The sequence below is a fragment of the Narcine bancroftii genome, chromosome 10 (genome assembly GCF_036971445.1).
Source record: "Narcine bancroftii isolate sNarBan1 chromosome 10, sNarBan1.hap1, whole genome shotgun sequence".
Lineage (NCBI taxonomy): Eukaryota > Metazoa > Chordata > Chondrichthyes > Torpediniformes > Narcinidae > Narcine > Narcine bancroftii.
In genome coordinates, this window is record NC_091478.1 from 54,713,233 (window position 1) to 54,785,321 (window position 72,089).

A 72,089-nucleotide genomic window follows, 5' to 3' on the forward strand; every position below is an offset into this window, starting at 1 on the left:
CATGTTCCCGTCCAAATTTTTCTTAAATGGAAACATCTCACTTGCTTCATTCTGCACACTCAGTGGATGAAGTTCCCTTTCAACATTTCACCTTTCACCCTTAATCCAGATGTTCTCATTCTTGTCTCACCTGAGCTCAGTAGATAAAGGCTGCTTGCATTTACTCTCTGTACTCCTCATGATTTTCTATACCTCTATTTATTCTCCTCTCATTCTCCGATGAATCATGACACATTATGGTAATGTTCATGCTATTGTTGATGGTATACCTTATTTACCTGCTGGGCTGCAGCAAGTAAGAATTTCAATGCATCTGTATATCGTTCTTACCGATATGACCATAAATTCATTGCTTTCTGATCTCAGATGGATTTTAATGCTGAGAAATGTGAAGGGCAGTAGGACTCATGAATAGAGAATAGATAGGATAGATAAATTTAGTAGATAGGGGGAGATAAATCAGTAAGATGGATATGAGACTAGGCTATATGGATAGTGCAGGTAGTCATATTCTTTTTGCCAGGGTAGTGGAACCTAAAACTAGAAGGAAAAAGCTTTAATCTGAAAGGAGAAAGCATTAAAGGGGAACAGGGGCAGGTTTTTTTTACCGCAGAGGGTTATAGGAATGTGGAATAAATTGACAGGCAAAAGGGTCAGCTTAGAAAGGCATCTTGGTCAGCATGGACGTTTGACCGACAGGCCTTTTTCTGTGCTGGATAACACAATGAATCTAGATGCCACGAGAGGTTGGAGGACAGAGTGATTTGTGGTACACGTGTATTGGTTCATTGAAAGTACCAGAGTAGATTGAAAGTGGGCTTTATAATTGGCTGCGGAGAGTACAAGAGCAAGAAGGCCAACTCTTAACAAACACTGGTTCTACTTTAGTTGTGGCCCAGTTCTGAGCCTCGCACCTCTCCTCAGCTTGGAGAGGGTGGAACAGAGATTTGCTGAAGTGGTTCCAGGATGAGGGACTGAAACGTGAAAGTCTGCAGATGCTGTGATTGTACTAAAAACGCAAAAATGCTGGAGGAACTCAGCAGGACTTGCAGTGACCATGGGGTGGGAGGGAAGGCATTATATGTGGGTTGTGGAGGAAAATTTGGCCTCCCTGCCTGTCTGGAATATTGTGGGTGGCCACACGTCCTCTCTGAGTCAAACCTACTCAGAAGTTGCATCACCTGTCAGTCAAGGTTGGACTCTGGCTACCCATTAAATGACCTTGGGTCACCATTGGCTAGACGCCCACCTCAGAACTGTATAAAACATTGATGCATGGCACATTCTTTCTCTCTGTCTCATGGTCCAAGCCCAGGACATCACTCCACACCAGGTCACTACTGTGGACATCGCTGGAGGAGTGGCAGGTGAGATATGCACTACACTGAAGCTGAGCTGTAATACTGTAATCAATCAGTGCTTGCAGAGAGCCACATCCCAATTGGTACATGGAACCAGGTCTGTGTGTGTGTGTGTGTGTGTGTGTGTGTGTGTGGAAGTCCCTGTCTGTAGAGCTTGTACTCAAGTGTGTGAATGTGTATAGAGAGCCACTGGTATCGGAGTCCAACCTAGGTCCGATGTGAATATCTATATTATTGTTTAATATAGTTATCGAGAACCATTTGATGTTCTCCCCTGTTTGTCTCCTGTGTGTTAATTAAAATTACGTGTGATTGTAACACTTGTGTCCAGACTCGTCTCTGTGAACTGACCGAACCTGACACTCTTCCCAACACAACGTGGTGGGGGAAGTCAAGATATATAACTGACTGCTATTTCTGCCCTAGGTTCTTTTTGCACAAGTCTAAGCAAAACAACTGGTAGGATGGATATGAAAATCTTTGGTTATTCTCCTTGTAATTGAGGTGATGGTGAGATGATCTGCTGGTGGGATTGAAAATCAGAAAGAGATAGAGAGAGACTATTGGAGGAAATGTAGTAGAATAGGGAACAGAGAATATAGGTGATTGGCAAAGAGCCATAGGTGGCATGAGGACATTTAAAACGTGTTTGCAACACAGTAAAGCTGTTGCATTGAACCCTATGCCTCACACAGACACTGGCAGACAAACAGACTCCTTACGGACAACACCTGTTTCAAACCCAGGTGGCTGGCCCTGCAATAGGGTTATGCTAACTGCAGTGGTAATTAAGGCATCAAATAGTTCTGCGTGGTGAGAGATTGTGATCTGGAGAAGGGCGTATTGGAGGCCGATTCTGTGACAAGGATCAGGGGAACTGAGTAATAATCTGGAAGGAAATAATCGCAGAACAAAGGAAGGTGTAGAGGAGTGGACCTGGTTTACGAAGAGTCCCTACAGATTCGATGAGTGAAAGTAACTGCTTCCACACCACCTTGGTTCTGCACACAACTTGGAAGGTGATGTTCCCATGCATCTCCTGACCATGTACTTCTTGTGGTAAGTTCTTAAATGTTAAAACTGAGCCCCCATTCACCACATCATTCCACACCCCCACCACTCTGTGTGAAGCAGTTCCCCCTAAACTTTTCCCTTTTCACCATTTAACCATGTCTTCCGGTTTGTATCTCAGTGGAAAAAGCCAACCCTATATTTACTCTGTCTATTCCCCTCATAATTTTAAATACCTCTTTCAAATCTCCCCTCTTTCAAAATTTGGCCACCTTATTTAGATTACTTAAATGCCCAGATTGTATCATTTATTTTGATATTTGTTAATTAGTATACTCCTTACCAGAAAAATGTAATACTTTGAAAATGTTGTGACTGAGATGTCAAACCTTGCTTCTGCTGCTTTTTCTTTTCTATTTTTATTCTTTTTATCTCCCTCTATTCCCTGCTGCCTGTCCCCTTTTCTTTTGAGTCTGGGGAGAAGGTGCTGGGAGAAGAGGGACTCTCCTTTTTATTTTTTTTCAGACCTTATGAATGTTTTTCTGTGATTTTATATTCAATGTATTATTGTTGTATTAATTGAGTCCTACATTCTGTATTTTTTAAAAACTTAAATAAAATATTCCAAAAATAACTCCCCTCATTCTTCTACGCTCCAGGGAATAAAGTCCTAACCTCTAACCTTTCCCTGTAACTCAGTTCCTGAAGTCCAGGCAACATCCTAGTAAATCTTCTCTGTACTCTTTCTATCTTACTGATATCCTTCCTATAGTTAGGTGACCAAAACTGCACACAATACTCCAAATTTGGCCTCACCAATGTCTTATACAACTTTAACATAGCATCCCAACTCCTATACTCAATACTTCGATTTATGAAGGCCAATATGCCAAAAGCTCTTTACAACCCTATCTGACTGAGCACACAAATATGAACACAATTTTTTGAGGAGTTGACTAGGAAGGTAGATGAGGGTAGAGCAGTAGGTGTTGTCTATATGGATTTCAGTAAGGCTTTCGATAAGGTTCCACATGGAAGGTTGGTAAGAAAGGTTCAGGCACAAGGTATTAATGTTGAGATAGTCAGATAGGTTCAACGGTGGCCGGAAGGTAGATGCTAGAGAGTCATGGTGGATAACTGTCTGTCAGGATGGAAGCCGGTGATGAGTGGTGTGCCTTGTTGTTTGTCATTAACATAAATGATTTGGATGATGGAGTGGTAAAATGGGTTAGTAAATATGCGGATGATACAAATATAGGAGGTTGTGGATAGTGAGGATGGTTTTCGGGGACTGCAGAAGGATTTGGAGTGCTTAGAAGAGTGGGCTGAAAGATGACAGATGGAGCTTAATACCGACAAGTGTGAAGTGTTTCATTTTGGGAAGAATAATCAAAACAGGACATAGGCAGTAAAGGGGAGGGCATTTAGGAATGCAGAGGAACAGAGAATATGGTTCATCGTTCTTTGAAAGTGAAATCTTGTGGATAGAGTGGTGAAGAAGGCTTTAGGTATGCTGGCCTTTATAAATCACAAAGCATAGAATATGGGAGTTGGGAAGTGATGTTGAGACTGTTCAAGGCATTGGTGAGGCCAAATTTGGAATATTATGTGCAGTTCTGGTCCCCAAATTATAGGAAGGATATCAATAAGGTAGAGAGGGTGCTGAGAAGATTTACTAAAATGTTGCCTGGATTGCAATATCTAGAATACAAAGAAAGATTGAATAGACTGGGTCTTTATTCATTGGAGCGTAGAAGGTTGAAGGGGGATTTGATAGAGGTATTTAAAATTATAAGGGGAATAGATAGAGTAGGTGTGAATAGGCTCTTCCCCTTGAGGGTAGGTGAGATTGGAACAAGGGGTTAGGGGACAAAAGTTTAGAAGTAACATGAGAGGGAGCTTCTTCACTCAGAGAGTGGTGGCTGAGTGGATGACCTTCCGGAAGAGGTGGTTGCAGTAGGTCATTTTTGTCATTTAAGAAAAAGTTGGATAAGTGCGTGGATGTGAGGGGATTGGAGGGATATGGGCAGGATGCAGGCAGTGGGACTAAAGGAGATCACTTAAATCAGTACAAACTAGACGGGCCGAGATGGCCTGTTTCCGTACTGTAATTGTTATATGGTTATAATACTTCTTTTTCTTTGGCTTGGCTTCGCGGACGAAGATTTATGGAGGGGTATGTCCACGTCTGCTGCAGGCTTGTTGGTGACTGACAAGTCCGATGCGGGACAGGCAGGCACGGTTGCAGCGGTTGCAAGGGAAAATTGGTTGGTTGGGGTTGGGTGTTGGGTTTTTCCTCCTTTGTCTTTTGTCAGTGAGATGGGCTCTGCGGTCTTCTTCATAGGAGGTTGCTGCCCGCCGAACTGTGAGGCGCCAAGATGCACAGTTGGAGGCTATATCAGCCCACTGGCAGTGGTCAATGTGGCAGGTACCAAGAGATTTATTTAAGCAGTCCTTGTACCTCTTCTTTGGTGCACCTCGATGTCTCAGTGGCCAGTGGAGAGCTCGCCATAGAACACGATCTTGGGAAGGCAATGGTCCTCCATTCTGGAGACGCGACCCACCCAGCGCAGTTGGGTCTTCAGCAGCATGGATTCGATGCTTGCAGACTCTGCCAGCTTGAGTACTTCGATGTTGGTGATAAAGTCATTCCAATGAATGTTAAGGATGGAGCAGAGACAGCACTGGTGAAAGCGTTCTAGGAGCCGTAGGTGATGCCGGTAGAGGACCCATGATTCGGAGCTGAACAGGAGCATTATAATACACAGAATGTAATAATCACATATATACATAAAGATGCAATTTAAAAATAAATCTCTATAAATATTTTGGAATGAGTTCTGATTGTGATGCTCCTGTACCTCTTTCCTGATGTAGCAGTTCAAAGGTTCTGGGTGCTGGATGGAAATTCAATAATTCTTTGAGCCCTATTGAAACAATGCTCACAGTGAATGTCCTCAGTAGAGGAAAGGGAGGACACCCCCCCCCCCCCCCCCCCCCCATGATATTGGGCATTTTGATGATCCTCTGCATTGACTTCCAGGCTGATACTTTGCAGCACAGCCAGACAGGACACTCTCATTTGTTCAAGATGAGGACCGGTGGCCTTGCCCCTGCTCAACCTCCTGAGGTGTAGGGACTGCGCCACCATCCTGAATAATGGGGAGGTGTTAATCAGGACATCAGAGGTTGTAACTTTTCAAGGTGTTGTGAGGGTGACCTGGGCAAATAACGGCATTGCATTTTGTAAATGGGGCGTGCTGGGTAGAGGGAACCTACATCTTGGGTAATGGAGGGTTTGACAGGGTGTTTCATCCCAGATAGTGTCAAGCATCACGTATCATTCCAGCCTGGTAACTAGCGAATGTTTCATTACAATTCGGACATGGTTTTAATTTTTCAAATGTACACCCTCATGACCAATTAATGACAGATTTCGAATGTGGGAGGAAACCAGAGCCCCTGGAGGAAACCAGTGCAAGTCGCGGGGAGAATCTACAAACTCCTTACAGATAGTGATGGATTCAAACCTGGTTGCTTGTACAGTGTATGTATGCACTGTAATAATGTTGCGCTAATTGCTATTGTAACAGCAATGGTTGAAAGTCTTTGAGGTGTCAGGAGCATAAAGTCATTCCAGTTAGTAATATTCTCCTATTTTCCAAGGGTGGCAGGGTTAGTGTAGCGGTTATCACAAAGCTGTTACAGTGCCAATGACAGAGGTTTGAATCCTGCGTTCTCTATAAGGAGTTTGTACATTCTCCCCATGTCTGCATGGGTTTTCTCTGGGGTTTCCTCCCACCCTCTAAAAATTACCGGGGTTGAAGATTAATTGAGCAGCATGGGCTTGTAGGCCAAAAGGGCCTGTTACCTACTGTGCTGTATGTTGAAATTAAATTATCTAAATTCTGCAGGGAAAATTAAATTTTTAGATGCACACAGCACCTTTCAGCTGCTCCCGTCAGGGAAGAGATACAGGAGAATCAGGGCCAGCACCATCCAGCTTCTTCCTGTGGGCAGTGAGGATGGTGAACGTCCACAGGAACTGCTCACACTAATCATCCGAGACTCTCATATGTACAAAACAATATTGATTGATTTATTTGTATAGATTGTATCAACTGTGTTTCAGTGTTAAATGAAGAATGAGAAAATGATCAGACTTGGTCAAGTTGAAGTTCAATAAAAGTCATTTTTCCTCAGTCACCTGCAGCTTGTGAAAACCCCTGCATGTTCCAAATGACGTCATCGCATTGTGACATCCTGACGTCACTCGGAACCTCCCAAGCTGGTTCGATTACACCTCCAGTGAGCCATTACAAAATATGAAATACTTGCCCTGCGTAAGTATTGTTTGTATGTGTGATACGTGTGGTGCGCTGAGGTAACAGGAAGCAAGCATAAAACTCCAAAGGCTGTACAACAGGCTTTATTCCAGTAAAATACTGAACACCAGTTCATGCTTCAGAGGCTCCTGTGTGACTGGCTCAGGAGGGGCCAGCTCAAGTCTATATTCAGGTCAGCTGACTGACAGCCAGCCAGGTGGAGTCACCTGCAGTAGGCTGATGGTCGTATCACCACAATATGTCTGGCTGTATGTCTGCATGTTTTGAATCATCAGGTTGTACTTTAATTTTTTTATAAATTTTAAATTTAAATGTAGACATACAACACGATAACAGGCCTTTTTGGCCCATGAGTCCGTGCCACCCAATTAACCTACATCCCCAGTATGTTTTGAATAGTGGGAGGAAACCAGAACCCCTGGAGAAAACCCACGGGGAGAACATACAAACTCCTTGCAAACAGCGTTGATTGCACTATGCCAAATGTGCAACACTTGTACAACAGATAACAATAAACTTGCACTGGTCAAGTCACCAATCGTTGCTCTGTAAAAGAGTTCAGTGCTCTTTAAGGACAAGTGAGATTTGCATTTGCTGGAAGTTTCCAGAAGCTGCGATCAGAATATCACTAGTTTTAATAGCTTCAGTTTTGAAGGATATCTGTCAGAGGATTAGATGGTATTCACGACAGAGTTCCCTGAGAAAGCCCAGACTGATACAGACCATAGATCCACCATTCCAGAGGAGGGAAGCCAGATAGGAGGGATTCCTCAGGTAAACTTTTGGGCATGTCCTTGATTGGCCACATCAGAGCCCTGTCTGCTGGAGAAGAATTTGACTGGTCCTTCACATGCTTCTGAGAAATGGAAACAGAAACTCGGCTGCTTCCCTCTTTCCCAAAGCATAACCCGAGACCAGGCGTAGACTGGGTGATGCTCATTGAACACCTCTGCTCTATCTGTGGGTCTGAGCTTCCAGTAGCCAACCATTCCAACTCTCCCAAATCCAGTGTCAAGATGAGGCCAACGTAAACACATCATGTTCCTCCTGGACAGCCTTAAATCCAATGAATTTTTTCTAATTTTAGGTCATACCTACCCCAACTGACTCCTCTATTTCCATCTCTTATTTCCTTACTCCTGTAAGGAGTTCCTCTCTAACATTTTATTTCCCTTCCTTCTCCCACAATAGTATCTCCCTCTACCTGTCACTCCACCTCCCCCACCTTTTGCCCTATACCCTTTGGGTCCCTCCCCAAGCTTCTCTTTCCCCCCCCCCCACCTAAAGTATGCAATCTCACCAAATATATCTTTGTGCTTATAAAGGGGTCAGGCACAGATTGTTGATGGTTTGTTTCTACCCATGCTTGCTGTCGGACCTGCCCCAGCAATTCTTTGCTCAAGATCCCAGAATCTGCACCTTTTGGTTTGAGACCAATGGGCAGAGAGGTCTTGTGCTCAATTTCTACCCTAACAGGCTGCCTTCTGACCCACCCTCCACTACCATTCTATAGGTGGGGAAGGATAGCTGGTGTCATGGTTCGCACCAGTAAGTTGGCCTCTTACTTTGCTTTATTATTTACAGTGAACCCCCAATTTAACACAAATTTGGATATAGCATAATGGGTCATTGGTCCCCGATATATACAAGTTTCGTGCCGCTTAATGTCCATCTTCCATTCTTTGAGATAGGATGTTAAATGAGCCAATTTTAAGACGCATTGGATGATTAGAGGTGGTGCATTTAAATGATTAAAGTAAGTAATGTTTAACTTGTTTTTGCAAGATGACCTGCATACTCAGCAGATCAAACAAATATTTTTCACTGTGGAGAAATCACACAACATTTTAAAGGTGACTCTGCAAGATCAAACTTTGTGGAGATATTTTTTTTAAACTTTATTTATTAGTTAAAAAAACAAATAATATATGATATATACAGCAATTAAACATGAACATGAACATTTTTTTATACATATATAAAAAAAAGAGAAAAAAATTCCCCCCTCCCCCTTCAGCCAACTCTCCTAAGGAGAGCCATAAAAAAAGAAAAAAGAAAGAATATTAAAAAAAATGTTAAATATACATATTAAAATCTAATCAATGTAAATTGAAATGTAAACCTAAAATTGAGTGAAATACTGGGGATGAAGGGTGCTCGGACACCGAAGTCACAACAAACTCCCGACATGAAAGCAGTTTTGGAGAACCTGGCAATCAGAATGTTTGCCCAATGTGATTTGGGTTCAACAGACAAGTACACCGAATCAGCTCGGAGCTGCCGAAGCAAGTTCCCCCGACCCCCACCACCATCCCCAAGGTGGATTCACTTTCCAGTTCCTCCCCCACCCACCCGCAGCAGGTCCTGGTTCCAGCTCCGTCAATGTGGCAATTCTGCTCGGAGACAACCCAAATTCCTGCCCTCTGATAATCTGCCACGATTGTCAATCTGCCTCAACTTCTCTAACAGTACATTGTGTGTATCTACTGTGCAACAGTGCGTTCACACTTTTTTTGCAATGCAATATTTTTGGACTCAAACTATCACATTATCACAGGGTTCAACCCATATGAGAACTGAAACCTGCACTGGCCAACTTGCCAACATTTCAAACAGGCCTCAGTCATGCCCAAAGGGAGTGTGCTCTCACATCCACAGTGATGCAGTGTTTCGAAAATCTGGTGTTAAAGCATTTCAGCTCCGGTCTGAATGTCGACAACCAGTCTACAGCAGATGCCATCTCACTGGATCTATATAAAACCCTGGAACACCTGGACAGCAAAGACACATATATCAGGATGAGATTTATCGGTCAGCATTCACCACGATCACCCCACAGAAACTGATCAGAAAATGAACACCTGGGTCTCAACACCCCACTGTGTAATTGGATCCTAGATTTCCTCACCTCCTGACCACAATCAATGAGGATTGGTAAGAACATTTCCTCAAAAATCTCCATCAGTACCGAGCACCACACTAGCCCCCTGATCTACTCACTTTATGCCACAACTGTGTGACTCGGTATGACAATAACACCAACTACAAATTCACTGATGGCACCACGGAAGTGAGTTGTATAAAAGGGGTGACAAGTCACGACAACAGACAGGAGATTGAAAACTCGACTGAATGGTGCACTAACAACAACCTTGCACTCAATGTCATCAAAATCAAGGAGCTAATTGTGGATTTCAAGAAGGGAAAACAAAAGGTGTATGATCCGATGATCATTGGGGATCAGATGTGGAGAGGGTGAGCAAATTTAAATTTCTGGGAGTAACTCTTGGAGAACCTTTCCTGGAGCTAACACATGAATATCATCATGAAGGAAGCATGTCAGCATCTCTCTCAGGAGTTTTCAGAGGTTTGGTATGACATCAAAAATCTTGGCAAACTTCTACAGATATGTAGTGGAAAGTCTGGTGTCCAACTGCATCCTGGTCCAGGATGGGAGCACCAATCCTGTCGTGGCTGCTACCGTTGGAGAGGTTACACTCAAAGAGGCACATGCTACAGGAGTGAATTCAACACTGGTTTATTGAGCTGGCAGCTCTGCTTATAAAGGGCTCAGAAGCCCATGTCTGACTTCATCATGACCCCCAACTGGTGACATTACGATCCACTTCCTGGGATTGGTAATTTAGCACTATCCGAGGAGCGGCCAATCAGTGAGTCTCTCTCATCCCCACCGATTGGAGTGGGGCGCTGCAGCCACATGCTGCTGAGTCAAGCACCGACTTAGTAGTGCTTAGCCCGTCTCGGCCAGCAGTGTTGGCCGCAAGCTCCTGGTGTTGGATCACCACTTCAGGCATGGCACATTCAGCAGCCTGCTACTACACGACCCCCCCCCCCCCCCCCAGAATCAACTCCAGGCGAGGCCTTGTGCTTGGGAGGCCTGCCCCTTCAACATGGAGGTGGGTCATTGATCGGGTAGTCATCATCAAGGAATGCTGGCTTGAGCCAGTCTGGCGTGAAAGTCTCGTTTCTTCCCCCAATATCCAAAAACCAGTTGACCCGTTGTGTTGTATAACTCTGTATGGGTCTTCGTAAGGTCTCTGTAGTGGGGGTCTGTGTGTCCTACATCTGACAAATACGTATTTACAAGTCTCAAGTTCTTTAGGTGCAAATGTTGTCCGTGAGCCGTGCGGTGTCGGGGCGAGTGTGCCCAGGCGGTCCCGCAGATGGGACAAGGTGGCCACAGGGAAATCATCCCCAGTGTCTTTTGCGGCCAGGATTTCCCCCAGAATCACTAATGGTGTGCTGTACACCATTTCAGCTGCAGAAACCTCTGTCCTCCTTAGGAGTGGCCTGGATCCCCAGGAGTACCCACGGGAGCTCAGTTAGGGCCATTGAGTCTGGCCATTAGAGCTGCTTTAAGATGTTGATGGAATCACTCCATCAAACCATTGGCCTGAGGATGGTAACCTGTGGTATGATGGAGCTGAGTACCCAGGGCTTTAGCAAGATTAGACTAGAAGCTGGAGGTAAACTGAGAGCCCCTGTCTGAGGTTATATGCTCTGGAACCCCGAACCTAGTCACCCAGTTGTGCAGGTGGGCCCTGGCTCATGTTTCCGTAGAGGTCTCTGCCAAAGAGATGGCTTCCCACCTTCTGGTCAACCTGTCTACCAGGGTCAGTAAGTAGTGTGCGCCTCTGGATATTGGTAGGGGGCCCACTAGATCCACTTGAACATGGCTGAAATGGCATCGTGGCGGTTGAAATGACTGTGGGGAGGCTTTACTGTGGTATGGATTTTCGAGGTCTGGCACCGTGTACAATTCCTGGCCCACTGGCTGATCTTTCTGCAGAGGCCATGCCAGACAAATTGACTAGCAACCATTTTGACGGTCGTTTTGATGGCGGGGTGTGCCAGGATGTGTATACCTCAAAATTGCACCTCCTCCAGGTAGTGGGAATGATGGGATAAGGCTTATCCATAGATGTGTCGCACAGGATGGTATGCTTCCCAGGGTCAAGCTGTACGTCCTCCAACTAGAAGATGGTAATCGCAGTGCGATATGCATCGATGTCTTTGTCCACTGCCTGTGGTTCAGCCAGAGCCTTATCTTCAATACTAGATGTTGAGGTGTGTACCACCTGTAATATGGGACGTGACGAGGCATTGGATTTTCCTACAATATGCTGAATGTCAGTAAAAAATTCTGAAATATATGAAATATGCCTCTGTTGTCGGAAACCTTAGTGAAGGCGAAGGTGAGGGGCTTGTGGACTGTAAACATTTGGAACTTCCTGCCCTCAAGGAAGTATCTAAAATGTCTGTTTGCCAGATACAATGCTAGGAGTTCTCTATTAAAGCACTATATTTCAGTTCAGGCACCCGCAAATGTCTACTGAAAATGCAAGGGGTTGCCAGTGTCCACTCACCCACTGGTCCAAGATTTCCCCCACTGCTGTGTCAGAAGCGTCCACTATGAGAGCAGTGGGGGCATCAGGTTTATGGTGTATCAGGAGGGAGGCGTTAGCCAGGGCATCTTTTGTTGCCTGGAATGCCTCTTGGTTCCACAAAATCATCTTCTTCGTACCGGTCATAAGGGAGAATAAAGTTTTTGTGATGCGAGCCACCCCTGGCAGGAATCTGCAGTAAAAATTCACCATGCTGGCAAACTCTTGTAGTCCCCTTACTGTTGTAGGCTTGGGGAATGCTTGAATCGCCTCTATCTTTTCGGGTTGTGGTTTAGCCCCATGGCAGTCGATCCTGTGACCTAAAAAGTCAATTGAATCTTTGCTGGATTAATTGTCAGGCCAAACTCAGTCATCCCATGGCACAACTGTCTGATGTGAGTAGCGTGTTCAACACAGTCACGGCTTGCAATCAGAATGTCATCGAGGTAGATGAAAACTTCAAATCCCTGCCCATAGCATTCATAAGCCTTTGTAAGGTCTGTGCAGCGTTTTTGAGGCCAAAGGGCATTCTGAGGAATTCGAACAGCCCAAATGGTGTAATAATGGCAGTCTTTGCAATATCCTCAGGGTGGACAGAGATCTGATGATAGGCACGGATTAAGACAATTTTGGAAAATATCTGTGCCCCCTGCAGGTTTGCGGAAAAGTCCTGAATATGGGGGACAGGGTATCTATTCAGCACGGTGGCTTCATTTAGCCGGCGGTGGTCCTCACATGATCTCCAACCCCCTGATGCCTTTGGGACCATGTGGAGGGGAGAGGCCCAGGAGCTGTTGGAGCAGTGGACAATGCCGAGTTCCTCCATTTTAAAAAACACCTTCTTGGTGAGGTTGTGTTTATCTGGCGGGAGGCAGTGCTCTGACGTGAAGTAGGGGCCCTTACCCTGTGTTCAGGCTCAGTGGAGTTAAATTGTGGCATCACAATGGAGAGGAACATGGCTAGAATCTTGGCAAACTCATTGCTTGGATGCCACCAAGTGCAAGTGGAGAGTGGCAAGTTTGGTTCCTTCCAGTGCAAGGGTCTAAAAGGTCTTTGCGTGTACTAGCCAGTAGGAGGGAGTTGGCCCTCAGGAAGTCCACCCTGAGGAAAGGCTGGTGGGTGTCTGCTGAAATAAATCGCCATGTGAAGTGGTGATTGCCAAAATGGAGAGGGATAGTACGGGTGCTGTAAGTCCATATTGAAAAGTTATTGGCAGCCTGTAACTTGTGTCCTGCCTTCAGGTGGAATGCATCAGAGGTGAAGTGGGTGGGGGGGGGGGGGGGGGGAAGGACACTGAATTTGGCCCTGGTGTTGATCAGGAAGTGTCGGCCTGACACTGTATCCTGGATGTGGAGAAGGCTGTTGTGTTCACGAGGTGAGGAGCCTTCAGCTGGGAGAGTCTGGTGACTGCTGGTCATTGATTATTGTGGGGGGGATTAATTGGGTAATTAAGTAAATTAGTAGGTCCAATAAAAAGGAGGAATTGCTAAAGCAGGAGCCCAGTAAATGAGTGGCCTAGTGATGGAGTGGGGACTTCAAAGCTTTGGCTCTAGAGGGTTTGGTGAGTAGGGGCTGAGGAAGAGTTCCCAGTGAGGTAAGGTTTAGTAAATCTTTTTTGAGTTTATCTTAATTACTCTAATTTAACTTGAAGAGCAGGTGATGGAGGCTGTTGGGGGAGTTGAGAGCTCTGATTGCAGGGTGTGGGAGCTCAGGGACAGCAGATGTTCCTGATGACACCTGAAAAAAATGCATCTAGTTGCAACTCCTGGGAGACTGGGTTAGGGAACTGGAGTTGCAGCTGGATGAACTGTGGATCATCAGGGAGGCTGAGGCAGAGGCAGTGCTAGATGGGAGTTACAGGGAGGCAGTCACCCCTAGCAGTCAGGAATCAGGGAACTGGGTGACTGTAAGGAAAGGGAAAGGGGGGAAAGGCAGTGCAGAGAACCCCTGTGCAGAGATTCCCCTCAACAAGTATACTGCTTTGGATGCTACTGGGGGGGATGATCTACATGGGACAAGTCATGGAAGTTGGGTCCCTGGCACAGGGGCTGGGCCATGGCTCAGAAGGGAAGATGGGGGGGGGGGGGAAGAGAAGGGCTCTTGTAGTTGGGGACTTACTGCTTGGGGGTCAGATAGGAGGTTTACTGGATGAGATCAGGGATCCCGGTTGGTATGTTGCCTCCCAGGAGCCATGGTCAGGGATGTCTCTGATCAAGTCCACAGCATTATGGGGGGGAGGGCGAGCAGCTAGAAGTTTTGGTCCACGTGGGGACCAATGACATAGTTAGAAGTGGGGATGAGGTTGTGAAGAGGGATTACATAGAATTAGGGACAGAAGTTGAAAAGCAGGACCTCAAGGGTAGCAATCTCAGGATTGCTGCCTGTGTCATGTGACAGTGAGGGTAGGAATAGGAAGTTGTGGAGGACGAATATGTGGCTCAGGAGCTGCGGCAGGGATTTAGATTTCTGGATCATTGGGATCTCTTCTGGGGCAAGTCTGACCTGTACAAAAGGGACAAGCTGAACTTGTACTAGAGGGGGACCAATGTCCTGGTGGGCAGGTTTGCTAGAGCTGTTGGGGAGGGTTTAAACTAGTTTGCCGGGGGGGGGGGTGGTGGGAATTAGAATGAAAGTATGAAGAGTAGGGAGGAAGAACACCTAGATTGGAAGGAATGGAGGGAAAAGAATGTAAAAAAAATTGAAGGAGGGAAGAAGGTAAAGGTTGTTGGTAACAAAAGGAGTATATGTGGAGGACAGTCTCTCAAAGGCATTCATTTTAATGCGAAGAGCATTATAATTAAGCTTAAGACCTGGTTGACCACATGGAAATATGATATTGTGGCTGTCAGTGAAACTTGGTTGCAGGAAGGGCATTGTTTTAGACATGATAGAACAGGAGGATAAAAGGTGGAGGAGTTGCATTGCTTATTAAAGAGAACATTACAGCAGTGCTGTGGCAGGATGGTTTGGTGGGATTGTTCAGTGAGGCTATTTGGGTAGAATTGAGGAATGGCAGATCCATGAATACATCAATGGGAGAGTATTATAGACCATCAAATGGGCTGAGGGAATTAGAGGAGCAAATTTGTAAGGAGATTGCATATATGTGTAGAGTTGAATATTTGTGGGAGATTTCAACTTTCCGAACATTAACTGGGACGCCCATACAGTAAGGGGGCAGGATGTGGTAGCGTTTGAGTTTTATTAATATATAGAAGAACCGACTCGAGAGGGGGCATATTGAATCTCCTATTAGGGAATGAGGTAGGTCGGGTGAGAGAGGTTTGTGCTGGGGAACACTTTGGGTCTAATGATCACAATACTATTAGTTTTAGGCTAGTAATGGAAAAGAATAGAGATGGGCCAAAGGTTGAGTTTCTTGATTTGAAGAAAGCAAATTTTGAGGGGATGAGAAAAGATTTGGAGGATGTGGATTGGGATGATATTTTCAGGGAAGAATATAGAATGGAGGAATAGAATGAAGAATGGAGGATATTCAAAGGAGAAATTCTGAGAGCATAGAGCTGGTCTGTCCCTGTGAGGATTAAAGGAAAGGTTATAAACTGTTGGGAAGCCTTGGTTTTCAAAAGATATTGGGTACTTGGTTCGGAGGAAGAGGGATGTGTACAACAGGTATAAACAGCAGGGAATAGGTTAACTGTTTGAGGAATATAAGGAGTATTTAAAAGAGAACTTGTTAGAAAGGCTAAAAGGAGATATGAAGTTTCTTTGGTGGGAAAAGCAAAAATAAATCTAAAGGGTTTCTATAGGTACATTAAAAGTAAAAGAATAATGAGGGATAAAATTGGACCCCTTGAAGAAGAGGGAAGTAGGCTCCATGAGAAGCCATAGGAGATGGGTGAAATTTTAAATGATTTTTTTTTTCTTCCGTATTCACTAAGAAAAAGAATATTGAACCAGATGAAGTGAAGAAATGTGGTAGGGAGCTCATGGATAATACTAAAATTAATGAGGAGCTAGTGTTGCTTATATTGAAAAAGATCAAGGTGGATAAATCTCCGGGTCCTGATAAAATATTCCCTGAGGGATGTTAGTGAACAAATAGTGGGGGTGTTGACAGAAATATTTAAAATGTCACTGGCTAATGGGGGAAGTGCCGGCTCATGTTGTTCCACTGTTCTAAAAAGGATCCAAAAGTAAACCTGGTCATTCTAGGCCTGTACTCTGATATTGGTGGTGGGTAAATTAATGGAAAATGTTCTTAAGAGATGGTATATACAACTATTTGGAAAGACAGGGATTAATTTGGAGTAGTCAGCATGGTTTTGTCCGTGGTTGATCACGTCTAACAAATCTTTTAGACTTTTTCCAGGAGGTTACTAAAAAGCTTGAATGTTCTCTGTTTGGACTTTAGTGAGGCTTTTGACAAGGTTCCCCATAAAAGGTTTGTAAGGAAGGTGGAAGCATTAGGTATTAATGATGAAGTAGTGAAATGGATTCAGCAATGGTTGGATGGGAGATGCCAGAGAGTAGTGATGGAAAATTTGTCGAATTGGAGGCCGATGATGAGTTCAGTGCCTCGGGGATCAAGACTGAGACCACTGTTGTTTGTCATATATTAACGATCTAGATGAGAATATTCTCCCAGAATCACAGTGCGGCTTTCGCGCTAACAGAGGAACCACTGACATGGTCTTTGCCCTCAGACAGCTCCAAGAAAAGTGTAGAGAACAAAACAAAGGACTCTACATCACCTTTGTTGACCTCACCAAAGCCTTCGACACCGTGAGCAGGAAAGGGCTTTGGCAAATACTAGAGCGCATCGGATGTCCCCCAAAGTTCCTCAACATGATTATCCAACTGCACGAAAACCAACAAGGTCGGGTCAGATACAGCAATGAGCTCTCTGAACCCTTCTCCATTAACAATGGCGTGAAGCAAGGCTGTGTTCTCGCACCAACCCTCTTTTCAATCTTCTTCAGCATGATGCTGAACCAAGCCATGAAAGACCCCAACAATGAAGACGCTGTTTACATCCGGTACCGCACGGATGGCAGTCTCTTCAATCTGAGGCGCCTGCAAGCTCACACCAAGACACAAGAGAAACTTGTCCGTGAACTACTCTTTGCAGATGATGCCGCTTTAGTTGCCCATTCAGAGCCAGCTCTTCAGCGCTTGACGTCCTGCTTTGCGGAAACTGCCAAAATGTTTGGCCTGGAAGTCAGCCTGAAGAAAACTGAGGTCCTCCATCAGCCAGCTCCCCACCATGACTACCAGCCCCCCCACATCTCCATCGGGCACACAAAACTCAAAACGGTCAACCAGTTTACCTATCTCGGCTGCACCATTTCATCAGATGCAAGGATCGACAATGAGATAGACAACAGACTCGCCAAGGCAAATAGCGCCTTTGGAAGACTACACAAAAGAGTCTGGAAAAACAACCAACTGAAAAACCTCACAAAGATAAGCGTATACAGAGCCGTTGTCATACCCACACTCCTGTTCGGCTCCGAATCATGGGTCCTCTACCGGCACCACCTACGGCTCCTAGAACGCTTCCACCAGCGTTGTCTCCGCTCCATCCTCAACATCCATTGGAGCGCTCACACCCCTAACGTCGAGGTACTCGAGATGGCAGAGGTCGACAGCATCGAGTCCACGCTGCTGAAGATCCAGCTGCGCTGGATGGGTCACGTCTCCAGAATGGAGGACCATCGCCTTCCCAAGATCGTATTATATGGCGAGCTCTCCACTGGCCACCGTGACAGAGGTGCACCAAAGAAAAGGTACAAGGACTGCCTAAAGAAATCTCTTGGTGCCTGCCACATTGACCACCGCCAGTGGGCTGATAACGCCTCAAACCGTGCATCTTGGCGCCTCACAGTTTGGCGGGCAGCAGCCTCCTTTGAAGAAGACCGCAGAGCCCACCTCACTGACAAAAGGCAAAGGAGGAAAAACCCAACACCCAACCCCAACCAACCAATTTTCCCTTGCAACCGCTGCAATCGTGTCTGCCTGTCCCGCATCGGACTGGTCAGCCACAAACGAGCCTGCAGCTGACGTGGACTTTTTACCCCCTCCATAAATCTTCGTCCGCGAAGCCAAGCCAAAGAAAAGATGATAGGGTAGCAAATTGAATTAGTAAATATTGCAAATGATACAAAGGTTGGTGATGTTGTGGACAGTAAGGAAGATGATGGAAGCTGCAGGGTGACGAGTGGGCTGGAAGATGGCAGATGGAGTTTAATACTGATAAATGTGAGGTGCTACATTTTGGTCAGGCTAATCAAAATAGGACATACACATTAATTGGTAGACAATTGAGGAATACAATGGAACAGAGGGATTTAGGAGTCATGGTACATAATTCCCTGAAAGTTGAATCACATGTGGATAGGGTGGTGAAGAAGGCATTTAGTATGTTGGCTTTCATAAATCAGGGTATAGAATACAAGAGTTGGGATGTCATGTTGAAATTCTTTAAGGCATTGGTGAGGCCAAATTTGGAATATTGTGTGCAGTTTTGGTCACCAAATTACAGGAAGGATATAAACAGAATAGAGCGAGTGCAGAGGAGGTTTATGAGAATGTTGATGGGGTTTCAGTTGCAGGGAAAGGTTGAGCAGGCTGGGACTTTACTCCCTGGGGCATAGAAGGTTGGGGGGTGATTTGATAGAAGTATTCAAAATTGTACATAGAGTCAATGAGGATGGGCTTTTTCCAAGTAAAAGGGGGGAGGAAGTTTAGGGGAAATGTAATGGGGAATTTCTTCACGCAGAGGATGGTGGGGTTGTGGAATGAATTTCCAGCAGTGGTGGTGGAAGCGAGATCGATGTTAATATTCAAGGAAAGGTTGGATAGGTATATGGATGGGAGAGGTGTGGAGAGTTATGGGCCAAATGTGGGACTAGGTGGGAAAATAATGTTTGGTATGGACTAGTAGGGCCAAACTGGCCTGTTTCTGTGTTGTAAATGGTTATATGGGCTGGTACTACATCAAAGATAGAAGTTGTTTCTGGTGTTTCATTGATTGCTTTGTGGCAGCTCACCACTAGGCAGGTGAACTGGCCCCGCTTGTAAGCCACGCGGTGGGGCAGCTGGCCAAAATGGCACGGTCTGGAGTTTTCCCTTCCTCCCAGCACGGGGCTCAGAAGTTCACTGCAGGGGCCCCCAAGAGCATAACCAAGGCCACAGCATCCGATCCAGGCCTCTGCTTCTACCACCAACGCTGGGGAGCCAAGGCTCGGAAGTGACATCAGCCCTGGTCATTCCAGGGAAACAACCAGGCCAGCCACTATTAATGGCTGCTGCAACTGGCCAAGGACACAGCCTTGTCTACCTGCGGGACTCAGTCAGTAGCCGGCGGTTCCTCGTTAACACTGGAGCCCAGATAAGCATCATCCCGGCCACTGCTGTTGTGTCCAGGAACTAGCCTTGTGGACCTCCCTTCCGTGTGACTAATGCAACAGAAATCCAGACATATGGCGACAAGACAGTCCACTTCCAGATCGGCCAACGAAATTTTGCGTGGAGGTTCACTGTCTCGTCCCTGCCGACCACCATCCTGGGTGCCGACTTCCTCCTTGCACATGGGCTTCTTGTGGATATTCGAGGTAGGCACCTGGTGGACACCCGTACCTTCCAGGCTGTTAGCCTCGAAGCCTCCCGCTCGGAGCAACCACAGATGGCCACGATCAGCATGCGCAGAGACGAGTTCCAGCGAATGCTGGACAAGTTCCCAACACTCCTCAAGCCACAGTTCTCTGCTGCCTCGCCACGCCACGGGGTGTTCCACCACATCCCCACCCAGGGCCCACCAGTTCATGCCAAGGCATGCTGGCTCCCGCCTGACAAGCTCCAGGTGGCAAAGGAGGAGTTTTCGCACCTGTTGGAACTGGGGTTCATTCAGCGGTCCGACAGCCCATGGGCCTCACCGCTCCACCTTGTCCCAAAAACCTTCAGCAGCTGGCGTCCCTGCGGAGACTATCGACGGCTCAACAAGGCAACAGTTCCTGACCATTATCTCATCCCTCACATCCAAGACTTTACAGTCAACCTGCATGGTACGAGGGTTTTCTCCAAGGATGACCTGGTGCACCCTGAGGACATACCCAAGATGGCCATCATCACCCCCTTTGGCTTGTTCGAATTCCTACGCATGCCGTTCGGGCTCAAGAATGCTGCTCAGACCTTCCAGCGCGTCATGCACTCTGTGGGCAGGGACTTGGATTTCCTCTTGATATTTGGATGACATCCTCGCCACCAGCAAGGACCGGGCGCAACACAAGGCTCACCTACACGCCCTTTTCTCCCGGCTGGTCGATTTTGGCCTTGCCATCAACCCGGCCAAGTGCCAGTTCAGGAAAGAATCCATGCAGTTCCTGGGCCATACCATCACGGCAGAAGGAGCCACACCTGCCACCGCAAAGGTCACCACTATCAGGGAGTTCCCATGCCCGGACAGCCTCCGGGAGCTGCAGGAGTTTGCGGGTATGATTAACTTTTACAACAGCTTCATCCCGGGAGCTGCACACATCAAACAGCCGCTATTTGCCCTCATCGCAGCCAAGCACAAAACGCTCTATTGGAATCCAGAAGCCTGCACCATATTCGAGGCCACCAAGGATGCCCTCGCGAAGGCCACCATGCTCACACACCGACCTGCATATGGCACTCACTGTCAATTCCTCTGCCACAGCCATTGGTGCTGTCCTGGAGCAGCAGGTGAATGGACATTGGAAGCCGCTGGCATTCTTCAGCTGCCTGCTCCGCCCGCGAGTTACAGGGCATGTACCTGGCGGTGCGGCATTTCCGCTATTTTTTGGAGGGGAGGACTTTTACCATCTTCACCGACCACAAACCCCTCACCCAGGTGCTCGTGATGGCAAAGGATGCCTGGTCGGCCCACCAGCAGCGTCACCTCTCCTTCATGTCGGAGTTTACCACCGACATTTGGCACAATGGTGGGGGGGGGAGGTGGGGGAAGACAATGTGGTTGCCAATGCACTCTTGCGACCGGCCATCTGTGCACTGATGCCCAGCCTCGACTTCGACCATCTCGGCCAGGACCAGAAGTCTGATGAAGAGATGAGGGCCTTCAAGACCACCACCACAGGCCTGCGTTTCGAAGACCTCCTGACTCCGAGCAGCAAACGCACCATCCTGTGTGATATCTCCATGGGCACCCCGCGACCATGGTTCCCCAGCAGTGGTGCAGGCAGGTCTTCTGTCACATCCGTCCATCAGGTCCACAGTCCGGATGGTGGCAGAACAGTTTGTATGGCATGGGCTGCAGAAGCAGATCGCGGGCTGGGCCAGAACATGCACCCATTGCCAGACATCCAAGGTGCACAGGAATAGCAGAGCACCCATACAGGAATTTGAGCACATCCAGGAACGGTTCAGCCACATTCATGTGGACGTCGTTGGGCCCTTGCCCGTTTCCCGGGGCAACTGTTACCTGTTTACAATGGTGAACCGCGCCATTCGCTGGCCCAAGGCAATCCTGATGCCAGACGCCTCCACCGACTCCTGCTCCCGAGCACTGTTGCATGGTTGAGTCGCCCGGTTCAGCGTCCCGGGTCACCTCACCAGCGATCAGGGTGCCCAGTTCACATCTGCGCTCTGGGCACAGCTTGCCAACAGGTTGGGGATCCAGCTACACCGCACCACGGCCTACCACCTGCAGGCCAATGGACTGGTTGAGGGTCTGCACCGCCACTTTAAGTTGGCACTCATGGCCTGCCTCACTGGTCCTGACTGGGTGGATGAACTGCCTTGGATGCTCCTGGGCATCCACTCCACTCCCAAGAAAGATCTGCAGGCGCCATCTGCTGAGCTGGTCTACGGTGCACCGCTGGCACTACTTGGTAAGTTCGTCAACGCACCTCACAATCCCCATCAGTCACCGCACGAACTACTTCCTCACCTCAGAGCACGCTTTGACTCGTTTGAACCCCCACTGCTGCCCAGGCATGGCACCTGCCCATCTCACGTTCCCGGCGAACTGCTTTCCGCAGAGTATGTTTTCATTCAGCGGGGCCTGACCGCGGCACCTCTACAGCGACCATACGAGGGGCCGCACAGGGTTATACAGCGTTCTGGCTCTACGTTCACGCTGGACATTGGCAGCAGGCAGGAGCTGTTTACCGTGAACAGGCCGAAGCCAGCGCACCTCAATCCCACTGAGCCTTTGGTTGTAGTCCAGCCCAAGAAGCGAGGCTGCCTGGCGAAAAAGGACATTGGCACCGGTTCTGAGTGGGGGGGGGGGGGGGGGCTGTGTGGCGGCTCACCACTAGGCAGGCGAACCTGCCCAGCTTGTAAGCCATGTGGCAGGGCAGCTGGCCAAAATAGTGCCATCTGGAGTCTTCCATTCCTCCCAACACGGGGCTCAGAAGCCTGCACTGGGGGACTATGCGATGCCCCAGTGACATCAGCGCCCTCCAGCACGGTTCTCAGCCAGGTCTGGGCTGGGAGTATAAGTGCAGCCCAGCAACCTCCAATAAACGAGTCTGCTCACTGAGCTCAACCTGTCTGGTTGTCTGTGTTCTTTCAGAAACAGTATAGCTGCCGCTACAGCTTATTCAATTTATTGAATTGTGTATTTTGAGATACAGTGAAAGGCTTCCTTTTGCATGTTATCCAGACAAGTCAACCCACACTTCAGTACAGCAGGTCGAACAGGTGAAGTGCTTTAGAAAGGTAAAGAGCACAGGGTATAGTTTTATGAAGACAAAGTGCAGAGGTGTACAGAAAACAAAGCATGGTCTATTACCAGATGGGAGGACCATTTCATAGTCTAATAACAGCAAGAAAGAAACTCTCCTTCCACTTGGAGGGTTTTTTCAAGGTCGTATATCTTGTGTCTGACAGAGGAGGTGGGGGGAGTAGAGGGTGTGACTGGGGACCTTTAACATGTTGGCAGTCTTCCTGAGACAGCAGTAAGTATAGTCAGTTGATGCAAGGGAGAAAAACTCGTGTGATCACCTGAGTTGCATTCACCACCCACTGCAGCTTCTTATGGTCTTAGGTGGAGTGGGAACTGTAATTCTAATATTTAGTAGTTGTAAAAATATTGAACAGTCAAGAATCATTCAGTTGTATTGGCCCGCTAACTGTCCAGGCCAGGTCCCAGGGAATAGACTATTCGGCCCTAGACAGGGCACAGCAGGAGAACCCTGAGAGCCCGGCGCTTAGAATGGCAGTTTCCGGGCTCAGGTTGGGGGGACGTTGCCATCGGCCCTTGTAACTAGATGTTCTTCTGCGGCATCTCACTGGCAAACCTCGCCCCATGATGCCAGCGACGTGAAGGCGGCAGGTCTTAGATGCGGTGCACAACCTGGTGCACCCAGCCATCAAGACTTTTGTCAAAATGATGGCCAGCAGGTTAGTCTGGCACGGCCTCTGGAAACAGGTCAGTCAGTGGGCCAAGACCTGCCAGTCGTCCACCCCCCCCCCCAGACATTCGAGCTAGCATGACGTCAGTTCAGCTATGTCCATATTGACATTGTAGGACTACTACCGGTCTCCCACGGAGTGAGATATCTCCTCACCATGTCTGACTACTCCACAAGATGTCCAGAGGTGATCCTACTAGCTCATTCAGCCATCGAGACCTGTGACAGGGCACTAATTAACACCTGGGTGTTGAGGTTTGGAGTCTAAGAGCATACAACCTTCAATAGAGGTTCAATTCAGGACTGGGTGATGCTGGCCAAGTTGCTGGGAACCCAGCTCCACCACACCACCCTCAGTTCCACAGGCACTAAAGGAGCCAAACTGGGCAGATGAGTTCCCTGGGTTCTCCTGGGGATCCACACTGTGATGAAAGAGGACTCCGACGCTTTCGCAGCTGAAATGGTGTATGGCACTCTGTTGGTGATACTGAGGGTGGGGGGCAGGGGGGGAGTTCTTGGCCACCGCCAAGGACCTGGAGGACCCCACGTCATCATTCACTAAGCTGAGGGAAAGACAGGGTTCTCTTCCCTCTGCAGTCTCTACTGCATGGCCAAGCCAAAACCTATGTCCCCAAATACTTAGAAACCTGTGAGTATGTTTTCGTGTGGAGTGCACATCGAACACCTCTGCAATGGCTGTACAAGGGCCGTATAAAGTAGTCAGACACAACGGGTGAACGTGTGCTGGATCTCGGCGGGAAGGAAGAGACTTCACCATCAACAACCTCAAACCAGCGAACTGTTTGCCAGTTCTGGTGGGGTGGGTCACGTAGTGGACCAATTAGTGGGTGACAACCCAGCACACAAAATGATCACTGAATGCGGTGACTATGCAGACCATGCTGCGGCCAATTGCCTTTGTCCCAGGTGACCGCTTGAATGGCAGGAAACAGCGCACAATGGTGGGAGCACCTACCAATCGGAGATCAGCGCTGCTGTGATGTCAGCAGAAATGTCAGTGCAATAAATCATTCTTCGACTTCAACTCCTCGTGTGTGTCTTCCTTCCACACTTTGCAGTAGCGCGTACACTAAGCCATCTTATTTTCCAACCACAGGGCATCAATATTGACCTCCAATTTCTGTTAACCCCCCCCCCTCTCTCTTTCCCTACCCTCTATCTCCTTCTGAGCTTCTTTCTGTTCTACATTCCCATCTATAACCTGTTAGCCTGGACCTCCCCCCATCTTTTGATTAGGGCGTCTGGCTGTTTTTACAGATTCTTGAAGGCCTCAGGCCTGAAATGTTGATCACCCTTCATTTTCTATTGTGGTTGGGCACTAGTTGAATGTGCATGGCTGGCCTGCCCCTTGCTTCTCCCCTTTGATTCCCCTTCTTTGGCTTGGCTTCGCGGACGAAGATTTATGGAGGGGGTAAAAAGTCCACGTCAGCTGCAGGCTCGTTTGTGGCTGACCAGTCCGATGCGGGACAGGCAGACACGATTGCAGCGGTTGCAAGGGAAAATTGGTTGGTTGGGGTTGGGTGTTGGGTTTTTCCTCCTTTGCCTTTTGTCAGTGAGGTGGGCTCTGCGGTCTTCTTCAAAGGAGGCTGCTGCCCGCCAAACTGTGAGGCGCCAAGATGCACGGTTTGAGGCGTTATCAGCCCACTGGCGGTGGTCAATGATTCCCCTAACAAAGGCGAAAACATCAGAACAAGCTCAGGTCAACAACATGAGATGAGCTGTCCATTTATGGTCATTAAAGCCTATCAGTCAGAAACTTCTAGTCATTGGGAGTTATTGATAGCTCATCACCTCTCCTTACCAAGAGGTTTCCCCAGCACGTTTGTATATTTTTTGTTTAACATCATTGGATTTATACAGAATCTTTCTTCACGTTGTCCTTTCACCAGTAAACTTCTGAAGTGATCATGATTGAAGGTATGATGAAATGGCAGCCCCCCACCCTTCAATGAAGCAGGACAGTCACAAGGGTTGCAGGTGCATCACTGAATGTGTCCTGTCAGGGTGCATCACTGCATAGACTGGGAATCGGTTTGGGGGGACCAGCAAAGTTGGCACCAGCGACCAGGACAGGGTTCGAGTCCTGGATTCTCTGTAAGGAGTTTGTACGTTCTCCCCGTAAATTTTCCCCAGGGTGGGGCTCCAAAGACGTACAGGGTTGGTGGGTGTAACTGGGCGTCGTGGGCGCTTGTTACATGTTCACCCTCACGGAGAAGATTACAGAGGGCAGGAAGTTTGCGGGAAAACTCATCAGTTTCTAGCGAGATCCAGTCTCCCAGCTTTTCCCAAAAATGTGTCCATTGCAGACTTGTCCCTGCATCCCCGACTCTGCGGAAGGGCGAGCTTGTGGCTGGGAGACGGGTCCCGATGTTCTTCCCAAAGAGCCCGGGGGCGACTCCACTCCACTCATCCTCCCCAATCAGGAGCCTATCGATTGCCCCCAAGGGACCTCAAGACAAGACAACCCACTGAAGGGCAGAGCCCCGTCGTAGGAACGTCTGCTTGCTGGATCAAATTTAAAAAATTACCACTGCTCCCTGTATACAGTGCACTTGCATTTGTTCTTTTCACAAAACTGTTTAAATCAGTGGTTTTCAATCTGCCCCCTAAACTCACATTCCACTTTAAGTCTTCCCTATGCCTTAGGTGCTCTGATTAGTAAGGGATTGCTTAAGGTGGTATGTGAGGGGGGGGGGGGGGTGCGGAAAGAAAAAGTTTGAAACCCACTGTTTCTTTGTGTAATTTATTCACGCACCCGTGCCCGTTTCAGCGCCGGTCCACACGGGGAGAGCGGGGCAGGCGTGTCTCTCCTCTCAATACTCCAATTAGAATATGTCCCATGGTGTTCATGTGAGGACTTCCCACTGACGGCGGGCGGGGCAGGTTGAATCCCCGCTGCACTCGGCAGGAGGAAGGTTGTTGCTGTTAATCCCCCTGAAGAAGAGGACAGGTGCCCGGAGCCGCACATCATGAGTCGCAGCAGGTAAGGACGGAGCCCACGGCCGCTCGGCTCGACCTGGTGGCGAGGGCAGCTCTGATGTCCGCTCCCGACAGGGGCAACCGGCGGCCACAGTCCGGCACTAATCCGGGATCCGTTCGGGTCAGAGTCTTGCTGCGTTGCCTTGAGAGCTGCCAGCCTGGCACCGATCTCCATCAGGATGGACGTTGACACGGGGAGCAAAATGGTCCGTTTTAATTTAATTTAAATCCCCTGGGCCGAAGCCCGGTGTTTTGCGTAACTTATTCAAGAAATGAGGACCGCAGAGGGAGACAGCGTTTAATGACCCTTGATAGGTGGGAGGTGGGTGGGGACGGCTTCTTCAACCACTTGAGGTGTGGAGCTACCCACAAGGGTGGATGGTCCAGGATTCTGAGCCATCTCTACAAGGCTGCAGAATGGAGAAGGAACATCATGACCTGGGTGCCCCCCCACCCCCCTCTCTCTCTCTCTCTCTCACTCTCACACACACACACACCATATATATATCTTTTTCTTTTTGGCTTGACTTCGCGGACGAAGATTAATGGAGGGGTAATGTCCACTCAACTGCAGGCTCGTTTGTGGCTGACAAGTCCGATGCGAGACAGGCAGACACGGTTGCAACGGTTGCAAGGGAAAATTGGGTTGGGGGTTGGGTTTTTCCTCCTTTGTCTTTTGTCAGTGAGGTGGGCTTTGCAGTCTTCTTCAAAGGAGGTTGCTGCCCGCCAAACAGTGAGGCGCCAAGATGCACGGTTTGAGGCGATATCAGCCCACTGGCAGTGGTCAATGTGGCAGACACCAAGAGATTTCTTTAGGCTGTCCTTGTACCTCTTCTTTGGTGCACCTCTGTCTCGGTGGCCAGTGGAGAGCTCGCCATATAACACGATCTTGGGAAGGCGATGGTCCTCCATTCTGGAGACATAACCTACCCAGCCCAGTTGGATCTTCAGCAGCATGGAATATATACACATACACCCTCTGCTGGAACTCACTGGAGCACCACTCATGGGGCAGCTCCAGCACCTCATTATCACTGTTTTGAGTGAGCACTGGCACCTAAAAAAATTACCACTGCTCCCTGTATACAGTGCACTTGCATTTGTTCTTTTCACAAAACTGTTTAAATCAGTGGTTTTCAATCTGCCCCGTAAACTTACATTCCACTTTAAGTCTTCCCTATGCCTTAGGTGATTAGTAATGGATTGCTTAAGGTGGTATGTGGGTGGGGGGGGGGGGAGAAAAAGTTTGAAACCCATTGTTTTAATTGTACCTAATTGACTCGTTATGTGCACGGTTTCATAACTCTGAAGGAAATGGGACAATAACAATTTTTCTCAAGCAAAATATTTCAGTAACAATTGGGTCTAGAGCAGTGGTTCTCAACCTTCCCTTCCCACTCACATCCCACCTTAAGCAATCCCTTACTAATCCCAGAGCACTTGAAGTGGAATGTGAGTTTAGGGGGCAGCTTGAAAACCACTGATTTAAATCTTCTTAAAATATATATTTACATTATTTAAACACACTTTGTGTGTATGTGAGTAACCTCTGACCATGTCCTCCTTTGGAATGGCTATCACTTTCGCTCCACTTGACCCAGCTGGTGGGGGTGGTGGGTTTGCTGTCTGAGGACTCTCGGTAAGTTGCTGCAGTGCATCCTGTTCAAACTTTTTCTTTCCACTCACATAGCACCTTAAGTAATCCCTATGCCATAAGTGCTCTGTGATTAGTGAGAGATTACTTAAGGTAAACCAGTTTACCTATCTCGGCTGCACCATTTCATCAGATGCAAGGATCGACAATGAGATAGACAACAGACTCGCCAAGGCAAATAGCGCCTTTGGAAGACTACACAAAAGAGTCTGGAAAAACAACCAACTGAAAAACCTCACAAAGATAAGCGTATACAGAGCCGTTGTCATACCCACACTCCTGTTCGGCTCCGAATCATGGGTCCTCTACCGGCACCACCTACGGCTCCTAGAACGCTTCCACCAGCGTTGTCTCTGCTCCATCCTCAACATCCATTGGAGCGCTTTCATCCCTAACGTCTAAGTACTCGAGATGGCAGAGGTCAACAGCATCGAGTCCACGCTGCTGAAGATCCAGCTGCGCTGGATGGGTCACGTCTCCAGAATGGAGGACCATCGCCTTCCCAAGATTGTGTTATATGGCGAGCTCTCCACTGGCCACCGTGACAGAGGTGCACCAAAGAAAAGGTACAAGGACTGCCTAAAGAAATCTCTTGGTGCCTGCCACATTGACCACCGCCAGTGGGCTGATAACGCCTCAAACCGTGCATCGTGGCGCCTCACAGTTTACCGGGCAGCAACCTCCTTTGAAGAAGACCGCAGAGCCCACCTCACTGACAAAAGGCAAAGGAGGAAAAACCCAACACCCAACCCCAACCAACCAATTTTCCCCTGCAACCGCTGCAACCGTGTCTGCCTGTCCCGCATCGGACTTGTCAGCCACAAACGAGCCTGCAGCTGACGTGGACTTTTTACCCCCTCCATAAATCTTCGTCCGCGAAGCCAAGCCAAAGAGAACTTAAGGTGGTATGTGAGTGGAAAGAAAAAGTTTGAAAACCAATGTTGTACGTGGTCCAAACTCCTGCTCTTTTGCACAGGTGATGGAGTGAGTGAGTTGGAATGGATGGGAGCGGGGAATCGGGGGGTATTAAGCAACTGTTGTTTCTTTAATGTTGTTGAAGCTGCACTTATCCAAGCAGTGCAGAATGTCCAATCACACTCCTAACTTGAGCTTTGAAGAGGGTGGACAGGCTCTGGGAGGTTTGGGGAGGCGTTACTTGCTGCAGGGTTCCAACTCCCTTACCATGGTATGTATGTAGCTGCCCCAATTTAGTTTCTGCTCAATACATAGCTTCATATAATTGATACGTTATTGTTCTGATCCAGGAGACGGGAGAATGGAGATTCTGCATCAGTATGGTGAGTGTGTTGGGAAGACAGCCAGTGTAAAGAGGGGAGTGAAGAGGCAAGGGTTGGCAGGTAATAGGTGGAACTAGGTGAGATTGTGGTCGATTGGTAGATGGGGATGGGAGGGGGTGACTGCTGACAAGGGCTGGTAGGTGATGTATGTTACCAGGTAAGGAGGTTTGTTTGCCTTCTCACCTCTCTTCATGTTTCTAGTTTCCACAGATGTTTACGTGGAAATATCCTATTCCTCTTGCACTTTAACTTTCCTTTGTTGAATTTAATTATTGATATGTTGTCTTGTGCACTGAAATGCAGTAGAAAAGTTATTTTGTTCTATCCAGGCGTCAAACCATATCTCAATACAACAGAGTGCAGAGTTACAGGAAGGGTTCAGTTAAAACAGTTCAAGGGATAGGGTTTGTGAGATCAAGTTGTGACAGAATTATGTTATTGTAGTAATGACTTTTTGGGTTTGGAAACATGGAAAGACACACCACACATTTGTGTTATCATTATAAGAGAGGTCTAGAGACAAAGCAATAAGAATTTTAGATTGTGTTATTGAAAGCCCAGGGACAACGAATATTTGCTCAAAGAGACCGTTTGACTACTAATTAGCAGAAGTAAACAGTTCTCCATTGAAACCTGGAATAATGAAGTGTATTTAGAAAGACTGCTGGTCAAACAAGCAGCCATATATTTCATGAGCTGTATAAAGAAGCAGGAGGCCAGATGAAACTTGAAACAGAACCAACACTTTTGTAATGTGATTACGACATTCCAGGAAGACTTCTTTAATATTGGACTAGTTTGATCTGAAGTCAGAAATACGGAGACCTTCTCAGGAGAAGGTTTCCTGTTATGGTGTTCTCCTTATCATAGGAGATACGCCAAATCAATGGCAAAGAAGAACCACTTCAACTGTCTCTTTGTCAAAAGAGGGCATTTCTACTGTTTTTTTTTATTTTAAATGGTCACTTCATGTAATCCTTTCCTGGGTTTGTCAACTCATCATGTAAAATACAAGTTCTGCAACCTCCATGGAAGGATTTCTGGAAAATCATTTGTATGAAGAAATATTTCTCTGAAAGAAAATCTACAAGAATTTATGAATTTGAGAACTTTTGAACAGCAGTAAAGATTCTGAGTTTTAACACAAAAGATTTCTAAGACTGAACTTGCAAATCATCTCTTCAGAATTGTGCCTGAACTATAATGGTTTGGGATTTGCCCCCACCCACACACACACACGTGCACTTCCACAAAGTGTGGAAAAATCACACCCACACAAGGAGTTGAAGACTGATTTATTGCATGGGCAGCTTTGCTTATATCCACTCCTTGCTGCTGATGTGGGGAGTGACATCATGGCAGTGCTGATCTCCAATTGGGCGGTTCTCGCTGTTGCTCGCTGTTTCTCACTGTGTGGGTGGTAACCTAGGACGAAGGTTGTTGGCCCCCACAGAATCTGCATGGTCGCCGCATTCATCGGCCATTTTGTGTACCGGGTTGCATCCCAATTAGCAGTTTGCTACGATATATACATTTGTGCGTAGCGGGGTTAAATTTAAAATTAAATAAGATTTTGCGTTAGTAGTTATTAACAAAAATTATTGCTTTGAAGATACCATTGTCTTGGTGAATTTCTATTGCTGCTTGTCTAGGTCGTAACAAAGTGATCCTCTTTTACTAAGGGAAGCTTTGTTCAAGTGTCTAATAACAGTGGTAAACAACCTGTCTTTGAAGCTGGTGGTGTGTGTTTTCAAACTTGTGTTACCTGTGCTCTCTCCCCTCCATGTGATGACAGGTTCTGAATTCTAACTATTCTCTGTGAGAGAAGTTTCTTTGCGTTGAATCTATGAGTGCTTTACTCTCTTGCTCCACTGTAACATCACTCTTGCAAGGCATTCAAGTGCCCACAATTCTCCATTGTGGTGGGGAGGGGGTGTCTCCCCTAAACTTTCCTCCCTTCACTTTGTACAGATGTCCTCAAGTGTATGCTGCTCCCACCCTGGGAAACAGTCACTGGCTGTCCACCCTATCTATGCCTCTCAGAATCTTGTAGACCCCTATTAAGTCACCTCCCACCCTTCTTTGCTCCAAAGTGAAAAGCCCTTACTCTAAAATCTTACCTTATAAGACTTAATTTCCATTCCAGACAGCATGCTGGTGAATGTCTTCTGCACCCTCTCCATCGTTTCCAATCCTTCCTATAATGAGATGACCAGAACTGAACACAATATTCTCAATGCGGTCTCACCACAGATTTGTAGAGTTGCAACATGATCTCTCAATTCCTGAGCACAACCCTCCCAATTAATGAAGCCCAGCATCCTGTAGGCCTCATTAACCTTCCTCTAAGGTCATTTTGTTCCTGACTTTATAATCAGCTTAGACAGAACATTGATGCAAATTTTCCCTGCATTGACAAGATAAAAATTTAACAATCTTTACAATTTCCCTCATTCACATCTTCTCTCTGCCCTTTGCATAAATTAAAAGGAAACCATCAAGCATCGTGCAACATTTTTAGAACTCCAAATATTCACACCCTTTATAAACAGATAAAACAGCTTAAAACAGAATTGTATGCACTTTAAGGATATTTTTATTTATTAAGCCTTTGAAACAAAGGATGGAAGGGTAAGTAAGTCAGGCAACATCGTGACGAGGGAGACTGAGCCAAGCTTTTCTCATCCCCTCACATTCCTGGAGGAAGATTTGAGGGGATAAGAGTGGCAAGAATTGTCCACAAAGGGTGGTGGGGAGCACGGAATGAGCTGCCAGAGGAAAATTTTAGAGGTGGGGTCAGTTCCAAAGTCAAGAAGACATTTGGTGGAGCACTTGGTTCAGAATGGAGCAAGAGAATATGGGCCAAATGCAGGTGAGGTTAGATTAGCATCCTGTCCAGAGGTTGAGTTGGGCTGTAGAGCCTTATAATTCCATAACAAAAATTGTTGAGGGCATTTAATTTACATTCATTAGTCTACATTCACCAATAAGGCCTTTGACAAGGTCCCACATTGTACACTAATTCAGGAGGTTAGAATGTGCAGGATGCAGGGCAAATGAGATCCAAAACAGAGTTGGGAAAAAGAGGCAGAATATAGTGGAGGGTAGTTTACCTATGATGGGAAGCCTGCAACCAGTGGTAATCCACAGGGGTTGGTGCTGGGATGTTTGCTATTTGTACATCCATTGTACATGAAGTAATTAAAAGGTTTGCAGGTGAGCAAAGTGTTAACTTTGGAGACAGCGATGAAGATGATTGTGGCCGGTCAGTTGGTGAGATTGTCAGATCAATGACAGAGGGGACTTGATGTGAAGTATGAGGGGATTAGGTATGTCACCGAAGCCTCTCAAAAACTTCTACGGGTGTACTGTGGAGAGCATTCTGGCTGGTTGCATCACTGCCTGGTATGGAGGCACCAACGCTCAGGACAAGAATAAACTCCAGAGGGTTGTTATCTCAGCCTGCGACATCACAGACACCAGACTTAACTCCATTGAGTACATCTACAGAGGCGATAAATGAAGAAAGCAGCCTCTATCCTCAAAGACCCCCACCAGCCAGGCCATGCCGTCTTCACTCTACTACCATCGGGGAAAAGGTACAGGAGCCTGAAGTCGAGCACTCAGCGGCACAAGGACAGCTTCTTCCACACTGCCATCAGATTCCTGAATAATCAATGAACCACAGACACTGCCTCACTTGGTCTTTTTCTGGCACTATTTTTATGTATTTTTGTAAGGTGGTTTACATAAATGTTTACACTGTCACGCTGCCACAAAACAACAAATTCTGATTCACTTTGAGAAGACCAATGAGGTTGGATGGTAAGTGGTAGGGTCCAAGGAGGTACCACGGAGCAGAGAAACCCCGATGTACAAGTTCAAGGATCTCTGACAGAGGCAGCACAAGTGATGGGCTAGTGACGAAGGCTGTGGGATAGACAGAGATATCATGGTACACGTTGGCAAGATGTGGTTTCGGTCAGGCCTGGAGTGTTGTGATTGCTACAGTGCAAGAGTGAGGTGATGGTGCTGGAGAGGGTGCGAAAGACTCACCACAGGACCCTTGGAATGGGGGAGGCTGGTGGGGATGTGAACAGAGGCATAAAAGGGATATTGGGGAATGTCACCATGGCAGAAGGATTAGAAACCAGAGAACCCTGGTTTAGGGTAAAATGGGTCTGAGGAGGTATGAGGTAAATTGAGGAATCTGTGTGAGCTTGGACTGTGGAGCATAGTTGGGGGTGGGGGGGATGAAGTCAGAGTCTCTTGCAGTACTTGTCAAACACCAATTTTGGTCACTTACCTACATGAAAGAAATTAATAAGATTGAAAGAGTGCTGAGAAAATTTACAAGGATGTAGCCAGGAACTGAGCAACAGGTTGGGACTTTATTACCTGGAGACTGAGGGTGACTTGATAGAGCAATACAAAATTATGAGGGGTGCAGATGAAGTCAATAAAAGCAGACTTTTCCACTGGGATTGGGGTGAGACAAGAATGAGAGGACATGAGCCAAGTGTGAAAGGTGAATCATTTAGGGGGTACGTGAGGGGAAACTTCTTCCCGTGGAGTGGTGAGAGTGTGGACAAGCTACCAGAGGAGGCGGTGAGTATAGGTTTAAGTTTGAGGTTTCCGAGAAGATTGGTTATGTCGGTGGATGAGGGGGGGGGTATGGAGGGCTATGGTCCAGGTGCAGGTCAGTGGGATTAGGCAGAATAATAGTTTGGCACAGATTAGTCGGGTCGAAGCTGTAATGTTCTGTGGTTCCATAAACAATCAAATTACCAAAAAACAGAAATATGAAATTTTGGGAAAGGGGGGGAAAATTCTGAGTTATCAGCATGGACTAGATGGGCCAAAGAGCCTGTTTCTGAACTGAGCATCAGACTGTATCACTGACCCTAACTCCTCATCCTACCAGAACCATTTGTGACCTGTCCTCCCTAATTTATTGCAGGACCACTTACGATGAATACAAGGACACGGCAGATTGGCTGCTGGCTCAGACCAGTAGACAGCCACGAGTGGCCGTGATGTGTGGCTCAGGTCTTGGGGGACTCACTGACTGGTTGGGCGACAAGATCGAGATTCCATACGAGAAGATTCCGAGATTCCCCCAGAGCACAGGTCAGTAGGCATGTTACATGCACCAAATGCACCTGGCCAAGACCACATAGAGCCGACAGACCACAGTACACGGCACTAACAGCACACACTACAGTCCCCAGTAAACCCCACAAACGACACCCACTACAGGTCACAGTAAAACCCACCAAATGCAACCACTAAAGACCACAGTAAACCCCAGCAACAGCACCCACTACAGACCACAGTTAAGTCCAGCAACAGTACCCACTACAGACCAGAGTAAACCCCACCAACAGCACCCAATACAGTCCCCAGTAAACCACACAAAAGGAACCCACTACAGACCATAGTACACCACCAACAGCACACACTATAGTCCCCAGAACACACCACCAACTGCACCCATTTCAGTCCAAGTACACACCACCAACAGCACTCACTAGAGTCCCCAGAACACACCACCAACTGCACCCATTTCAGTCCAAGTACACACCACCAACAGCACTCACTAGAGTCCCAAGTGCACCCATCCAACAGCACGCACTAAAGTTCCCAGACCCCACCACCAACAGCACACACTACAGTACCCAGAAGACACCACTAACAGCACCCACTATAGTCCCTAGTACACACCTGCAACAGTACAGACTACACTCCCCAACAGTACAGACTACACTCCCCAGTACACTCCACCAACAGCACCCAATACATTGCCCTTTACACCCCACCAACAACACCCACTATAGTCCCCAATACGCACCTGCAACTGTACAGACTACAGACCCAAGTACACTCCACTAACAGCACCCAATACAGTCCCCAGAACACCCCACCAACAGCACCCATTACAGACCCCTGTACACCCCACTAACAGCACCCACTATAGACCCCAGTACACACCTGCAACAGTACAGACTACACTCCCCAGTACACTCCACCAACAGCACCCAGTACAGATTCCAGAATACCCCACCAACAGCACTCCCTAAATGCCTCAGTACACCCCACCAACTGGACCCACTACAGTCCCCTGTACACCCCACCAACAGCACCCAATACAGTCCCCAGAACACCCCACCAACAACACCCACTACAGACCCCTGTACACCCCACCAGCAGCACCCACTATAGACCCCAGTACACACCTGCAACAGTACAGACTACAGTCCCCAGTACACTCCACCAACAGCACCCAGTACAGATTCCAGAATACCCCACCAACAGCACTCCCTACAGTCCCCAGTACACCCCACCAACTGGACCCACTACAGTCCCCTGTACATCCCACCAATTGGACCCACTACAGTCCCCTGTACACCCCATCAACTGCACCCAATGCATTGCCCTGTACACCCCACCAACAACACCCACTATAGTCCCCAGTACGCACCTGCAACTGTACAGACTACAGTCCCCAGTACACTCCACCAACAGCACCCAGTACAGATTCCAGAATACCCCACCAACAGCACTCCCTACAGTCCCCAGTACACCCCACCAACTGGACCCACTACAGTCCCCTGTACACCCCACCAACTGGACCCACTACTGTTCCCAGTACACCCCACCAACTGGACCCTGTACAGTCACCTTTACACCCCACCGACACACAATACAGTTCCAAATGCACCCCTCCAACAGCACTCACTACAGTCCCCAGTAGTCACCACCAACGGCACCCACTACAGTCCACATTACACCCCACCATCAGCACCAACTACATTACACATTACACACCACCAACACCACCCACTGCATTCCCTTGTACATACAACCAAGAGTACCCACTACAATCTCCAGTACTCACCACCAACTGCACCCACTACAGTCCCCAATACACCACTCAACACCCACTACAGTCCCCAGTACACACCACCAACAGCACCCACTACAGTTCCCAGTACACACCATCAACAGTACAGACTGCAGTTGCCAGAACACCCCACCAGCAGTTCCAACTACCGTCCACATTACACACCAACATCGGCACCCACTACAGTCCTCATTACACCCCAGCAATGGCACCCACTACATTCCCCAGTGCACACCACCAATGGCACCCAATACAGTCCCCAGTACACACCACCAATGGCACCCACTAGTGTTCCTAGTACAGGTCACATCAGCACCCACTACAGCCCCCAGTATACACCATCAACAGCATATACTCATTCCCCAGTACGCACCACGAGTGGCCCACTACAGTCACTTTTACACACCACCAAACTCATCCACTAGAGTTATTTTTACACAACCACAACAACAACCACTACAGTCCCCTGTACACCCTACCAACAGCTCCCACTGCATTCCTCAGACTCCTTCTCCAACAGCACCCACTACATTCCCCAGTACAACCCACCAACAGCACCAACTACAGTCCCTGGTATGCACTAACAACACCCACTATATTCCCCAGGTCCCTCCACCAACAGCACTCATTACAATCCACAGTACACCCCACCAGCTATACCCACTACAGTCCTCATTACACCCCACTAACGGCTCCCACTACATTCCCCAGTACACACCAGCAATGGCACCCACTACAGTCCACAGTACACCACCCAACAACACCCAATACAGTTCCCAGTACACTCCACCAACAGCACACACTACAGTCCCCAGTGCACACCACCAACAGAACCTTCTACAGTCCCCAGTACAAACGAGCAACAGCACCAATTACAGTCGCCAGTACAACCTACCAGCTGTACTGACTACAGTCCATATTACACACCAACAATGGCACCCACTATAGTTCTCATTATACCTCACCAACGGCACCTACTACATTCCCCAGTACACACCACCAATGGCACCCACTGCAGTCCCCAGTACACACCACCAATGGCACCCATTACAGTCCCCCATACATGTCACCAACAGCACACACGACAGTCCCCAGTATATACCATCAACAGCATCTACTACATTCCCCAACTCGCACCACCAGCGACCCACTACAATCACCTTTACACTCCACCAACCGCACCCACTAGAGTCCCTAATACACAACCACAACATCACCCACTACAGTCGCCTGTACATCCTACCAACAGCACTCACTACAATACTCAGACTCCACCACCAACAGCATGCACTATATTCCCCAGAACACATCACCAACAGCACCCACTATAGTCTCCAGTACACATCTGCAACAGTACCGGCTACAGTCTCCATTACACCCCACCAGCAGCACCATCAAGTCCACATTATACACCAACAATGGAACCCACAACAGTCCCCAATACTCCCCAGCAATGGCACCCACTACAGTCCCCAGCTCACACCACCAACTGGACCTACTACAGTCCCCAGTACACCCCACCAACGGCACCCACTGCAGTCCCCAGTACATACAATGAACAGCACCCACTATAGACCCCTGTATACTCCACCATCACCTCCCACTACTGTCCCCTGTACATCCCACCAATAGCTCCCACTACATTCCCCAGTACACTCCACAAACAACACCCATTACCATCCCCTGTACACCCCACCAACAGCACCCACTACAGCCCCCAGTACACCCCACCAATTGTACACACTTCCTTCATTTGGTAACTTGTCTTGTCAATTGGAGATGGTCATGAACGTTCTCCTGTCTCACAATGTGGTACTCTTCCACATGTGGTGGTTCACATGCTTCCAACCAACAGAGACGGGGGTAGGGTCACTGCGCTGCTCGCAGTCCAGTCATGAACTGGGTCAGAAACACTCCCTCTACCCCACCGACCTGCTGCATTCAGACCTTGTCACCGCTTCTTCCTGCTATTGGCAGCTGACGGTGTTTCACCATGTTTCTGCCCTTACAACAATGCTACTCCTCAATTGTCTTTGCCAGGGGTATAGAACCATTCTTCAGCATCCAGACGTCTTCTCTGCTGATTTGCCCCTGATTCCATTGCATGTTCTGAGGCGTGGGAGGGTGTGGGTGTTCCCAACCCTGTTGGCAACAGCACTAAAGAGAGAAGAAGCGATTGGCAGTAAAACAGGTACATGGACGATGGCTCTGGCAGTCACTGCACTTCTCGCTGCTGTCTCTGGACTGCAGGGGCGGTCCAGCCAGTGGGTGGCTGCTACCTGGAGAACATGCAGTGCGCGTGCAGCTGCCTAAAGCTCTCCTCTCTCCTTCAGTCGCAGGGCACGAGGGGAAACTGGTGTTTGGCGAACTCAGCTCCCAGCAGTGTGTCTTCATGAAGGGGCGTTTCCACTTTTATGAAGGCCACCCAATTGACAAGGTATGCTGGAGGGCTTGTGTGATGTGGGAAGGGGGGCCGTGGGAGGGACGGCTTTGGGAGGGGGGCCATGGATGGGGTTGCCATGGGATGGTGTGCCATGTATGTCCAGGTGTGTGTGTGTGTGTGTGTGTGTGTGTGTGTGTGTGTGTGTGTGGATCTGTATGGGGGGGATGTGTTTGTGGGGGGTGCAGGTGCTGGTTACAGACATAATGCGGGAACTACATATAAAAAATGCTACATGGTCAAACCAACGTGTCTACAAATACCCTTGAATCGAATCTGGAATGTGCTCTTTAATCACGTGAATTATTTGATTACAAATTGTAAACTGTGGACCACAGGGGCAAATAAACGAAAAAATGTCTTTGTCCCAATAATGGAGGGGACTGTGCATGGGTGGGTTTATCCATGACACAAAGATTAGTGGAATTGTGAACAGAGTCGAGGGTTTTCACACAGTGCAACGTGGCAGATACAAAGTTGTGGTTCGGGCGAAGAAACAATATAAACAAGTGCAGCTTGGCTCGTGCAGCAATATTACAGCTCTGACGACCTGGGTTCAAATCCCATGTTGTCTCGAAGTAGTTTGAACGTTCACCCATGTCTGCGTGGGTTTCCTCCGGATGATCCAGCTTCACCTACATCCAAAAATGTTTGGGGTTGGTCACGTTAGTGTATTTGGGTGCAGACTCATTGAGCAGAAGGTCCTGTTGCTGTGCTGTATCTCGAAGTTTTTAAAAAATATAAAGTGTGAGGTGTTGCAATTTGGGTGGTCAAAGCAAGGGGTTGGACATCAAGTTAATGGCAGGGCTTTTCAAAGCATTGATGTGCAGCAGGATCTGAGGTCCAGCTCCATTGATCCTTGAAAAAGGCCACACAAGTGGATAGGGTGGTAAAAGTTAGAAATTTATACAAACTTTGAGAAGCATTGATGGAGGAGGCAGTCAGCATCTTTCTCTCCAAGTTAACGTGAGAGCGGCTGTTTCAAAGCGAGGCTGGGAAGTTTGAAGGGACAGGTTATTTACACAGATTGGCTGAACAGGCTGGTTGGAGTGCTTGGGGGTGCAGATGCAATAGTGGTGTCCAAGAGGCACGTGAACACGCAGGGAAAGGAATTTGGATTACGTGCAGGCAGGAGAGCTTTTGTTTAATTTGCCTGTTCTGACATGCAACAGTATTCGCACCTCAAACTTAAGCAGTGACTCCGAACCACAAACACTGACTGCAAAGCACATCACCTCCCCCAAAATACTGTGGGTAATTAAATAATAATTGAACCTGGGCCAAGCATGCTGGAGAAACTCAGCAGCATGTGCTGCGGCCATTGGAGTAAAGGGGAAACAATGTTTTGGGCTGGGACCCAACAGTGCAAAATCAGGCAGTGTCTCAATATGGAGGTGGGGAGGATGAAGTGAGGAGGGGGAGGAGGGACAAGGAGGAGGAGGGATGAGAAGGAAGAGGAGCGAAGAGGAGGAGGGAGTGAGGAGGAGGAGGGGAGGGAACAAGGAAGAAGAGGAGACGAGGGGGGACAAGGAGGATGGGGGATGAGGAGGGGGACAAAGATTAGGAGGGACAAGGAGGAGGAGGGGGCACAGGGAGAAGGAGGAAGGGGCACAGGGAGGAGGAGGGGGCACAGGGAAAAGGAGGAGGGGGCACAGGGAAAAGGAGGAGAGGGCACAGGGAGGAGGAGGGGGCACAGGGAGGAGGAGGGAGCACAGGGAGGAGGAGGGGGCACAGGGAGGAGGAGGGGGCACAGGGAGGAGGAGGGGGCACAGGGAGGAGGAGGAGGGGGCACAGGGAGAAGGAGGTGGGGGCACAGGGAGAAGTAGGAGGGGCACAGGGAGAAGTAGGAGGGGGCACAGGGAGAAGGAGGAGGGGGCACAGGGAGAAGGAGGAGGGGGCACAGGGAGAAGGAGGAGGGGGCACAGGGAGAAGGAGGAGGGGGCACAGGGAGAAGGAGGAGGGGGCACAGGGAGAAGGAGGAGGGGGCACAGGGAGAAGGAGGAGGGGGCACAGGGAGAAGGAGGAGGGGGCACAGGGAGAAGGAGGAGGGGGCACAGGGAGAAGGAGGAGGGGGCACAGGGAGAAGGAGGAGGGGGCACAGGGAGAAGGAGGAGGGGGCACAGGGAGAAGGAGGAGGGGGCACAGGGAGAAGGAGGAGGGGGCACAGGGAGAAGGTGGAGGGGGCACAGGGAGAAGGTGGAGGGGGCACAGGGAGAAGGAGGAGGGGGCACAGGGAGAAGGAGGAGGGGGCACAGGGAGAAGGAGGAGGGGGCACAGGGAGAAGGAGGAGGGGGCACAGGGAGAAGGAGGAGGGGGCACAGGGAGAAGGAGGAGGGGGCACAGGGAGAAGGAGGAGGGGGCACAGGGAGAAGGAGGAGGGGGCACAGGGAGAAGGAGGAGGGGGCACAGGGAGAAGGAGGAGGGGGCACAGGGAGAAGGAGGAGGGTGCACAGGGAGAAGGAGGAGGGGGCACAGGGAGAAGGAGGAGGGGGCACAGGGAGAAGGAGGAGGGGGCACAGGGAGAAGGAGGAGGGGGCACAGGGAGAAGGAGGAGGGGGCACAGGGAGAAGGAGGAGGGGGCACAGGGAGAAGGAGGAGGGGGCACAGGGAGAAGGAGGAGGGGGCACAGGGAGAAGGAGGAGGGGGCACAGGGAGAAGGAGGAGGGGGCACAGGGAGAAGGAGGAGGGGGCACAGGGAGAAGGAGGAGGGGGCACAGGGAGAAGGAGGAGGGGGCACAGGGAGAAGGAGGAGGGGGCACAGGGAGAAGGAGGAGGGGGCACAGGGAGAAGGAGGAGGGGGCACAGGGAGAAGGAGGAGGGGGCACAGGGAGGAGGAGGGGGCACAGGGAGAAGGAGGAGGGGGCACAGGGAGAAGGAGGAGGGGGCACAGGGAGAAGGAGGAGGGGGCACAGGGAGAAGGAGGAGGGGGTACAAGGAGGAGGAGGAGGGACGAGGAGGAGGAGGGACGAGGAGGAGGAGGGACGAGGAGGAGGAGGGACGAGGAGGAGGAGGGACGAGGAGGAGGAGGGACGAGGAGGAGGAGGGACGAGGAGGAGGAGGGACGAGGAGGAGGAGGGACGAGGGATGAGGAGGAACAAGGATGAAGTGGATGAGGAGGAATGAGGATGAGGTAAGGAATGAGGAGGAGGGGACAAGGAGAAGAGGAAAGATGAGGAGGAAGGATGGGAAGGAGGAGGGATGAGAAGAAGGAGGAGGAGAGAAATGAGGAAGGAGGGACAAGGAGGAAGGAGTGACAAGGAGGAGGAGGGACAAGGGGGGGAGGCGAGGAGGAGGAGGGGAAGGGAGGAGGTAGGGGGGAGGAGATGTGGGAAGGGTTAGATTGTTGAGTATTGACATGGGCCTGAACTGTGCTGTCATCTTATGCCAAAGGTGTTTTTTTTTAAGTATTAATTTGTACAATACATGGTAGAAGGTCCTTCCTTCCGACCAATGAAACCCCTGCAGCTCATTTACACCCAATTATCCATATGTTAGTGGAGGGAGTGGGGCTCTTTGACAAATGGTGCCCAGAACTGATGCACCTCTTGTACACAGGTCACCTTCCCAATCCGTGTATTCCACTTGATGGGAGTTGAGTCACTGATTGTTACCAATGCAGCTGGAGGCCTGAACGAACAGTTCAAAGTGGGTGACCTGATGGTCATCAAGGACCACCTTAACCTGCCTGGCTTTGCTGGAGTAAACCCACTCATTGGCAGGAATGAGGAAAGGTGAGTTCACATCAGGCAGCTCCTCCACTGCATGGTGGGGTCCTCCCCTTCCCAACTTTTCCCCGCCCACAGCCCTGCCCCTTTCCTATCCCTTCCATTACCCCTGCCCCATACCTCCCACACCCCTTCTCTAACCTTGAGCCTCTCCTCGGCCCTCCCCTCTCCCCATCCCCTCCAGTGCGTTGAAGACGTGGATCTAAGTCTTGGTGAATCAGCAGTGCAGTGCAGGGGAAGCCCGACACTGTCAGAGATGTTATATAACTAATGGCATCGTGAAGAAAGCATGTCAATCCTTTCACTACCTCAGGAGTTTGCAGAGGTTCGGTATGACACCAGAAACCCTGGCAAATTTCTACAGAGGTGTGGTGGAAGATGTGCTGACCGGCTACATCACGGTCTGGTGCAAGGACATCAATACCCCGAACAGAAAACCCTGTAAAAGATAGTGGACACAGCCCAGGATATCACAGGTAAAACCTCCCCACTATTGAGAACATTTGTGGGGAATGTTGCTGTCGGAGAGCAGTCAGATTGTTTACGTTTCTTTGTTTCCATGTAGAGGCTATGTATAGTTATTTTGACACTACCAGTAAGTAGTAATTCTGCCACTCCCACATGAAAAATGAATCTCAGGGTTGTATGTGGTGTCATGTATGTACCCTGACAATAAACCTGAAATCTATAATCTCCTCAAACATTTTACAAATGGGGCCATGACCAGGTGTGCGCTGACTGGTGGGTGGGACTTGATGTTGATTGGCAGGTGAGATCCAACTATGTTCCAGATGGAGAGGTCACATGACCCTCCACATTCCCACCAGCTTCCTGACAGGGAGGTCAAGTGACCCTACACGACCACATTCCCACCATGTTCCTGAAGGGGAGGTCACGTGACCCTCTACAATCCACATTCCCACCAGGTTCCCAACGGGAGTCACATGACCCTCCACAATCCACACTTCAAGGCCAAAGCCGCATGGTTTCCTGAAGGGGAAAATCTTGCCTGACAACCTTGTTGGAATACTTTGTGGTTGTGTATTTGGATTTTCAGAAGGCCTTTGACCAAGTACTGCACATGAGTCTGTTAAACAAAAGCCCACAGTATTACAGGAATCATACCAGCATGGGTAGAGTATTGACTGATGGGCAGGAAGCAGAGAGTTGGAATATTCTGATTGGCTTCCAGTTGCTAGGGGTGTTCCACAAGGGTCGACTTTGGGGCCACTTCTTTTTATGTTGTATATTAATGATTTGGATTATGGAATAAATGGCTTTGTGGCCACGTTTGTGGATGGGACAAAGGGAGGTGAAAGAGCAGGTAGTGTAGAGGAAACACGGGGGACTAAGACAGATTAGGAAAATGGGCTGAGACTTGGCAAATGAAATATAACGTGGGAAAGTGTACAGTCATGCACTTTGGTAGAACAAAAATATAATCAAGCAGACTATTTTCTAAATGGGGAGAAAATTGAATATTCCCAGATGCAAAGGGACCTGGGAGTCCTCGTGCAGGTTGAGTCAGTGGTGAAGAAGGCAAATGCAATGCTGGTTTATTTCAAGAGGAATAGAATATAAGAGCAGGGATGTCATGTTGAGGCTTTATAAGGCCTCACTTCAAGTATTAATTGTAATTTAGGATGGGATCTCATTGAAACATTTTGAATGTTGAAAGGCATGGACAGTGTAGATGTAAAAAGGTTGTTTCCCATGGTGGGAGAGTCAAGGACAAGAGGTACAACTTCAAGATTGAAGGCCGTCCACTTAGAACAGAGATGTATAGAAATTTCTTCAGCCAGAGGGTGGTAAATCTATGGAATTTGTTGCCATAAATTGGAGACCAAGTCATTGGGTGTATTTAAGGCAGAGATTGAAGTTCTTGATTAGCCAGGGCATCAAAAGTTATGGGGGAAAGGCTGGGCAGTGGGGCTGAGTGGGAAAATGGATCAGCTCAGGTTTGATGGGCTGAATAGCCTATTTCTGTTCCTTTGCTTCATGGATTTATGAATGTACAGAAGAATTCCTAAACTCTGGATTGGGTTTGGACCGGAATTTTGGATTTTCCGGATTCTTAAACAGTACTTGTAAAATTCAAATTTAAGATGGAGTAAAAGAGAGATGAATGGGTAAATTTTGATAGTTTATTCATTAGAAAATACAGCCTTACTCCTGTTTAAATATTCTGTCCGCTGGCGGTTTTAATTTTGCCGTCCATTGGGAAATCAGGCTATTTAAATTAAATTAATGAAAACAAAGCTTGTCAGTAACTATGAATTCAGTTCCACGCATGCGCAAGGAACTTGATTCTCCAAATCTTTCAGGTGCTTCATTGCAAAACTTGCCATTTACACCTTTTGCTGATGCTGAAACCCATCTGAGAAAATAATTGTTTGTCCAGATTAATCGGACTGGGAAACAGAGTTGAAATATCACATCTTGGTATCAGAATTTATTGTCATGAACAAGTCACAAAATTTGTTGTTCAACAGCACATTGGGGTTAGGGTTAGGACAAACATTTATATAAACCACCTTACAACAATGAATAAAAATAGTGCACAAAAAGTTAAAATAAGGCCGTGTCTTTGGTTCATTGGTCATTCAGGAATCTGATGGCAGCGGGGAAGAAGTTGTCCTTGTACTGTTGAGAGCTCCTGTACATTTTCCCGATTCTAGCAGAGTGAAGAGGACAGGGCCTGGGTGGTGGGGGTCTTTGAGGATAGAGGTGCTTTTTATAAAAAGACACTCCTTCAATTAGATGCCCTCGATGGAGTGAAGTTTGGTGCCTGTGATGTCGCAGGCTGAGTTAACAACCCTCTGGAGTTTATTCTTGCCCTCCATATCCAGAGAGTGTTGCAACCAGCCAGAAAGTGAGCTGACCGGCTGTGTCAGGGTCTGGGATTGGAACACCAATACCCCTGAGCGTAAAGCCCTCCAAAAGGTAGTGGACGCAGCCCAGGACTTCACAGGCAAAACCCTTCCCGCCATCAGGAACATCTACAGGGAACACTGCCGTCGGATAGCAGCAGCAATCATCAAGGATCCATCCCACCCTTGCTGCTGCCATCAGGAAAGAAGTACAAGTGCCACAAGACTTGTACCACCAGGTTCAGGAAGAGCTGCTACCCCTCCACCATCAGACTCCTCAACAACAAACTCAATCAGGGATTCATTTAAGGACTCTTACCTGTGCACTATATTAATATTTTTAATTCTCTCTCTATTGCTTGATCAGTTTATTTACATTTGTTATCTGTTTGCAGTTCTGGGCTGGGTACAGTTTTTTTGCACTACCAACTAGGGGTAATTCTGGCTCACCACAGGAAAAAGAATTTCTGGGTTGTATGTGATGTCATGTATGTTCTCTGACAATAAACCTGACATCTGATCTGAATCTATGAACCGGGAAATAAACTGAGAGGTAGAAGGATGTCGTTGAGTTTCACAGCACAAAAAAGGCCCTTCAGCCCAATTTCGTCATGTTGACTAAATTATCTGCCTGAGCCAGTCCCTCATGTTCCTTGACCAGGCCTATCCTGGTCACACAACATCTCCTCACTTGTCAAGGTGTAACAGTGCCTGCACTTCTGAGAAGACTGAGGTGGGCAAGGCTATCATCCACTAGCCTGTCAACTTTCTGCAGGAGTTCTATAAAGAGTGTCCTGGCCGGCTGCAACCCAGTGTGGTTCAGTTGCAGTAGAGCATCAGATCGGAGATCAATCCAGAGCAGTAGAGAGGATCACTGGGGTCTCTCTCCCCCCACCCTCTCCATTGACATGATTTACTGATTGTTGTCTAAAGAGGTCTCACTAAATGATTGAGGACCTCAACCGCCCCGTATGCAGCTTTCAGCTACTCCTATTGGGAAAGTGGTATCAGGAGTCAGAGCTAGACCCAGGCAGAGAAAATGCTTCTTCCCATGGGAGTGAGACTGGTGCACAAGCGATGAACTGCTCATACAACCTTCTGAAATTCTACTATTGATTTAACAATAATATATTTTTTTGATATTTGTATGTACGTACTATACATTTGTATCGTTTGTCTGTATGTCTGCTTGCGTGTTTGCAGAGTGCCACAGCAAGAACTGGAAAATGCTGTTTGAACAGGTTACACAATCAGGTGCTGTAAATGAATTTGGCGGAGGCTGGTACAATAGGGGGGAATTTAAAGGACTCATGGATGGAAGAAAAATGGAGGGCCATGCCTGAGAGGCAGGGAAGAATGATATCACTGTTGAGCAATATAGGTCAGCACAACATCATGGGCTGAAGGGCAATGTTCTATGTTCATGTGATCCATGCCACTCGTGATTAAAAATCTCGACGAGGCCCCTCCTTTGTCCCCGACGCACCAGGGAGAAAAGCCCTGGCCTGAAACTCAAGTGCCCAGTTTACCCCTCCCTAGTGCCCAAACTCTCACATCACTGACCCGAAAGACCCCCCCCACCGCCCCTCCCCGTCTCGCTGCAAATGGGTTTTACGGTGTGGAAGTGGTGCTACTGGTCGCACCGACGACAGGAACTTTGTTTATGGTACAGTTGGCCTGCCTGAGTTACAATTTATGGATTTATACATTTAAATTAATTTAGACGTACAGCTTGGTTACAGGCCATTCCAGCACACAAGTCCGTGCTGCCCCAAATGCACCAATTAACCGTTGCTTTTGATTTTTTTTGAATGGCGGGAGGCACCTGGAGGAAACCCATGGAAAACACAGGGAGAGCGTGCCAACATGTAGGATTCGAACCCCAGTCCCGATCGCTGGCCTTGTAATGGCGTTGCGCTAACTGCTACGCCAACCATACCTTACATTGAGTTACACAGGGAAACATCCTCATGGGTGTGCTGGAACGACTTGGAGCTATATGGGGGCAGCATGTGAAACCTGCTGTCTCAGCTCCTTGCATGTGACAGGTTTACTGGCTTTGGAGGCGATGCAGTGGAGATTCACCAGGTTGATTGCAGAGGTGAGAGGGTTAACCCACAAGGAGAGCTTGAGTCACCTGGGCCTGGAACCAATGAAGACTGAAAGTTTTAGAAACTGATAAAACAGTGAAATGGATGGAGGCAGGAAGGCTGTTTGCACTGGCAGGTGAGACGAGGACTCTGCCTCAAGATTGGGGGAATAGGTTTGAGATGGAGATGAGGAGGAACTGCTTCTCCCAGAGAGCAGTGGATCTGTGGAATTCTCTGCGTGAGGAAGCAGTTGAGGCTGCCTCATTAACTATGTCTGCTTCACTGTCACTGGTTCAAGGGGATGTCACCACAGACTTTACAGAGGGTTTTGCAGGTTGTTGAGGTCCACATGCATTGGAACTGACCATCTTTCCTTGCCCTCAGGTTTGGAACACGGTTCCCCTGCATGTCCAATGCTTATGACCGGAGATATCTCCAGCATGTATTGGATAGTGCCTCGGAGCTGGGATACCGAGACTTCATGCGTGAGGGGGTGTACTGCATGGTTGCTGGACCCTCGTACGAGACCGTGGCAGAGTCCCGCATGCTGAGGATGCTGGGAGTGGACGCAGTAGGTGAGTTCATGAAAGATCAGTGCCACAGACAATGAACGTCCAATTCTGTGCTAATGCCGCCCATAACCTTGAACTCCTCCAACCAACTCCACAGAACCATAGAGCACTACAGCACAGAAGCGGCCCTTTGGCCCATCTAGTTTGTGCCCACTCCCATTGACCTTCAGCCAGAATTTAGCCTAACCATTCATGTACCCATCCAAATTTTTCTTAAATGTCCAAATTAAACCTGCATTAACCACTTCAGCTGGCAGCTCATTCCACACTCACTCCTCTCAAACTTCTCACCTTTCACCCTTAACTTGCGTCATCTAGTTTATGTCTCACCCCCACTGCGGCGAAGAAAACCTGCTTGCATTTACTCTCTCAGTACCAATCATAATTATGTAAACCTTGTATCGGCCCGTTAACTGGGACGTGACCTGGTACACAAAATGGCTGAGGAACTTGACGACTGTGCAGACCCTGCGGGGGCCAATGACTTTAGTCTCAGGTAACCACCCACACAGCGTTAAACAGTGACCAACAGTGGGAACACCACCCAGTTGGAGATCTGCGCAGCTGTGATGTCACTCCTGACATCAGCAGTGAGGAGTGAATATAAACAGAGCAGCTAGTGCAATAAATCAGTCTTCAACTTTAACTCCTCATGTGTGTGTCTTCTTTCCATACTCAGTGGTAGTGCACATGCTACATTGGTGTCCCTGACAGGTCCAACAGTTGGACCCGAACATGACTTCATGCGGTTATGTTGAAGCTGCCAACATACTGGGCGTTGCAGCCACACGTGTGGTTCAAACATGCCAAGGCCCAGTTCCACCTTTGACAGGTCAACGCCGATAACACACGTTACTACTACGTGCTGAGCTTGCTCAATAAGGACACGGCAGAAAGGGTTGTCGATTTCCTACAGCAGCCTCAAAGCAAAGCAAATATGATGCCCTTAAGGAGCTATCAACCTGCACTTTCGGGATCTCACGGCGCGAGCGCTCCGCCTGATTGCTACATATGGACAGTTTGGGGGACAGGGCTCCATCCACCCTCATGAGCAAAATGTTCACCCTTGCTGAGGGACACAGGCCTTGCCTGCCCTTTGAGCAGATTTCCCTGGAGCAGCTGCCAGAAGCTATCTGACTCTTGCTCATTGACAAAGACTTCAGCGACCCCAGGAAAGTCGCAGCCCCAGTAGATGTGCTCAGGATAGCGAAGAAAGAAAATGGTGTCTCGGTGGAGCAGGTCACTAGGCCCCACACACCCGGCAACAAGGTCACAGCAAACAGAGAGGCACGTGGATTTCCGAACCCAACAATACTGTTACTATCACTAACGATGAGGTGTGTAGCCTCATCAATGCCGTCCACCCTGCGCATTTCAGGGAAACACCATGGCCAACCATTGTTAATGGCTGCGGCGGTTGGCCAACGTGACAGCCTTCTCCACATGTGGGACTCTCTCTCAGGAAGGTGCTTCCTTGTGGACACCGGCACCAAAATATGTGTCCTCCCCCCTCCTTGGCCTACGACTCCTGGAAGTGGCAAACCAGGCCCGGCACTGAGGGCAGCAAACAGCATGACCAGAAGAACCTTTGGTACCCGCACCATCCCCACCGCTTCAGCAGCAACCAGTTCACGTGGATATTCATGATTGCAGCGGTGGTGCAATTGGTCTTGAGAGCAGACTTCCTGCCTGTGGGCCCTACCTTAAAGGGTGACAATTGGTGCATTACAGGACTTTCAAACCATGCCCCTGGGGGAAGTCAAGTTACCTACCCCCCACCTCAACTCCATCTGTCAACACATTCCCATGGATTCTAGCAGAGTACTCTTTGACCGTGGCGCCACAGTTTTCCATTGCTGAGTTCACCGGGTCCATGCCAGAGTGCGCCGCCTTCCCCCCAGAAGCTCAACCTCGCCGAGGGGGAGGTTAAAAACTGAAAGAGCTGGGGATAGTGCAACGTTCCGACAGCCCCTGGATGTCCCCCCTTCACATGGTTCTGAAGGTAGCAGGAGGATGGAGGCTATGTGGTGATTATTGCTGCCTCAACGAGGCCACCACACCCGACAGGTTTCTCGTGTCACACATCCAAGACTTTACCACTAACTTACAAGGGGTACAAGTGTTTTCAAAAGTCAATCTCATCAGGGGCTATCATCAGGTCCCAGTCCATCCCAATGACATCCCTAAAACTGCCATCATTATCTCTTTCGGACTCTTTGAATTCCTGAGAATGCTACTTAGACTTAAGAACACATCCCAGACCTTCCAGAGGCTGATGGATGTGGTGGGCCAGGATCTTATATTCACATTCATCTATTTGGATGATATTCCCATTGCCAGCCACAACAAAACAGAGCATGCGGCCCACCTAAGGTACCCGGTTGCAGGAATTAGGGCTAACTATAAACCCTGCTAAGTGCCAGTTCAGGTTAGAAATGATCGACAGGTATCAACAGGTATAGAGCGAAACCCCTGCCCGAAAAAGTGGAGACTTTTTGGCATTTCACCAAACTCCACACAGTGAAGGGGTTGCAAGAATTCACCGGTATGATTAACTTTTATCACCGATTCATACCGGCAGCAGCTTACATCATGTGCGCCGTTTTTGCACTCATGACGGGGAAGGCTAAAAACATTAGCTTGGACAATGAGGCCTCGGACCCATTCCAAGGATGCTCTGGCCAACACCACCATTCTGGTACACCCCAGGCCAGAGGCGCCAACCGCTTGTGATAGTACAGACCTATCACCAATGTATATAGTTACAGTATCTAGAGTGTAATGACTGTACTTACAGCAATTGGCTGAGAGCTTAGCCATGCCTACTGTCTGGGCCTTAAAGGGTTGTGTCCCTTGCCAAGTCGGATGATTCCGGACTGGTCGGCCACCTGTGAAGAGCTCCTGTCTTTTGCTAATAAAAGCCTTGGTTTGGATCAACAAGTCTTTGGTTCTTTCAACGAGCTCTACACCGCTCTCACAGTAGGCGCCTCCAGCACAGTAGTAGGGGAAGTACTGGAACAATTCATCAAAGGGCAATGGCAGCCCCTGGCCTCCTTTAGCAGGCACCTCCAGCCATCTGAACTCAAATACAACATCTTTAACCGGGAGCTATTGGCGCTATACCTGGCAGTCAGGCACCTTTGGAATTTTCTGGAAAGCAGGCAATTCAAGCTCTTCTTGGACCATAAACCGTTAACCTTTGCCTTCCATAAAAAATGTCTGACCTGTGGTCGGCCAGGCAGCAGCGGCACCTCTCATACATGTCTGAATTCAACACACACATCCAACTCATCGTGGGTAAGACCGATGTGGTGGCCGAGGCACTATTCTGCCCCATGATCAAGTCTCTCCAGGCCCTGTCTCAGGAAATAGACTATTCTGCCCTATCCAAGAAACAGCAGGAGGACCCTGAGATCCTGGAATACAAAACAGCAGTTTCTGGCCTCCAGCTGGAGGATGTCACAATTGGCCCTGGTAACCAGACACTACTCTGCGACGTCTCCACCGGAAAACCCTGCCCCATGGTGCCAGTAGCATGGAGGTGGCAGGACTTAGACGTGGTGCACAACCTGGCACACCCAGCCATCAAGACTTCTGTCAAAATGGTGGCCAGCAGGTTCATCTGGCACAGCTTCCAGAAACAGGTCAGTCAGTGGGCCAAGACCTGCACACTTTGCCAAATGTCCAAAGTGCAGACGCATGTCAAGGCCTGCCCCCCCCCCCCCCCAAGTTTTGAGCCAGTGCAACATTGGTTCAGCCATGTCCATGTTGACATTGTCGGGTCACTACCGGTCTCCCATGGGGTGAGATATCTCCTCACCTTGATTGACCGCTTCATGAGGTGGCCAGAGGTGATCCCGCTATCCAATTCAACCATTGAGACCTGCACCAGGGCACTGATTAACACCTGGATGTCGAGGTTTGGCGTCCCAGAGCATACAACCTCTGAAAGAGGTTCAGTTCACTTTAGGACTGGGCTGGGAACCCAGCTCCACCATACCACCCTCAGGCCAAAGGGTTCGTGAAGTGGTTCCACAGGGACCTAAAGATGGCCTTGATGGATCAGCACAAGGGGTCGAACTGGGCAGATGAGTTCCCTGGGTTCTCCTGGAGATCCACACTGTGATGAAAGTGGACTTCAATGCTTCCAGAGCTGAGATAGTGTACGGCACACTTTTGGTGATACTGGGGGAGTTCTTGACCACCACCAAGGACCCAGAGGACCCCATGGCCTCATTGACTAAGCTGAAGGAAAGACAAGGTGTGCATGCTCTTTCCAGCCTTTGCGGTAGTATGCCTGCTAAAACCTCAATCAATCTCCCTTCATTCTCTGGCAGTCCAGGGAATAAAGTCCTAACCTGATTAACTGTCCCTGCAACTCAGTTTCTCAAATCTCCGCATCTTTCAATTTTATTGATATCTTTCCCATAGTTTGGTGGCCAAATCTGCTCAAAATACTCCAAATTTGGCCTCACCACTGTCTTACGCAATTTCACCAAACACTTCAACTCCCATACTCAACACTTTGATTTATGAAAGGCCAAAGTGCCAAAGGCTCTTGTCTACATGTGACCCCAATTTTAAGAAATTTAGTATCTACTACACTCCTCAGTGTCCTCCAGTTTACAGTATATGTCCTTCCTCATTATCAACAGAACTGCCAGACTTCAGGATCCTGGCCTAGAGTTGTGCAGACCAGGACCGGTCTGGGATTGGACTCAGGTGGGGCAGGTGTTTCCCTGTACACAGTTGTGTGTGGCCTGGTGCTAAAAGTGTTTCCCTCTGCAGGTATGAGCACGGTGCCAGAGGTGGTCCTTGCCAGGCACTTGGGCATGAGAGTACTGGGCATCTCTCTTATCACCAACCGGTCCGTTATGGAGTATGACAGCGCAGTCCAGGCTGAGCACCAAGAGGTGCTGCAGGTTGCCCAGGAACGAGCACAGGCCCTGCAGGGGCTGGTCGCCAGGGTAGTGGAGAAGATGAAGTGAAGCTGGGCCACCACACAGCAGGACCACTAACCCGTCCACATGCCTTACCCACAGCTATGCACACTGACCCATCCACACACCCTACCCATGGCTATGCCCACTGACCCATCCACACATCCTACCCACGGCTATGTTCACTGACCAATCTACACACCCTACCCACAGCTATGCCCACTGACCCGTTCACACACCCTACCCATGGCTATGCCCACTGACCCAGCACACATGCCCCTGACACAGCCCATCCCAGCACCACACATCCCGTACACAGCCCTCCCCAGCACTGCAAACCCCTACACATCCCCTACCCAGTCCTCCCCAGCACTGCAAACTCCTACACATTCCCTACCCAGCCCTCCCCATCACCACACACCCCCTACACAGCCCACCAGTGTGTACATATCCCTCTATCATATACAGAGCCCACCACATTATACACAAGCCATCCACTGTTTTGCACTCCATGCACAGTCCATCCAGTGTGTGCTCAACCAGTACACCAGTACCACCTTCTCCATTCACCACCTGTCCACCCAGCCACCCAAAATGCACTCTCAGCCCCCCCCCCCCCCCCCCCCCAGATTCACGCTCCAGCCACCAAGGCATTCCCTGCCCACTTCATGGACGCTCCACCCTCCCAATACAAACCTTGCTCTCTCGATACCCTGTGGCTTCTAGCGGGTATCAACTGACACGTTAAAACGAAAGGTTTCGTACTTCATTTTTATTAGTGCTCAGGCTGCTTCATTGTTTCGGCCAACGATTAACTTGCAAAAGTTCTGTGTTTGATTTACTGTTCTAGCTTGTGCTAAACCACAAAACTCCTGGCTGCGACATGAGATATCTGGCTGGCTCCGGACGGGTTGGCGGCTTTTAGGGAGCTCCACCCTTGGACTGTTTCTTGTGCAACGTTGTGTGTCCTGATTATTGCCGCTGATGTCTCTGACAGTTCTTCTGGAAGACTCTTCTGCCTTTCTTCTCGAGACTTCATTGTCACTCCTGCCTAGGTCTCTGATCATCATCTCCAGTCCACACCGGGCTTTGAACCCTGCGCCGTCTGTACCTTCTCCTCATGTCCTACTCAGGAAACTAGACTAAGCCTCTGCCCGCATTCATCCATAAAGTGACTCCCCGAACCTTAGCTTTTACCACCCTTGTGATGGCCATTGGCGCACACCTCTCCCTCACGGATCGCCCGCCCTCGGCCTGTCCAGTTCGCGGAGCCCTGCCTCGACCTGTGCACGGAGACTGTCTGGAGCTGGGAGCTCGCCAATGTGGTGGGAAGTTCTGAACTCCACTGAGGCTGAGTGAGTCAGGCAGTGGACGGCTCAGGGAATGGACTGTCTCTTTGCTGCTGAAGTGATCAACCTTGCGAGCAGCCTGTTCACTTTCAGCCCTCCCCCACCTGCTCTCAGAGCAGGAGCGGGAGGGCTGCAGTCAATATTGGACATTTGGAAATTAACTGCGCACATTAATGTGTTGGAGAAACTCAGCAGGTCATGCTGCATGCAGGCAAAGTAACGGGTCGCCAACGCTTCGTCAGGTAGAAGCTCCAAATAGGCAGCCACCTAAATAAAAAGTACGGGGGGTAGGGACAAGGGGCAGGGCCAGGGGCAGGAGTACAGGTTCACGGGTAAGATGTGGATACAGGTGGGAAAGTAGGAGTGGAAGGGTAGGGGGTAACTCTGATAGGAGAAAGAAGTGATAAAGGGTTGGGGAGATGCAGGACAGAGCGATAGGCAGAGAAAGGGACGGGGAGGGGGTAAAGCGGACAGTGGAAAGGTGGCCAGCAAAGCGATCCCCCAGCCTGCGTCCAGTCTGCCCGATGTGGAGTGGCTCCGGATGTATTCTAGGAATTACCTATTTGCGTATCTTCCCGTAATACACAGAACGAAGGGCCCAGGCGTGAAATGCCGGACACTTTTTTAACTTCCTCTGGACGTTGCGTGACCTGCTGAGATTGTATCCTACACTCAGCCCCAAGATCTGTAAACCGTTGTTCAATTCTTCCTGAAGGTTGCTGCCTGCACTCAGTTCGCCCAGGGTCTCAGCAATGAACTGATAGAAATCACATTGTGTCACCTACTCTCTGCCAAGCTGCTGAATATCTCTCCTCTTTGAGAAGTGATCTGACTCCCTTTGTAACGAGATTATGTGAACTGCTTTATCAACTGTTCCATACTGTACTGAGATGGAGAAAATCAGGAGGGGCAGAGATAGCGTGGATGCTCGCAGTCTCGTTCCTCCCGGGAGGTGAACCTAAAACTGGAAGACCCAGATTTAAACGGGACCTGGGGAAGGGGGGCATCTTTCACACACAGGGGGCAGTGGAACAAACTGCTGGAGGAAGGGGTTCGGGTGGGGAGAATCACGTCTCAAGTCATACAGCATGGAAGCAGGTCCACGCTCATCCCACTTGCCTGCATTTGGCCCGTTTTCCCGTAAACCCGTCCTATCCATGGATCCGTCCAATTTTTTTCTTAACCATTGCAATCGAACCTGCTTCAATCACCTCCTCCGGCAGCCCGTTCCATACATCCACCACCTTCAGTGTGTGTGAAAAAAAAATATCCCTCAGATTCCTGTTAAATCTTTCCCCCTTCACCCTAAACCCGTGTCCTCTGGTTACCGATTCCCCTGCTCTACGTTCACCCTCTCGTGAATCTATCCACCTCTCAGATCACCTCTCAGCCTCCTGCGCTCCAAGGGATAAAGCCCCAGCCGACTCGAGCCCTCCCCGAGTCCTGGCAACATCCTCGGCAATCTTCTCTGCTCCCTCTCCAGCTCAACGACGTCTTTCCTGTAACACTGGCTGTAATAGTGATTCTTTACTGTTGCACTGTTTATTGAGGTATCTTGACATTTACTGCTCCATTCTTCTATTCTCTCTAATGGTGGGCGTTTATTGTTACACCTATTTTTTTACCGTAACGCTACATTGTAACCCTGTTTCTTTACGCAGGAATCCTGAAAGCAGAGACAATGGAATGTTCTGATACTAACCTGTAAGCAATACTGTATAAATAGATATAAAGGCAAATAACCAGACAAATAAACTCGAAATCTCCAATTCATTTTGGTGTGTTTATTGGAACAAGCAAAAGTCCTGGAAATATTCAGTAGGACAAGCGGCCATCCGTTGGGAGAGAAGTGTTGCCGATTAAAGGAGAGGAATAAACTGGATGAACACATCGAGCCTTTTGCCCAGAGTCAGGGAGTCAGTAACCAGAGGATGTAGGTTGAAGGTGGAGGGGACGGATTTACAGGAACCTGAGGGGGAACATTTTTACACGGGGGTGGGTGCACTGAACCCGCTGCTGGAAGCAGTGGTTGAAGTAAGGATGTCTGCAACGTGTCACATTTGTACGGGTGGCTCTTCAAAACAGGGTTTAACAAAGATTTTCCTTGCTGTTGCAATTTTATTTTGGAGCTACCCATCTTATCTCAGAACCAAGGCCATCACGATGTGTGTGTGTCGGGTAAAGGCAATACAGACAGTCACACACACTAGCCATTAAATCATGTGCCCTTCGCGCTTGCCCACTTGGCCAGGGACCTTGGGAAATGATTTCATGGCCACCAACACCCAATAGAAGGTTATGGATGTGAAGGAGGAGTGGAGGGGATTGTTGTGGACAACTGTTCATCCTATGGTGTATGAGCCACCCAATGAGATGCATCAGATTTTAGTTGAGCTCCAGAATGGCATCATTTCTATCATGGCCAAGCCCAGTATTTCCAGCCCTCTCCTGACCTGTTCTGGAGAAGCTGTTGGTGGCAGGTTCTCCCGCTGGGGCATTTCCCAGGATTCTGACCTCATGCTGAGGCAAGATCAGCGACCAATTTCCAAGTGGGAGACAGCGTACATCACCCTGCAGCTGCTGTGCTTGTCCTTGGTGGTGGCAGCGGCTGTAGTTTTTGGAGGTGGTGTGGGAGAGGCCTGGGCAACGCAAGCTGCAACGATCCTTTCATAGACTGTGGTGCTGGGAATGAATGGTCAAGGTGGAAGGACGGCATGCTGGTCACCTCCAACGTCAGACGCTCAACAAAGCATCGAATCTCACCATTGAATTTAAAAAATGGTGTCTGCAAAGGGGGACACCTTTTTCACACAGAGGGTGGTGGGCGCAGGAAACAGATGCTAGAGGAAGCAGTAGAGGTGGGTACAATTGCAGCATTTAAAGATGGGTACATGGATAAGAAGAGTATGTGTCAGAGAAGTGGCAAATGGAATACAATATTGGAAAGTGTACGGTCATGCACTTGGGTAGAAATAATAAATGGGAAGATTACTTTCTAAATGGGAAGAGAATTGAAAATCCACAGATGCAAAGGGACCTGGAAGCCCTCATGCAGGTCAACCTGAACGTGAACTTGCAGGTTGAGTCAGTGGTGAAGAAGGAAAATGCAACACTGGTGTTCATTTCCAGAGGAATTGAATCTAAGAGCAGGGATGGTCCTCTAGGTGAGGCCTCATATGGAGTATTGTGGGCAGTTTTGGGCTCATTTAAGAAAGGATGTATTAATGATTGGGAGGGTTCAGAGGAGGTTCACAAGGATGATTCTGGGAATGAAAGGGCTGTCATATGAAAAGCCTTTGGCCTGTACTCGTTGGAATTTAGGAATGGGGAGGGATCACATTAAAACATTTTGAATGTTGAAAGGTGTGGACAGAGTAGATTTTAAATAAATTTTAAATTTAGACACACAGTAACAGGCCATTTCGACCCACAAGTCTGTGCCGCCCAATTTACAACCAATTAACCCTCTCTCCTGGAACATTTCGAACTGTGGGAGGAAACCAGAACCCCTGGAGAAAACCCATGCAGACAAACTCCTTACAGACAGCGCAGGATTCAAGCCCCGGTCACGAACACTGGCGCTGTAAAAGCGTTGCACAAACCGCTACACCAGCCATGCCACCAGTAGAAAGGTTGTTTCCAGTGATGGGAGAGTGTAGGACAAGAGGGCACAACTTCAGGATTGAAGGGCATCCACTTAGAGCAGAGAGGTGGAGATATTTCTTCAGCCAGAGGGTGGTAAATCTGGAATTTGTTGCCACAGGGGGTTGGGTATATTTAAGGCAGAGCTTGATAGGTTCTTGATTAGCCAGGGCATCACAGGTTATGCGGAGAAGGCCGGGTAGTGGGGCTGTGTGGGAACAGGCTATTTCTACTCCTATGTCATGGTCTTATGTAGTGAGGACACCAGATGCAGTAACTGGCCCCTGCAGATTCACAGGTGAAGCGTTGTTTTACCTGGAAGGACTGTTTGGGGCCCCAAATGGTGGTGAGGCAGGTGAATCGGACTGTGACTGGGGGAGCTGTGTATGGCAGGGGCATGGCTCCCCCACATTATCATTACACATGCTTCGGATTGGTGTGTGCGCATGTAGGGGGCTGCACTGTCTATTTCCACCACTCCACCCCATGATGTGAAATCCATCCCCATCACATCTCCTCACCACCTCCTCTGCATCAAATTTGGCTGGTCTGCCCACCAAACCAAAGCCCCAGAATTTTCTGCAAACTCTCCAAAACATCATGCCTTTCATACTGACAGAGGTATACTTTGGCCAAACTGGTTTACATAAGCCAAATTCATTTTCCTGCATTCCATCCAAATCTCTCTAACCTCTTCTTATCCATGTACCCATCTTTAAATGCTGCAATTGTACCCACCTCTACTGCTTCCTCTAGCACCTGTTTCCCGCACCCACCATCCTCTGTGTGAAAAAGGTGTCTCCCTTTGACATTTTCCCCTCCCACCCGAAAGCTAGAAGCCATGATGTCTGAAACTTTCTCATATTCTCTTACAAGACAAAAAGAAGCCATTTGGCCCATCGTCTATGTCATCACAGAGAAATCTCCACTTATTTCCTTGAAGTGTGTTCTTTCTCACATCCCCGACAACTTGCCCCAATTCTCCTGCCTCTCAGTTAACCTGGATGCACATCATTGGGATGTGGGAGGTAACTGGAGCCCCCAAGGAAAACCCGCACAGTCGCAGGCAGAACATGCAAACTCCACACAGGCAGTGCCTGGAGACAGGATGGAGCCTATGACTCTGGAGACCCTGGAGCTGAGATACTGCAGCCACTGGGCAGCCTCTTCATGGCCTGATGTGTTTGTAGTCAGACCAGATGGAACAGGAGGAATTGAAACCCTCAGCAAGGCAGATTGAGATTCGCACACTTCCATTATCGAGAAACTGATGGTCAAAAGACGAAAGGTTGTCAGAACCCCCTCGGGAAACAGCCAGATGTGTTCAGGAAAAAATAAATAAAAAGAAGATTGTGATAGTACAGATCTATCACCAATGTTGGTGATACCATGACTACCAGCCCCCCCACATCTCCATCGGGCACACAAAACTCAAAACGGTCAAGCAGTTTACCTATCTCGGCTGCACCATTTCATCAGATGCAAGGATCGACAATGAGATAGACAACAGACTCGCCAAGGCAAATAGCGCCTTTGGAAGACTACACAAAAGAGTCTGGAAAAACAACCAACTGAAAAACGTCACAAAGATAAGCGTATACAGAGCCGTTGTCATACCCACACTCCTGTTCGGCTCCGAATCATGGGTCCTCTACCGGCATCACCTACGGCTCCTAGAACGCTTCCACCAGCGTTGTCTCCGCTCCATCCTCAACATCCATTGGGGCGCTTTCATCCCTAACGTCGAAGTACTCGAGATGGCAGAGGTCGACAGCATCGAGTCCACGCTGCTGAAGATCCAGCTGCGCTGGATGGGTCACGTCTCCAGAATGGAGGACCATCGCCTTCCCAAGATCGTGTTATATGGCGAGCTCTCCACTGGCCACCGTGACAGAGGTGCACCAAAGAAAAGGTACAAGGACTGCCTAAAGAAATCTCTTGGTGCCTGCCACATTGACCACCGCCAGTGGGCTGATATCGCCTCAAACCGTGCATCTTGGCGCCTCACTGTTTGGCGGGCAGCAACCTCCTTTGAAGAAGACTGCAGAGCCCACCTCACTGACAAAAGGCAAAGGAGGAAAAACCCAACACCCAACCCCAACTAACCAATTTTCCCCTGCAGCCGCTGCAACCGTGTCTGCCTGTCCCGCATCGGACTTGTCAGCCACAAACGAGCCTGCAGCTGACGTGGACTTTTACCCCCTCCATAAATCTTCGTCCGCGAAGCCAAGCCAAAGAAGAATCACCAATGTATATAGTGTATATAGTTACAGTATCTAGGCTGTGCTTACAGCGATTGGCTGAGAGCTAAGCCATGCCTACTGTCTGGGCCTTAAAGGGTTCTGTCATTAGCCAGGTCGGATCATTCCGGACTGGTCGGCCACCTGTGAAGAGCTCCTGTCTTTTGCTAATAAAAGCCTTGGTTTGGATCAACAAGTCTTTGGTTCTTTCGACGAGCTCTACAAAGATCAAAATCATTTGTGACAGAAATTAACTGAACTGACACGCAATTAAATCAGTTCTGAGTTTTAATGTCAGGCTCCTCAAAGAGATAGATTATGAAAAGTTCAAACCTGATATTATTTTAAGTGCTGTCTCAAAGTAACATTGAGCTTCAGTGTTTAATTATAGAGCTGAACAGCATAGAACAGGCCTTTCGGCCCAACTCATCCGTGCCGACAAATTTGACAATTTAGCTGGCCCCATTTGTCTGGCAGCTTCTTCCAGGTACCCTCAGCTCCATCTTAATTCTCTCCTCTCTCACATTAAACCTCTGCCCTCGAATTCTAGAGTAACTTTAACACAGAAATGCTGATGGAACTCAGCTGGTCTCGCAGCCTCCATGCGAGGTAAATATATAACATTTCAGGCCTGAGCCCGACGTTGAAGAAAAGGCTCGGGCCCAAATCATCGGCAATGTACCTTTACCTCTGATGGAGGCTGCGAGACCAGCTGAGATCCTCCAGCATTTGTGTTTTACTACAATCACAGCGTCTGCAGGATATCGTGTTTCACTCCAGAATGGTTTATGCTGGGAAATAGATTCCATGAATTCCCTTTAGCCGTGGCCCTCATGGTTTTATAACCATTGTAAAATCACCCCCAGCCTCCTATGCTCTGGAGAATAAAGATCCTGGAGCTCAATCCCTCCAGCAACATCCTGGTGAGTTGCCTCAGCACACACTTTGATGTATTGATGTCTTTCCTATGGCTAGGTGACCAGAACTTCACTCAGTTCTCCAAGTGACGTCTCACTAATGTCTTCAATCATGAGTTCCCCATCTTTGTTCTCTGAACCCTGCCCAATGAAGGTCGCGTGTCAAACACTCTGCCCACCTTTACATGTTGGAAAGGGAGAAGATGTTATTTGGAGTCAGCTTTGTTTATTGGAGAGACAACCTCAGTAAACTCCACAAATGGTCGGTGTCGGTATTTGTTTCCACCCGGTGGGCTGATGTGGAAGTTTAGATCACTTGGGCATTCAAGGCAAGGTAGCAGAATGCATTGAAAATTGGCTTCATTGTAGAAATCAGAGGGTGATGGAGGGAGGTTGTGTTTTGTTACAGGTTGTGTTTTGGGCCATTGCTGTTGGTCACCTGTATAAATGACTAAGATGAATATGTACTTGGCATGTTTTGCAAGTTTGCGGATGACGCTAAAATACCTGGTATTGCAGGTAGTGAAGACGATTGTCAAAGATTGCAGCAGGATCTTGATTCATTGGATGGGTGGGCAGAGGAATGGTTTTAATGGAATATAATGCAGAGAAGTGAGAGGTGCTGCATTTAAGATCTAACCGAGTGGTTCTCAACCTTTTTCTTTCTCCTCACATCCCACTTTAAGTAATCCCTATGCTATCGGTGCTCTGTGATTAGTAAGGAATTGCTTAAGGTGGTATGTGGGTGGGAAGGGAAGGTTGAGAACCACAGCTCTAGACCCAGTTGTTACTGAAATATTTTGCTTGAGAAAAATTGTCATTGGCCCATTTCTTTTGGAGTTATGAAACCGTGCACATAACGAGACAATGAGGTATGATTAAAACAGTAGTTTTTAAACTTTTTCCTTTCCACCCACATCCCACCTTAAGCAACCCCTCAACCCCTTACTAATCACAGCACCGATGGAACAGGGAATACTTAGGTGGGATGTGGGTGGAAAGGGATGGTTGAGAACCATTGTCCTAGAGGCTCAGACGGTCGGGTGATCTCCTTCACCTCTGATTGGTGCAGTTCCACTGGTTCTACAATGGTTGGCCCCATTGATGGTCATGTCTCCTGAGGCTGGGGAGGGAGGGCTGGCTCCATTGGAGGTGGGGCTTGGTTGAATGGAGCAGGGTCCGGGGCGATTGGTGTGGTGAGTGAGGGTGGGTCGCTAACCTGCACTGAGTCCCTGATAGGGGCAGTATGGATGTAGGTAGGACCTGCGTTGAATGGGGTGGGGAGTGGGCAGTGGTTTCCAGTATGCACCAGGTCCCAGACAGGGACCGTGTCCTCATAGCTATCCAGGTACACCACATAGGCATCCAGGAGTTTCACCTCCTCGACCAACGGGTCAGACTTGTGACCCCTCACCTGATTCTAGGGATGAGAGCCAGTGTGAATCCAGTCACCGACTTCCTGGGGAAGGAAAACATGCGCTCATGTTGGGTTGAGTTGGTATAACAGAGATCGGATGGAGCACTTCTAGCAGGACCTCCTGCCAATGGGACACCGCCAGGCCTTTGGATTTAAGAGCCAGCCCCAAAATGGGGTGTTTTCTCTCTCTACTTGGCCATTCCCCCAAGGGTTGTGACTGGTCCTCCTATTAGTGGCAATGCCTCGAGACAACAGGTAGTGCCGCAGTTCATCGCTCATAAAAGAGGACGGCGATCACCGTGTATGTAATTCGGGTACCCGAAGAGGATAAATATGCTGGTGCACCTTTGTGATGGTGACTGAGGTCATGTCGGAACAGGGGATGGCAAAAGGGAACCTGGAGTACTTGTCAATGACATTTAGGAAGTATATGTTCCTGTTGGATGAGGGCAGGGCCCCTTGAAATCAATCCAGAGTCATTCAAAGGGGTTTGTGGCCTTTACGAGGTGCGACTTGTTGGGCTGGATGAACTGTAGTTTGCATTCCACACAGACCCAACAATGTCTGGTCAATGACCTGACCATCCTCAATGGAGTAGAGAAGGTTCCAGGCTTTCACGAAGTGGAACAATCTTGTGACTCTGGGGTGGCAAAGGTCATTGTGGAGGGATTAGAGGTGGCTGAGATGCACGCTGGTGCATGTTCCCTGATATAGAGCATCGGGGGTGGGGTGGAGTCGTTGAGCTTCTCCGGCCAGTATCGGATGCTGTAGTTGTAGGTGGAGAGCTCGATTCTCCACCTCAGGATTTTGTCATTTTTGATCTTACCCTGTAATTTGGTATTGAGCATGAATGCAACAGCTCATTGGTCCGTTAGCAAGGTAAATCTCACCCGGCCAAGTAATGACGCCAGTGGTGTACTGTATCAACGATGGCCTGCGCCGCCTCCTCAACAGAAGAGTGCTGTGTCTCAGGACCATGAAGGGTATGAGGAAAAAAGGCTTCTGGCCTGTCTGCCTGGCTGAGAGTGGCAGCCAGCATGAAGTCTGAGTCATCACTTTCCATCTGGAACAGGATGGATTCAACTGAATGCATTGTGGCTTTGGTGATGTCTCCCTTGATCTGGGTGAAGGCTGCCGGGCTTCTGCCGATAAGGGGAAGGTTGTGGATCTTGCCGGGGGTAGGCTTTATCGGCATAGTTGGGCACCCATTGGGTGTAATAGGGGAGAAGAACTCCAGGCACCTTTAGTACCTTGAGGGTGAGCAGGATAGGGAGTTCTATAAGAGAACACATGTGGTCGGGGTTAGGGGTGATGACACCATGAGGCATGACGCATCCGAGGAGGGCCAGGCGAGTTGAGCTAAACACACACTTGTCGCCGTTATAGGTCAGATTGAAGGACTTAGCAATGTGAAGGAATTTGGCAAGGTTTGCGTCGTGATCATGCTGGTCATGGCCGCAAATGGCGACATTATCTTGGTAGGGGAATGTGGCCATCAGTTTGTGCTTGTCCATCATCTGATCCATTTCCCTCTGAGATATGGAGACACCATTTGTGACTCTGAAAGGTACCTGGAGAAAGCGGTAGAGCCTGCCATTTGCTTCGAATGTGTTATACTGGCAGTTTCCTGGGCAAAGGGAGAGTTGGTGTATGCTGACTTTAGGTCAATGGTGGAGACCACCCTGTACTGGGCGATCTTGTTGACCATGTCAGTGATCCAGGGAAGGGAGTGTGCATCTAGTTGTGTGAACCGGTTGATTGTTTGGCTATAGTCGATTTCCATACGGGGTTTACTTCTGCCCCTGACCACCACAACTTAGGTTCTCCATGGGCTGGGACATTATGACCCCTCTACCCCTGCCAGGAGTTGCTGCACTTGGACTTGATGAATGCCCTGCCCTCAGTGCTGTAGCATCTGCTCTTAGTTGCTATGGACTTACAGTCCGGGGTCAGGTTCTCAAACAACGATGGTGGAGGTATGCGGAGGGTGGAGAGACCACAGGAGGGGGCTGGCTGTGGGGGTTCTGTGATCTGGGGGTTGTATTCAGTGATGAGGGGTTAGGGCCCCCTGAGCACCATCGTGACACTCTGGAAGTCCAGCCCCAGAAGGATTAGTGTGCAAAGCTGAGTCATAACGTTGTCATAACGTTCACCCTGCACCGTTAATGACACAATAGAATACCTGTGAATCTCAGCAGATTGGTCCTTTGCAGCTATTGATATCGTGCCACTCATTGGTCTGATGGAAAGAGAGAGTTTGTGAGCAATATCTGGGTGGATGAAGCTTTCATTGCTTCCACTGTCGAACAGGCAGTTGGTTTTTTTCCCATTTACCTCGATCTCCATCATCGAGTGGGTGATTGGTCTGCTTTGATCTAAGATGATGGATGCCTGTACTGGGTTACCGCCACTGCCGGAGAGGGGGAGCCAGTTTGGTAAGATAGTGGCCCCCATGTTAAACACAGTCGCAGCGGGAGAGGTGGATGAAGATGGTGGAAGTGACGTTGTCCATGATGGTGGAAATGGAGTTGGGTAAGATGGCGACCCCTGGATAACACATGTGGTTGAACAGCTTGAGACCAGAAGTGACATCGTCGCTGTGGGAGGAAGTGAAGTCGGATTCAATGGCCGACCCCTGGGGGTGCACGCGGTGTTGCTTGGTAGTGAAGGCTTTGACTTACGCACTCTCTCATCGTGTCCTTTCTTCCCACATTGTGAGCAGGTGGCTTCTATTGTCAGGCAGTGTCACTGGGGGAGCTTCTGCTGGCCACAGAAGTAACACTAAAGTCGCTTGGCTGTGGTGGCGGTGGCAGTGGTGGGATCAAGGCCTACCTGTATGGAGGCAGTCTGTGACGCCGTGACACGAAATGGCTGACCCCGTGGCCAGCACGTTGCCAGCAGTGATGGATTCAGCATTGCGGTGGGCTGAATCTAGAGTCTTAGCGAGCTGGAGGGCTCTCTGCAAAAGCAGCCTGTCTTCCTCTAGCAGTCACTGGCGGATGTAATTGGACCTCACCCCAGACACGCAGACATCTTGGATCAGCTCTTCCACATACTGGTCTGCCGATACCGGGCCGGGGATATTGCCCCTGCATTCTCACCCCAGATCATGCAGGATCCGAAAGAAATTGTCCAGAGTCTCACCTAGTTGCTGTTTTCTCAAGGCCAGGAGATACTGTGATTAGACCATTTACCCATAGTCTGTAGAGGTTGCGAAGGTCAGTCATGGCTGCGGAGTAAGTCACACAGCCGCTGATCACCAAGTACGTACGGAGGTCAACCTTCGCTCGCTGTAACTGGAGTTTCTTCTTGTCAAATTCCACAAAGTCCTCAGAAGCTTCCAGGAAGTCTGTGAAGCTCTCGATCCACTACTTATACAGCCTTAGGGCTCCGGGCGTCTGTGGGTCAAGGTCTAGTCTGTCGGGTCGCAGCAGTTTGTCCATCCTGTGTGGAAAATTTAAAGTATAATAAATTGATCGGCTCTATTAATAACTGTGAAGCTGTAGAATGAGGAACGATGGAATTTATTATACTTTAGACGTACCTGACCCGATTCCAAATGCTCGGCTGAGGACAAGTAGAGGGAAGGCGACCTTTATTTCAGGGACACAAGGGGAGGAGTTACCAGGGAGCATGTCACCAGTGGGGTACAGGCCAGATATCCATCAGCAGTCAAATATACACAAATTTGTATCACCACACACCTCATCATGGAGGATCCCATGAATCTGGATCAGCCTACCATGAGGGAGTTTGTTTAACACCTAACGAAAGTCCATGTAGACAACATCCATTGCCCTATCCTCATCAACCACCTTCATCATCTCCTCAGTATGCTTAATCAATTTTCTAAATCATCATCTACCCATCAGGAAGCCAGGTTGACTGCCCATAACTTGACAATGCCTTTCCAAATGTCTTCTTCAATAGCTTCCCATCACTGATGTGAGGCTCACAGAATATAATTTCCTGATCCTCCCCAGTTCCCTTCTTGTACAACATCAGTCACTCTCTGGTCCTCTGAGACCTCTCCTGTTACTAGGGCCAGAGACCTCTCCTGTTACTTTGCTTCCCCAAAAACCCAGCACAATCTTAAGATGTCCACAGACCACACTATTCTCCCTATCACAGTCTATGCCCTTCTCCATGGTAATCACCAACACAAAGCCCTCATTTAGTTCGTTGCCCTGTTCCTCTGACTCCAAAAAATTCCTTCCTTTGTCCTTGACAGCTCCTGTCCTCTCCCAAGTCATGCTCTGGTCCTTAATGTGAATAAGAATGCTTTAATCCTGCTCACCAATGACATCTCATGGCCTCTCTTGGTCTTCCTGATATGAATATGATCCCTGCTTGTGCTCTTTCCTGCTGTCCTGGGCCCAGTCTGGATTTTACCTTCCTAATATGTTTCTTTATGAGTAGATTCATGACCTTTATCTTCATCCAAGGTTCATCCAAGTTGAAGGACAGCTCCAAACATTGTCCATCAGGAGGTCCTTCAAAAGCCATGGTTAGCGCATGTTGTTACTGCACCAGCGATCAGAACTGGGGTTTGAATCCCATGCTGTCTGTGAGGAGTTTATGCGTTCTCTCCATGTCTGTGTGGTTTTCCCCCAGGGGCTCTGGTTTCCTCCCACCGTTCATAAGTTAATCAGGTGTAAACTGGGCAGCACGGGCTCGTTGGCCAAAAGGGCCTGTTACTGTGTTGTATGTCTACATCTAAATCAATGCAAGGAGCAGAACCGTAGACTTTACCTCTCCAAAGCCTCGGACACCATTGACCCATGGAGGTTCTGAAGAAGCCTTCTCAATTTTGAAAAAGGTGCCTCATCCACACAACAAATCTAGCCTACAAGCCCCATTTCAGAATGGAGCATGGCAAGGTCGAGTCCTTTGCAGGTTTCCTTTGCTGTTGGATCTTTGTTCCCTCCACCCACAACCACGATCATCTGAACCTAAGGCAGGGAGTTGCAGGGCTCAGACAGCACTTGTAAGCACGCCTGCTCACAGACTAGGCTCTGTACCAGTGCTGAGGTGTGCAAGGAGACAAAGGGCAAGATCATCCACCAACCTGCTCCTATCCTTCCCGTGGGATGGAACCTGAGGACAAGTTTATATAGGGGTTATCATGAAGATAAAATTCGACACTCTCCTCAGAGAGCCTGCACATCTTTCAGCCAACTGTGGGAAAGGGTTTGATCTTCAACCTCACAGTCTGTCAAGAGTTCAGACATTGAGTCATATAGTTTTGAAGCCGGCCCTTCGGCCTACAATGGGAGGTCCAAAATTCCGGACATCAAAAATCTGGACCACCTGAGAATCTGAACTTTTTGTAAAGTCTCAAACTTTAGAAATTGAGAGGGCTTTTGTGTGTGCGTGGACTCAGCGGCAACAAGCAAAAAGAATCACATTTACATTTTTGTCAAGAGTTGACTTCATTTTTCTTTAAAACTGCCATGCATCAGTTATAGCTGATTTTCTTTTTCAATTCAAAGGCAGCATTTCATTTGCAATTCAAAAAAAAGTGTTGCTGCTTTACATTACAGTTCTCTGAAGGTGACAATTATTTCTGGGTTTTTTTGCAAAGCGTTGAACTAAGTTTTTTTTGCTTCACTTCACTGCCCTGAGGCATTCAGCATTATAGTCCAGCACAGTAGTAGTTCACAGCTAAACGTTAATCACTGAAGAATTGTCTTTTGTGTGTGTTAACTGACTATGAAGCCACCAGAATAGCAGACAACTCATCACAAAGGAGGCTCGCCAGTGGCTATATTTTGTGAAGCGTTTGAGGAGATTTCAGATTTCAGGTTTATTGCCAGAGTACATACATGACATCACGTACAACCCTGAGATCCTTTTTCCTGCAGGCGCGGCAGAATTATTACTAAAGGGTGGTGCTGTAGGGGCCTGCGCACGGAGATGTGGACCGGCCCACAAAATGGCCAAAGAACACGGTGATGGCGCGGACCTGGGGGTCCATCGTCCCAGGTGACCTCTGCATGGAGGGAAGATGGGGAACTCTGGCGGGAAAGCTGGCCAATCCCAGGCCGGTACTCCGATGATTTGGGGCTCTGATGTCAGTGCCTGGGGCCCATATAAGCGCGAAGGCCAGAGCAATAGACCAGTCTTGTTTCCAAGGCTTTGGTGTGCAAGTCATTTTTCTTCATGCTTGCGTAGCGTGAACTCTCCACTGGTGACTTGGACCGAAGATGATGGATCAAGTAGACAGCGACCATCCATGCGGTCTCTCTCAGGTTTCCAATGATCTGGGCGTCACAGCCGCATGTGTGGTTCGAGCAGGCCGAGGCTCAGTTCCAGCTTTACCACATCACTGCCAACAACACCCATTACTTCTATGTCATGAGCACCCTCGATCAGGACACAGTGGCAAGGGCTGTATATTTCCTATGGCAGCTCGAAACCTACTAATCCGCACTTTTGGGCTCACCTGGCACAGCGCGGTACCCGATTGCTGCACATGGACAGGTTGGGGGACAGGGTCCCGTCCACCCTAATGAGTGAGATGCTCACTCTCACTGAGGGCCACAAGCCTTGCCTGCTCTTCTAGCAGATCTTTCTGGAGCAGCTGCCCAAGGATATCCAACTCTTACTCACAGACAAGGACTTCAGCGACACTCAGAGGGTCACCGCCCAGGCGGACATGCTCTGGAGAGAAGGACACTAGTGTTGTCGTAGTCCACATCAGCCAGACCCATGAACAGCCCCCAGTGAGATCGAGGCCAGCGGAGAGGCAAGTGAACCTCCTGGGACAGCTATGCTACTACCAGCAGTGATGGAGTACAGAGGCCTTTCAATGCCACCCACCCTGTGGGTTGTTGGGAAATATCCTGGACAACCGTCATTGATGGCTGCATCAATTGGCCCACGTGATAGCCTCCTCCATGTCTGGGACTCACTGTCGGGCAGGCATTTCTGGTCAAAACGGGCACCAAGATAAGCGGCCTCGACACCCACAGTGGCAAACGACCCAGCATTGAGGGCAGCCAACAACTCCTATATTTGAACATTTGGGACCCACATCACTCACTGGGGCTGACTTTCTTCAGGCCCACTACTTGCTGTTTGACCTCAAGGGATGGCACTTGGTATTCCAGAACCTTTCAGACTCTGCCTCTAGGGGAAGCCAAGTTAACCCCAGCCCCCAACCTGGTCTCTATTACACTCTCAGACAATGAATTTGCCCACATACTGGCAGAGTTCCTCTTGATAGCGGTGCCATAGTTCTCCATGGTCAAGCCAAAGCATGGGGTAAGGCACCACATTCTGACCAAGGGGACCCCCTGCTCCATGTCAGGGCTCACCAACTCCCACCTGAGAAACTCAGCCTGGTGAAGGAGGAGTTCAAAAAGATGTACGAGCTTGGGATTGAGCAATGCTCTGACAGTCCTTGGGTCTCCATGTGGTGCCCAAGTCAGCAGGGAGTTGGAAACCATATGACAACTACGCCACCTCAATGAGGCCATCACACCCGACAGATATCCTGTGCCCCACATCCAAGACTTCACCGCCAACCTGCAAGGAGCATGGGTGTTCTTCAAGGTGGACCTCATCCGGGGGAACCAGCAAATCCCAGTTCACCACCAGGACGTCTTCAAGACTGCAAATTTGAACTGATTTGTTTGAATTTCTATGCATACCCTTTGGTCTAGAAAATGTGGCACAAACATTCAAGGGGCTGATGGACTCAGTGGACCGGGACAATATCCTCATCACCAGCCATAGCTGCAAAGACCACACCACCCACCTGAGGCAGCTGTGCACCCAGTTGTGTGAGTTCGGGTTGACGAATTACCCCACAAAGTGCCAATTTGGTCTGGACACCATCGACTTCCTGGGGCACAGAATTAATAAGCAGGGGACCATACCCTCCCTGAGAAGGTCGAGGCGGTCCGGCACTTCGCCAAGCCACGCATGATAAAAGGGCCGCAGGAATTCGCCAGTGTGATTAACTTTTACCACAGGTTCATACTGGCAGCGGCACACATCATGAACCCCATCTTCACGCTAATGGCCAGCAAATCAAAAGACATTAGTTGGGATGATAAATCTTCAAGGGCATGCCAGAATGCCAAAGATGCACTGGCCAATACCACCCTAGACCGGTGGCACCTACCGCTCTGACAGTCGATGCCTCCAGCACAGTGGTAGAGGGCAAACTGGAACACCTCGTCAAGGGCCACTGGCAACCCCTGGCCTTTTTCAGCAGGCACCTCCACCCATCCCCAGAACTCAATTCGGCGCTTTCGACCAGGAGCTGTAAGCACTGTACCTGGTGGTAAGACATTTCCGTTACTTTTTGGAGGGTCGGCAATTCAAGGTCTTCACCGATTACAAGCTGCTGACCTTCACCTTTCATAAGGTATTGGATGTGTGGTCGGCCCGAAAACAGAGACACTTGTCCTATGTGTGCGTGGGGAAAACCAACGTGGCAGTTGATGCTCCGTCAAGCCCCACGATCAAGTCGGTACATGCCCTGCCCCAGGGGTCGACTATATGGCCCTCGGCAAAGTGCACCAGCAGGAGCCTGAGATCCCCAAGATAGGACAGCCGCCTCCAGCCTCAGGGTAGAAAACATCCCCATCGGTAACCTAACACTGCTGTACGATATCTCTACTGACAGCCCTCGCCCATCATCCCGGCTGCATGGAGGCACCAAGTTTTTGTCGCCATCCACAACCTGGCACATCCTGCAATCCAAGCCATGATCAAGATGGTGCCATGAGCCAGTCAGCTAGTAAGCCAGAACCTACATGAACTGCTGGTCCTCCAAAGAGCAGGTTCACACCAGAACACCCATACAGACCTTTGAATCAGCGAGGCACAGGTTCAGCCTCGAACATATTACTATAGTGTGGCCGTTATAAGTTTCCCGTGGGAGCCAAATACCTCTTGACCATGGTCGACTGCTCCGTGAGGTGGCCGGAGGAAGTCCCGCTGGCTGATACCACCACAGAAACCTGTGCCAGGGCACTCCATTGACACATGGGTGTGCAGATTCAGGGTCCCAGAGCACCTAACCTTGGACAGAGGGGGGGACACAATTCACTTCTGGGCTCTGGGCAGTGCTGGCTAACTTCCACAGCTCCACCACACCACAGTGTATCACCGTCAGGCCATTGGGTTGGTGGATTGGTTTCACAGGCACCTCAAGGCAAGCCTTGATGGTCCGGCTCAAGGGTTTCAACTGGGTCGACAAACTTCTTTGGGTCCTGCTCGGGATTCGTACTGCACCAAATGAGGACTTCAATGCTTTGGCAGCAGAAATGGTCTACGGCATGCCTTTAATAATTCCCGGAAGACCCTGTGGCCACCCTCAAGAACTTGCAGTGAAAACTAGGGGCCCTGGTTCCACAACAACCCCCACCACATGACCAGCCCAAACACAACATCCCCAGAGACTTAAAGACTTGTCAGTATGTGTTTGTGAGAAGGCATGCCCAGCGGCCACCCCTACAATGACCCTATGAGGGGTCTTACAGGGTCATCAGTGACAACGGCTCCACCTTTGTCCTCCACATTGGTAGTAAGGA

At 48.9% G+C, this 72,089-nt stretch overlaps 1 protein-coding gene across 2 annotated transcripts; it reads left to right on the forward strand.

Annotated features, from left to right (window-relative positions):
- Positions 1 to 26,410: 26,410 nt before the first annotated feature.
- Positions 26,411 to 56,072, forward strand: pnp6 (purine nucleoside phosphorylase 6). 2 transcript variants are annotated; one of them, XM_069899504.1, is made up of 6 exons: positions 26,411 to 26,487; positions 34,396 to 34,565; positions 38,673 to 38,776; positions 42,335 to 42,510; positions 47,849 to 48,039; positions 55,987 to 56,072. In XM_069899504.1, exons 1-6 carry the CDS (start codon positions 26,474 to 26,476, stop codon positions 56,031 to 56,033), a joined length of 702 nt encoding a protein of 233 aa, XP_069755605.1. In that variant the 5' UTR covers positions 26,411 to 26,473; the 3' UTR covers positions 56,034 to 56,072. The 2 variants fall into 2 exon arrangements, with proteins under 2 accessions (XP_069755605.1, XP_069755606.1); XM_069899505.1 differs by lacking the exon at positions 55,987 to 56,072 and adding an exon at positions 52,825 to 53,281.
- The last annotated feature ends 16,017 nt before the right edge of the window (positions 56,073 to 72,089 follow it).

Coding starts and splice junctions, on each gene's coding strand:
- pnp6 (XM_069899505.1), top strand. Junction 34,566..38,672: donor GAGATTCCCCCAGAGCACAG/GTCAGTAGGCAT, acceptor TCTCTCCTTCAG/TCGCAGGGCACGAGGGGAAA. Junction 48,040..52,824: donor GCTGGGAGTGGACGCAGTAG/GTGAGTTCATGA, acceptor TTCCCTCTGCAG/GTATGAGCACGGTGCCAGAG.